The 72089-nt window shown below is 36.8% G+C and overlaps 2 protein-coding genes and 1 long non-coding RNA gene across 3 annotated transcripts; 2 read left to right on the forward strand and 1 right to left on the reverse strand.

Moving 5' to 3' along the window:
- The first annotated feature begins 32865 nt into the window (after positions 1 to 32865).
- On the forward strand, positions 32866 to 35114 carry LOC145098289 (uncharacterized). The gene is made up of 3 exons (XM_079035933.1): positions 32866 to 33014; positions 33129 to 33744; positions 35070 to 35114. Exons 1-3 carry the CDS (start codon positions 32866 to 32868, stop codon positions 35112 to 35114), a joined length of 810 nt encoding a protein of 269 aa, XP_078892059.1.
- A 3177-nt stretch (positions 35115 to 38291) lies between these two features.
- Positions 38292 to 39755, forward strand: LOC145101405 (basic peroxidase-like). The gene is made up of 4 exons (XM_079038596.1): positions 38292 to 38610; positions 38719 to 38898; positions 39015 to 39180; positions 39283 to 39755. Exons 1-4 carry the CDS (start codon positions 38386 to 38388, stop codon positions 39669 to 39671), a joined length of 960 nt encoding a protein of 319 aa, XP_078894722.1. The 5' UTR covers positions 38292 to 38385; the 3' UTR covers positions 39672 to 39755.
- Positions 39756 to 55440: 15685 nt separating this feature from the next.
- LOC145100081 (uncharacterized) lies at positions 55441 to 56500 on the reverse strand. Its single transcript, XR_013704806.1, has 3 exons — positions 56021 to 56500; positions 55790 to 55853; positions 55441 to 55712 (listed from the first exon to the last, which is right to left on the reverse strand). It is a non-coding gene; the product is annotated as an uncharacterized LOC145100081 (long non-coding RNA).
- Positions 56501 to 72089: the final 15589 nt, after the last annotated feature.

The raw sequence follows: 72089 nt of genomic DNA on the forward strand, positions 1-72089 counted from the left end.
AAGATTCCCTCCTTCATGAAAATGACTATGAGGAAATGCTTTCACTAAGAGAGATTTTAAGAAGATAGTGATTGTGAAAATTGTATTCTCGAATTTGATTATAGTTACGGTATCCCTTTCCATGATTCGAATTGTGAGATTTGGCAATTAGTCTGAATTGTTTAGACACACATATGAGCTATCTAAGGAAAAGGTGTATAAGTTTGAGATGCTTAGATAAAGGATTATCAAAGCATTAGGTATTAGAAATATGAACTTAAGAAATTCAATAGGTATTGTTTTTTGGAAGTTAAGCTGTTTTCTGAATACATGTCAAAGCTAGTGGGAGCATAAGTGTTATGCTTATACGATAATAATAATCATGATAGTGGGAGCATAAATGTTATGCTTGTATGATTATTATGGCAAGTATTTCAAGTTAGCAATATTAATTATAGAAAACAAGAGTTATACTTTGCAAAGTCGTAAGGGTTGAAAAGTTGTTTTGCTATAATTAAGGGAGAGAATATTATGCTTCATTTCAAATCTAAAGGCTTAGGTTGTGGAATGTTAACAAATTTAGTCAAGGATACATAGTGCGTTCTTATAATTTCGATTATGATTATGGCATCCCTCTTCATAATTCGAATTATAAGAACGTGACACATAAGATATTATGGCAGAAGATTGATAAAGTATCGTATCTTTATGTAAGACATTATGCATCGTGTCCCATACGCTTCGGGTATAGGATCGTTTGCAAATGCTATAATATTTGACCATTCTAAAATTTTCCAAATGTCTAGCGCATTAAGAGGGAAAAAGGACAAGAATCGGTTTTGACTAAGATAACTAAACAACTATCAAAGGACGATCCAAAGCTCGCTGAGGATTGGTTGCTTGTGAGTAGTTGGAAGTATGATATTGGATGGACCGTATCGACATTATTATGAATAGATAAAATTCTATTAAGAATGAGTTGTCATATGGAAAATATGGAAATGTTTCCATATTGGGAGCTGATTATTGAGAATCTCTATCTAGATTTGAAACTTTTATGCAGAAAGGATGTTCAAAGGAATGTACTTTGAGTGAGAGACATCATATCTATAGGATTGTTTCTGATAGAGATTGGCCAAGTCTTGATGATTTTGAGCTATGACTTTACGAAATGATCATTGCATAAAATGTTAGAATCTAGCATATTCTATAAGTGGCAAGAATTTGATATTCTTACACTTGAGATAAGGATTGGGAGTTGTGAAATGAGTATGATTGGATATCTATTCATTTGATCTGTTTCACAAAGTAAGGACCATAAGTAAACATTGTGTGCATGCTGAGAGCATGGGACAAGTGTAGTAATAATTCAAGAAAGAAGATGATTACCCGAAACAACAAATAATGAGTAATCAATATGGTGATTAAATAAAATGTTTTATTTATACCCAGAGTTTGGGGCCATACGGGATTAATATTATTCTTGTGTTTCACTTTGCATGTTTTGACTTCCAGAATAATTAATTATTTCAGAATAATCAAATTATTCGAACGGACCACAGTCGTTCATATGTTGGAAGTAGGTATGAATGAAGACTGTTGTGAATTGGTGTGTGGATTGTCTAAAGTGTATTAGACATAAGCAAATGTTTGTTGCAATGTTCATGAGTGCTTATGAATATGATTTGAGCATTGGATTAAACCCATGCTCACTTGGATCACTTCATGAATTGTATCATGAGTGATTGGTGAGACGATAACATCTTATATTCTTGAAACCGAGATGTGTGAGTTGTATCTTGCGAGTCAGTTACACATTGATAATATGTAAACGCACCAGTAACTTGGTGTTATAAAACATATTGTTATGTGGGATTTGGTAAGTGAGTGCAAGCAATCATTGAATCAAAGTTTATCCGTCTCTTTTATCCAAAGTAGGATGAAAGCGATATTTGTGGGCCCCTCGATGATTTAGTGATGGCACATAAGCACTTGGCCAAGCCGAGACTAATTTGATGTGTTCAATTGTAGTCTGTTGTCAGTTGTCATAAATCAGAAATCGGGAAACAAAACATAGACCGATAGAATGATCAAAATCCATGTCTCAAGTCTATACGATATCAAGAATGGAGGAATATATGATCCGTTATCTAAAGGACACGCTTTTGATAAGATCAGAGTTGACATCGGCTTTTGAAAGCTACGATTGCTAATCAGGATCTGAGGTTATACACAGAATAGTTATTAGACTTACCAAGTGGGAGACTGTTGGATTATTTTCTAAGTCCATAAATATTTTGGTATGTACTTGACCCGATTGTGCATGGTCCTTTTGGGTTGCCTTCACACTGGTGACTAGACAGGATGATTGTTGAGGAGAGAGGCTGGTTTATTGTTAAGAATAATAAATTAGGGTATAAATATGATATGTTAATATATTATATGAATAATATATTAATTTGGAATCATATTATTAATTAGTATTTAATCAGAAATTAATTTAGAATTAATTTTGGGATTAAAGGAACTGACTGAAAGTGCAGAGGCTACTTTGTAATTATTCAATAGTTGAGGCTTTGGGCCATTGGATCACCTTTATTAAGGCTTGAACGAAAATCCTAGAAGGATCTAGGAGTTTTCGTCCAAGGGAATAAGGAAAGGAGTCCATGGACTTGCTTAGGCCCTAAGCTAAGGGATTAGGGTTTACACCTTGAAACCCTAGTTAGCCTTAAGTATAAATAGCACCCTAAGGCACTAAGATTTCGTCCAAGCCTTGGGAAACCCTAAAAGGGACGAAATCTAGGGCAAGATACCCTTCTCCCCTCTCTCCCATATTCATCCTTTCACCTAGTGTGTTTGTGAGCCATTAGAGGTACTACACTTGTGGTACTTGCTTTCAAGAGCTAAGAAAATTCAAGGAACTAGTTGTTATTGCTATATAACAACAAAAGGTATGTATTCTATTTTTATATATGAATTTCGAAAATAATAGTAGCATGCCAGGTTTCTTTTTGTGTTCATAAAGTTGTATAACTAATAGTGAAAACATAGATCCAACTCTAGGGTTGCATGCACACATAGGATTGTTTGTATAAAACCCATCAATGGTATCAGAGCCATTGGTTTTTGTTTTCAATTAGCATTATTCTAATGTATGAACTTGACAAATTAGGGTTTATTTCTAGTAAACCCTAGGGCTTGGTAATTTTCGCAATTAGGGTTGTAAAACCCTAGTTGGCGATTTTTGATAGGGTTTTAAACCCTTTCCTTAGCCTCCAAGATTTTGAAATCTAGGGTTATCCAACCCTTGGATTTCGAAATTGCCTCCTTCCCAAGGTTAGATCCTAAATTTTAGGGATTTGGATAGTGCCATATCTTGTAATTATCCTTTAAATGTTTAAATTTGGTAATTAAAGATTTTGATTTATCCCATCCCATAATTTCGAAATCTAGGGGATTTAAGGGATTAGATTAAATTAATTGTTTAATTTAAAAGATAGCCTTACCGAAATAAAAGATAATTGTCAAATTAATTAGATAATTATTTCCTTATTGGATAAACTTGATTTATTTGAATTATTTGATTGATTATCTTGCAAGAAATTGAATTAGGTCATATTTAGATAATTACTAATTAATTGGTTAATTATTATTGTTTATAATTTGATCTAGAATGTTCTTGCTTATGTTTTGAAAAGTTTCAAAACTGGCCCTCAAGTTTTGGAATTTAAATTGTTTGATTAAAAGGTTTAATTTTGAAAAAGTCTAAATTCTAAAACCCTAATTTTGAAAAGTTCAAATTACATCCCTTATGGTTTTATTAAATTAATTAAGTGTATAATTAAAAGAGAGTTAATACATTCATAATGATATGGTTTATATTTAATTAAATTAAAAGTGTAATTTATAAAATTAAACCATCTAGTATTTTAAGAGTGTAAAATACACCCTTATACTATGTATAACATTAAAAGTCTAATATTATATATGCTAATCTTACCGTTAGTAGGCCTCATTCACAAAGCCGATCTATAAGGGCGATATAAGGTTATGACCTATAAAATTACTGTTTAATGGGTGTCCACTCTCACCCACCGCTTCCTTGATTGGTGGAGGGTCGTTAGCCGAACGGGTAGGATAGGGCAAACCCTTTCCATTAAAAGTATAATGAAGTATAAAGTAACTAAATGTTTTTACAAAATTCCCAATCTTAGTTACTTTAGGCAAAAGTGAATTGATGCAATTCCATGAAATTACACCTTGTGCCCTTGCGAAGACGTTAGTGGAGCGCGTGTGGTTAACCGGCACACTAAATGGTTCTAAGCAAAGGTAGAAAAGGGTGACTCAATGTTTCTCATAGTTCGGTGGAGCGTGTGTGGTTAACCGGCACATCGAATAGGTGACTGTAACATTGGGGGCACCATGTAAGTTTGCATGGTTATTCACACCCTGTTTTGTGATCCTTGGCATCCCAGTCACAAATCGAGGGGCATGTCGAGATTTAAACATGTCATTGAAAAGTTCAATGTGACATCCCCATTTTCACGGCCAGAAAAGACCGATTTTGTTTATGCTTTTTAAAAATCAGAGTACTTCTTTTAATAAAAATGTTGCGGGATTTGTTCCCAGAAAAACATGATCAAATACGTTATTAAAACATTTTCGAAGAAACGTATTTTATTCATTTTAAAACGTTTGGGATGTTATCGTTAATACATAAACATAAGCATAAACAGAACTTACATTTATTTACACTAGTGATCTACATCTGTTTAAATCTCTCAGTGTAATTTGACTTCATATCAACACATGTGATATAAATAAACTGAGTGGGTCAGGTTGGGAAACCTGGTGAGCACATAAGGTTTCCAACCCACAATAATATAATTATTATTTTTAAACATCAAACAATAAACCCAATTACCCATTCCCGTTATCCTCACATTACGTCCCTAAAACATCTAACACCAGGGACCTAGTCTAAGGACCATCATTGGGATGGACACTACTGCTAAGGGGATTCCTTGGCAATGAAAGTCCTAAAGGCAACCATGTGGGGGATGGAGTACACCTGGTGAGCACACAGTTCACACAGTTCGAATAAACACCTACAGGTTGCGAGCCTGCTAGTGTTTCACTGGACTGTCTAGAATAGTCCATGGTCGTCATCTATACTCCCTAGATGACTGGATCATTAATAACATCTATAACGAGGCCTATCATTATTTTATTTTGTCACACAACAACTATTACATCTACCCATGTTTTACCCAACACATTTTGTAGATATAAAATACATATACAGTTTAAATCATTGAAAACATGTATAAAATGTTCATCCAACATAGATAGCAAGTATACAGATAATATACACACACAGCACGTAATTTATATCAAATACTTCATATCTATGTGTAAGCTGAAAGTAACTATGCACTCACCTGAAAGGTGATGACTCAGCACTCGGACAGCGCTTCGATACTCTCAAAACAATTTCCTTCGATAAAACCTAGTACCAATACCACTAGGGTTTAGTCTAACGATAACCGCGACAAATTAATTAGTCTGACTATTATTATTATTATATAAGCGTTAATAACACTCAATATAACTCGTAATAATAGCCCAAATAATTATTTTAAGGACCTAATAACATTCCTATAATTATTTGAAAGCTATATTAAAAATTGCGTAAGCGTAGAACACTTACAATGAATGTTATCGAAAACCAGAACTTAATTGGAGCAGCGTTTCGAAACCGAAAGACTCCTTTTTCTCGGGACTCCGGGAGCCTCGGGGCTTCCTTAGGGTGCTAGGGGGTTTACCTAGGCTTAGGAGGGGGTTAGGGGGTAGTGAGAGAAAGTAGAGTGAGAAAGTTGGAGTGAATTTGTGAGAAAATATGGCAGCCCTCGCAGCCCTTTTATAGGCTGGTCCTCGGACGTACACTGGGCGTACAGGTCCTCGGATGTGGGGCGAACCTCGGTCGTACAACACATGTCGCGAAGGGGGTGGGTCATTGTGGACGTCTCGGAACCGTAGAGGGAAGCTGTATGCGGCGAGTACCCGACCTCGGAAGTCGGGCATAAAGCGAGGGTGGCGTGTCACTCATCCGAAGCGGGTTCATCGGACGGCTGGGAGGTAGGCCACGTCATCAATCCATGCATCAGTTTCGCAAATCTCATCCTCAACTTCTAAAAATCGTAACTTTCGCATACGAGCTCCATTTTTGACGTTCTTTATATCCACGCGAAGGTGAGAACGTACTCTACGACTTTCGTTTAGACTCTGTCGGCTAGTTTTGGCTCGATTTTAAATTTTATATTATTAACGGGCCGGGACAGGATTGGTCCGTTAAATTCTCATAACTTCTTCATCCGACGTCCGTTTTCACCCATCTTTTTCCCATTACGCTACTCTTAACGAGATATTCGATTCTCATTTAGATCGTGTTGGCTAAAAACTGCTCGATCTAACATTCGAATTTCGGGCTGTACACTGCTAATCCGAAACTTCGAAAAACCATAACTTCTTCATACGAAGTCAGATTTGGGCGTTCTTTTTATTGATGTTCTTAGTTTAACATATTTTACGACTTTCGTTTAGAGCGCTAAGGCTAAATCTTGCTCTATCGTAAATTCACTATTTACGCTTCCCGGTGCCGAGCCGGTTCCGTCGCGAAACTCCGACGGGTCATAACTTCTTCGTTATAACTCGGATTTCGGCGTTCTTTATATGTACAGAAACCTTGTGACATATACTACAACTTGGTTCAAATTATTTATTCTAAATAATCTTTTGTCGAAAAGTCGTTTTTGACCTCTATTGCTTCTAAATTGTCTAGCCCGGATTTGTGGGCGTTACATTCAATGAATCTCAAAAGATCTAGGAGTTTTCAATACATTTAAAACTTAAGTTTCCTTTTCATTTTTCATGGTGGAAATTTGTAAATCGTCATTTACCTACCTTCAAATATTCTGCAACTAGATTACGACATCCCTCTTCTAGGTTGTAGAGTATTGTGTTGGATCCTAGCCTTGATGTTTCATTTGGGTGTCACATAAAGGATTCGAATCAACTTAACTTGAATTTTCTCCCGTTTTGTAGATGTCAAAGTATGACAACTATGGTCTTCCCAAATCTCGTGGAACAAGCTTTCCACATGAAGATGATATTCCGCGATATGATTGAGGAACAAGAGATCATGCTTCAATTCCTCCACCTCCTCCAATTATTCTCCCTAACCCACAAGTTCGAAGCCTTGAAAAGTTCAAACTCACTCAAGCCCTTTTGGCAAGTAAACATGAAGATGGGAAACATGTGCGTGCACACGTCTTAAAGATGAAGTCACACATCGATAGGTTAAGGATGTTGGGTGCCGAGATTTCAGGCGAGTTGGCTGTTGATTAGGTTCTTCAGTCACTTCCTGAATCATATAGTGAGTTCGTTAGAGAGTACTATATGATGCATCACGACGTGACCCTCATTGACATAATTAAGAATTAAATCCGTTATTGCTAATAATAGAAACCTTCAAACATCAATTTTTCATACGTGCCATTGCAAGGATAAATAAATAAGATAAAATCAAAATTCATTTTATTGCGGAAAAATTTGTCCTTACAATGCAATTCAATTGAAAAACTATGTTATTACATATTTCTTAGCAATCTATTCTAACTCCAAGTAGTAGCTCAAGAATCTAATCTTCAAGCAATGCGACCGAAATCCATTTCTTCACGATTAGATTCAACTCACTTCTTCCCTTAAGATTCCTCTCTTTTCTTCGATCCTACAAAACATCAAAATGTAATCTTATCACATCATGTAATAAGAATCTAGAATAGAAACTTAAAAGAGTTAGATAATGGATTTTACCTGAAGTACAACCATATGTCTTGACTCTCCCATCTCTTAGATCTCTCAGGTAAATAGGGCAACTTCGTTTCCAATGCCCCTTCTCTTGGCAATAAAAGCAAATGGACTCTTTTAGAATGTCACAAGGATCTATCTCAGAGTTTACCTTTTCTGGATCTCCAATGTCATCATTTTCAATGTCCATTGAAGTTTGGGAGTTTGATTCACCAGAAAATTTTGCTTGACCAGCACGCCAAATCATTGCTGATTCAATGAGGGTCACGTCGTGATCCATTATATAGTACTCTCTAACGAACTCACTATATGATTCAGGAAGAGACTGACGAACCCAGTCAACAGCCAACTCCTTAGGGATGACAACACCCAACATACCCAACCTGTCAATGTGTGACTTCATCTCTAAGACGTGTGCACACACAGAGTTTCCATCTTTGTGCTTAATTGGCAATAGGGCTTGAGTGAGCTTGAACTTTTCAAGCCTTCGAACTTGTGGGTTAGGGAGAACAATTGGAGGAGGTGGAAGAAGTGAAGCATGATTTCTTGTTCCTCGATCATATCATGGAATATAATATTCGTTTGGAAAACTTGTTCCAAGGGACTTGGGAAGACCACTGTTAGATTCCGACATCTACAAAACTGGAGAAAATTCAAGTTAAGTTGATTAGAATTCTTGATGTATGTGACGTCCCCATTTTCACGGCCAGAAAAGACCGATTTTGTTTATGCTTTATAAAAATCAGAGTACTTTTAATAAAAATGTTGCGGAATTTGTTCCCAGAAAAACACGATAAATACGTTATTAAAACATTTTCGAAGAAACGTATTTTATTCATTTTAAAACATTTGGGATGTCATTGTCAATACAGAAACATAAGCATAAACGGAACTTACATTTATTTACACTTGTGATCTACATCTCTTTAATCTCTCAGTGTAATGTGACTTCATATCAACACCTGTGATATAAATAAACTGAGTGGGTCAGGTTGGGAAACCTGGTGAGTACATAGGGTTTTCAACCCACAATAATATAATTATTATGTTTAAACAATCAAGCAATTAAACCCAATTACCCATCCCCGTTATCTTCTTTACTCTTAAGGATCTACCCTAAGAATCAGCTATTTCTCGTTCATTCATTCCTAAGGATTATCCTAAGGAATCGGCACGAAGTCCATCGTTACCAAAGCTTATAGATTACAACTGGTGAACACGTAGTCCAAAACATCTGGTAAACACTTAGTTCAAAAGTAACTAGTGAACACACTTAGTTCAAAATACCTAGTGAACACACTCAGTTCAAAGATACATAGTGAACACACTCAGTTCAAAATACCTAATGAGCACCTAGTTCAAAAACACCTACAGGTTACGAGCTTACTAGCGTTCCACCGGACCGTCTAGTATTGCCCATGGTCATCATCCATACTCCACTAGATGACTGGATCACTGACAACATTGATATCTCCCATCGTGTTATCACAAAACAACTATTTCATCTACCCATTTTACCCAACACATTTTGTAGATATAAAATACATATACAGTTTAAATCATTTAAAACATGTATAAAAATCTTTAACCCAGCATAGACAGCAAGTATTCAGACAATATGCACACACAACACATAATTTATATTAAAATACTTCATATCTATGTGTAAGATGAAAGGGACTATGCACTCACCTGAGAAGGTGGTGACTCGGTACTCGGACATCGCTTCGTTTACTTTAAAATAATTTCCTTCGACGAAACCTAGTATTATTACCACTAGATTTTAGTCTAATATTTACTGTGACTAATTATTAGTCATATTATTATTATTATTATTATTATTATTATTATTATATAAGCGTTTAAAAAAATACTTTCCAACCACTATGTACAGACAGGGGCCAGACATAAAACACCGGAGGGCAGGACCATTTTGGCGTATAGCACTTCTGAAATCCAACAACCCTATGCGACCCTTTAAACCAGATTCCCCGTACCGCGAGTAGTTAAAAAGATATTATAGCGACACTTATATAAGTCATAATAATAGCTCAAATATTTATTATAAATTTATACTAACAATACTAATTTTAAATATAAACTATATTTAAAATAGGTTAAGCATAACTTACTTACAAGTGGATTTTAGCTAGGAGTCGGGCTCTACAGGGGCAGAACTTCGTTGCTGAATCTTTCTAAGAAAGATTCATGCAGCGCTTCAGCGCTCACCTTACTATACTAAAACTACAGAAAGAGAAGTCGAATCACGAGGGACCGAAATGCTCGGGGGATAAGGAGAGAAAGACTCTTGAATCAAGAGAATAGTGCAAGAAATATGAGAGCCCAAGCCTCTTATTTATAGTAATTGAATTTACAAAAACTACCCTTCATAATTACTTAATGACCTAATATTCGAATTTCGGGTTGTACACTGCTAATCCGAAACTTCGAAAAATCATAACTTCTTCATACGAAGTCAGATTTGGGCGTTCTTTTTATCGAAGTTCTTAGTTTAACATATTCTATGAATTTTGTTTAGAGTGCCAAGGCTAAATATCACTCTATCGTAAATTCACTATTTACGCCTCCCGGTATCGAGCCGGTTCTGTCCCAAAACTTCGACGGGTCATAACTTCTTCGTTATAACTCGGATTTCGGCGTTCTTTATATGTACGGAAACCTAGTGACATATACTACAACTTGGTTCAAATTATTTATAAGCTTCTGTCGAAAAGTCGTTTTCGACACTTATTGCCTCTAATTTGACTAGCCCGGATCTGCGGGCGTTACAATGTAACACCCAAATGAAACATCAAGACTAGGATCCAACACAATACTCTAGTTGCAGAATATTTGAAGGTAGGTAAATGACGATTTACCAATTTCCATCATGAAAACTAAAAGGAAGTTTAAGTTTTAAATGAATTGAAACTCCTAGATCTTTTGAGATTCATTGAACTTTTCAATGGCATGTTTAATCTCGATTGTGCCCTTCTATTTGTGACTGGGATGCCGAGGATCACAAATAAGGTGTGAATAACCATACGAATCACGTGGTGCACCCAATGCTACTATCACCTAATCAATGTGCCGGTTAGCCACACACGCTCCATTGATCTATGATAAGCATCGAGCCACCCTTCGCTACCAATGTCATCCCCAAACTAGTGTGTCGGTTAACCACACACGTTCCACTAACGTTTGACAAGGGTACGAAGTGTAATTCCATGGATTAGCATACAATTTCACATTTTTCCCAAAGTAATTATGATTAGCATACAATTTCACATTCTTGACTAATATTGATTAAACAATATGATTTCTCCTTTAATATATTATTCTTATAATATATTAATAAATCATAACTAAACCTTTCTCTCCTTAATTCATCCTCCATATTGCTATGGCGAATGCAACCCAAAAGGACCATGCTCATAATCGGGTCAAGTACATACCAAAATAGTTATGGACTTGGACACTAATCCAACAAGGTTCCGGGTGTTGTCATTTTCTTAGTTGTTAGGGTGGGTATTGGCATCTTGATTTTTTGGTTTTGGGTTGGGATTGTGAGCTGGACTGTGATTCATGGCTATACAGTTTTCAAACGAAACGTCTTCAAAGAAGCAACCAAGAAATGGAAAACTTGGTTCCGTGTCGGTATCATTCTATTGAACAATAAGAAACCTATGAACCCTAGGTATTTTCAAAATTAACTAACAAAATAGAAATTGCATACCTTTTTTTTATTGTTGTAGTAAACAATCAAACCTATCCTTCTTAAAATACTCTTGGAAGCAAGCACCACAAGTGTCATGTCTCTAATGGTTCACACCCAAACCCTAGCAACCAAGAAAACTTGAAGAGAGAGATCAAAATTTCAGCTATCATAGGTGTAGAATACATAGCTGAAATTTCTAGTTATAGGGATCCTTATATAGTGCAACTTGGAAACCCTAGATAACCCTAAAAGGAATAAAATAATATTATTTCTTTCTGATAATTATCCAGTTTCTTAATTATCATCCAAGGATAATTCTAGAAACCCTAGACCCTCTTAAAACCGTTCAAGGCTATAGGAAGGTTCTGGAATGCTTCTTGTTTAACTATCGAATAATTACACTTTAACCCTATACTTTTAATTAATCCAGTTAATCCCAAAATTAATTCCAACTTATTTCTCATTAATTCTTAATTAAATAATAATATTTCTAATTAATATATTATTCTCATAATATATTAATAAGTCATTTCTTTTAACTTCTATTTAATTTATTAATCATATAATAAATTAATAAATTGGTCTCTGTCTCTCTCTCTCCCTCTCTCTTTAAAATTTATCCTATTCAATTACTTGGTTTTATGGCAACCCAAAAGAACTGTGCTACCATCAATTCAAGTATATACCAATTATAGTAATGACCTTAGACACCTAATACCACAACTTTCCCCAAGGTTTTTCCAAATTTTCAAGGTTATTTCACTCTAATTGGGGTTCTTCTCGGTTTGAGATGGAAGGTTACCCCATTGTTCCATCTTGTTGAGAGCGGTGGCCAAGTCTCCAATTTATGCATGAATGTTGGAAAAGGTGTTCTTTGTCTCTTGTTGAAATTGGGTTTGGGTTTGAGCAAGAGAAGTAAAAAGTTCTTGAAGACTCATTTGATTGTTACCACTTGATTAGCCTTGTTTTTGAGGTTGTTCGTAATTTGGAAGGGGATGAGATGTTTGTGGAGTTGCATATTGTGGTTGGGTATGTTGTGGATGTGGAGGTTTTTTTGATGAATATTATGGATATTGAGGTGTCATCAAAGTATGTGGTGGGTTTTGCTTCGGTGGGTATGGGTTGTTTGGGTTACTCCTCCAATTTGGGTTGTATGTGTTTTGAAATCCCATGGGTCTTGGTTGACCTTGATATCCTGCCATTGCATTAACATCCTTCGGTTCACTTCCAAGTGTCGGTATCACTTGAAGTATGCACTTGGTCTTTTATGTGGATTAGTGGAGAAGAGGAATAAGGTTGAACTAGTTGTTGTTGTTTTGCTTGTTTGGCTAAAATTTTCAACCGCTTTGCTTCTTTTTGAATCTCTGGATTGTAGAGTAGTTCACTGGTTCTTGTAGAACTAGGCATAAAAAATCAAATAACAACAACCAAAATCCCCGAAAACGGTGCCAAAACTTGGTGGGATGTCAAGTCCACCAAGCAAATTACACCATTTGGTTGCAAATAAAACGTAATATAATGGTAAAAAAGGGTACCGATCCTCAGGGAAAAATGTTGTATTTAATCACCAATCCAATCAAATAGAACTAGTGTAATAAAACTAACTAACTACAATGAAACTAGGGGGGTTGTGGTTGCTTGGAAGAGAATTGAATAACTAAAAAGCTTGCAATTAAGCAAGATGTTGAGATGCTCAATTATTCGAGAGAATTGGTCAACCAAATCAATTCAACACAATGGACATTTGTGTCTTATCATTAGCATTCTATATGCAAGCTTATCATTTATCCAAAATTGGTTATAGCAATCATGAAGCATGATATGCCAAGATTCCTTAAAGGTAGTATGAAGGTTATGGAAGCCCACAACACACCTTCTTAATAAAATAGAAGGATTCGATTGAAGCAATTGAACCCATGCAATTTGATTAGCCTTAAGAATGAAGGAATCCCTAATTCCTGGAGGATATCAATGCTTACACATCCATAAATGAGTCATGATCCATAATCTAGAGATTATTTCGATTATCATAATGTCCTTGTTCTAAGCAAATTCAATGATTCAATGCCAAATCAAAGAAATAAATCAACAATTGCTCATTCAAATACCAAGCTCATGATCAAAGTATTAAAACAAGCATAAGAATTATGAATTAGAATCATAAACATAAGATTAATAAAACCACGCATGAATCCTTCCAAACCCACAATTATCAAAAGGTTTTAGCCCAAGTAAACCAAAATAAAGGAGATTAGTCACTCATGACAGCAAGATAACAATAAAAAAAGTGTTTTTGGCTTATGAAACTAACAATTATTATTATTATTATTATTATTATTATTATCATCATCATCATATCATCATCATCAGTTTTTTAAAAATCATGATTAGGTCCCAATTAATCTCCGATTAGTCCCTACGCACTACCCGACCGACTAAAATGTGTCTAACGATTAATTACTTACTAAATAATGAGTGAAACAGTAGCATACGATGCAATTTTAACACTTTGAAGAAAATATATCTCAATAACAATTATTTGAGGAATGACTATTATTGTATTAATCATATTAACCTATTTTGTTATGTAATACAGTAATAGTGCTATTTACGAACTTTGTTATGATATTTTTCATATTTAATTTTTTAAGATTCAACAAATTAGCAATTTAGGGTTTCCGATTATTCCCCCGATTAATCTCCGCGTAGTCGATTAATCTCTTCACCTTAGTCCACCGACTAACTAACGTTGAACGTTTTTTACAATCTTGATTATTATTATTATTATTATCATCATCATCATCATCGTCATCATCATTATCACTACTACTGCTTATGATTATTAATTTATTTTAATTATAAAAATAAATATTTATTTTATTATTCATACTAATAATAGTAATTGAATTAATTTCTTAGTAATACTAATAAAAATTGAATTAGTTGCTAAAAATGTGTTTTCTGATCACCGACCGAATATCGAAAAACATCAAAATAAACAAAAGGTTATTGTTTCTGATGAGTTGAAAAACTCTTTAATCGTTTAGATCTCACACAAGTTAATCAGACTAATGCAAACAGAATAACAAACAAGAGAATGAATCAATAAAGAGCTGAATGATTCAATAGATTCAAGCCTCAGCAGAGCTCGATGAAGAACTTCTACTGTAGAGGCTTTTAGGGTTACAATCGATAAAACTATAGTTGCTATGAATGATCGATTAAAACAGCTCCGTATAAAGATGCATGCAAGCATCTATAAATACTAAACCCTAATAATTAAATCACGGATGGACAAGCCCAATCCGGATACAAAATTGGACTATGGACCGAGCCCAAGACGCAACATATAATGGACCCTATAATCTCCCCCTTTGCGTCAATTGGGGCGAGACTCTACTTTGGCTTACTGGATCCTGCTGCATTAACCTTCTTTGTGGTATCGAACAGGCAAGGAATAATGGCAAGAATAGTTTGTATGAAACGAATATACTAGTGGATCATGTCATTGAAGTACTTCTTATCATCTTCAGAATTTTGCTTACACCGATTGATGATCCCCAGAACATGCTCCAAACACGAAGTGGTATAAAGATGTTTGTCATCCAAGGCGGACATACATTTTTGGCCTTCATTCCTGGTGAACATAACTGAGTTTCGCTTCGGATCGATCCTCCCCATCTGCATTTTATTCAGATCACTTGCAGAACCGAATGGGGAGATGGTGGGCTTCTTCCTGAATACATTAGCAATTTCCTGATCCATCTTAGCAACCTCCATGATATAACAAACCAACATCCTCTTGAAGTGATCTATGATCGGCCCATATTCAGCTTCATTGGTGAGGAGGATGTTATGCAGGATGATCCAATCGTGAGGATTCAGGTTAGGAAGATCAGCGAGAGTAATGGCATGTTCGGCTTTATCTGACCCCCTCAATACTTTGAATCTGACGTTCGTGAAGTTACCCTCCCGAAAGGGTTTGAGGACCCGAACGTTGATGATCTTCTGTGCACTCCACGTCTGATACTGAGGTTGAGAAAACCTCAGATAGAAATCAATAAGTTCCCTATCGACCTTCGGGTGAGGATGAGGGACTTCAGCAATGTAGGGAAATGCATGAAATATAAAAGCCTTTCGGGTCAAGGGCATGTCGAACTGAGAGTCAACAGAATTAACCCTGTCCAAAGAGATCACAGGTTCAAGCCAGAGGATGCTAGGGGACTCGATAGCTTCTTTGATAAGCTTCTCAAGAGTCCATGGAGGGAATAGGGTTTTTCGACTTTCAAGGAGATCATGAGCCTCCTTCATCCTCCTTTCATTTGCTTCGGCCTCCCTAGCGATCCGAGCACTCATGTCTGGTTCCTTTTCCCTGGCCTGTTTCTTCAAGATATCAACAATGGTTTCTTTGTCATCGTCTCCATCACTGTCATCGAGAACCTTTTTGCCTTTGTCTTGAGCACCCGAACCTGATGCATGACAGTTGTTGGTGGTTCGGTTGCTTTAGTTGGAGCTGACGAAGAAGTAGGAGGCGGTTGAGATTGATTGCTGCCCTTTGAAGCTCCTTCTCCCCCTTGTTTTGGATGGACCACTTGCTCAGGAAGCCCCTTAATTTTGCTGAGCAAGGAAAGTGCAGGAGAAAGTTTCTCAGCAAGAGTTCGCCTCACTGAGTAGTTGAGAATCGGGTCATGCGCTTCAATGATGTTTGAGAGGGCTCCGTGGACATCCGAAATACAACTCGAAATCACAGCTCGCTCGGATCGAAGATAATTAACCTCCTTCTCAGTTTGGGAAAGCTGAAGACTCTTGATTTTTAGTGCAGTTGTTTTGCGTGCAAGGGCATCCATCACCGAGTTTTCCGAGGCAAGGTCTTCTTGTAGCTTGGTCAAGCGATCCTCAACGGCTGCCTGGAAGGATTTGTTGTCAGATTCAAGGGTCTGACGAAGACTGGCAAAATGGTGCTTTTCTGTTTCAAAGGAAGTAGCCAGCTTCTCAACAACCAAATGAACCTTCGCTGCATTAGATTCAGCGGCCCTCCTGCAAAGACTCCAAAAAGGTGTTAGCACCTCGAAATAGTTTTTCGACTTTTTCAGTCGCAGCAGCACAGGCCTTTGTGGATGCATCTATAGCAACAGTAGCAGAGTTGATAGAGGCTTCGTGTGCCTTTGTGAAAGTATCAACCATCCCCTAAATGGCAGCTTCTGTGATATGGGACCGAGAGGAGGAGGAAAAAGCGACGAGATTATCAATTTTCTCAAGAAGTTCCTTGATGTTCTTTTTGGTGACAGGAGCATCATCATCATCGCTTTGAACCTGGTAGGGACTGTAGTAAACAGAATCGAAGGTCATATCTTCCCCTCCTAGAAATGTCTCGGTTTCGGCTGAGTGATTGGGAGATGAAGGCGATGGTGGAGGTTCGGTTGTGGGAGTAGGTTCGGGTGTGGAAGTATGTTCGGTTGCAGGTGTGTGTTCGGGTGATGAAGTACGAGCCCCCGTATCAGATATGTTGGTTCGAACTCCAGTGGTTGTTGTTTTTGTAGTGTTTGAGAAAATGGGAGGTGGTACAAGAATAGAAGTGGGTGGAATATGAGTGGAGGAAGTTATGGGAGGAATGGAAATAGAGATAGTGATAGGGGGAGAAGAGACAGGTTTGGTTGTAACTGGTACCTCATGTGAAGGCGAACGGGGAGGAGAGTCGCCTCGAAATGACTCCTCTGAGTCTGAACTTTCATCCTCTGATTCACTTGAGGAAGAAGCAAGAACGAGTTTTCGTTTAGGCTGGGTTTTCCTCTTCTTCGGTGGAGGTGATTGGGTTGCCTTTGTTGGTTTTCTCATTTTAGGAGAAGGGTCTTTCGCCCCTTTGACCACTTTCTTGTCTTTCCCTTTCTCTAGTTTCTTGCCCCTGGGAGCAGGTTTGTCGACATCGTTGATGGACTGAAGCATCTCTGGAGTCAGCTCTCTGGGACCCGAAGGAAGAAACTCCTTGTAGGTCTTGATGATGCGGCTCTCCCCTAATACACAAGCATACATTGACTCAGGAATTGAGCCAACAAATAGAAACTTGGAAGGATCAGTGATGATGATCTTTGTAGTGTGGAAGACGCCAATCGAGGAGAGTAGAGAAGTGGCCATTATGGGGACATGATTCTTGTCCATTGCCCATTTGGTGACGAGCGTCCAGAACCTGGCATAGGAGATTTCCGTGTGTCGAGAAGTAGAGGCGAGGCTTTGGATTAACTGCTGCCATAGAACTGATCCATAGTCGAGGTTGATCCCATTGTACAACCCATAAAGAATCGTCATGAACAAACGAATGGCCCCATAAGAACCTGCACTCCTCTCAGATAAACCTTTGAACAATATCGTGAAAAAGCCATTCCATTGAGGAGGAAGACACGACTTCTTGAACTTCGTGACAGTGGTAAGGATTTCATTGTAACCCATGTTGTAAAACATGGAGAATAATTGACCTACATAGATCGAATCAGGGTTAACCCTTGATTCATTAGGTTCAAGCCCTAGAAGCGAGAAAAATCGCTGCTTTGAGATGGAGGTTTTGGTATCAAGGATATTGAAGTAGATACGATCAACAGATTTATCGTAGTGAGCTGTGGAGAAAATTTGGGATAGACACTCCATAGGCTCAGTTTCGACCTTGGTCAGTGCGAGAACCAGTAGAGAGTATTTGAGACACTTCACTATGGGATACATGAAGGCATCATAGGAAACTGGGGTGAGATCAATGACCAAGCTTTGCTGGGGTCTGATTGGGAGAATGTTAGAGGTTTCATGAACAGAGGAGGAATCCGCCATTATTGTGTGCTTCGAAGAAGAAGACAAACAGTAGGAGAAAATATTCTTTGTTTGCTCTCAGAAATTTGGGTACAGTAAAGAGGTAAAACAACTAGGGTTTAATCCTTTATACCGTGTATAGAGGTGAGAGAAAAATTTGCCCCCAAATCCTCTTGAAACGCGAATCGGTTCCTGAGCTGATTGAAGCGTGACAGTTGGCAACCCCGATGATTACGTATGAGAGAGAAAAATGTTTCCATTTAGCACGCCTTCCCATCAAATACCTTTTTGAATTCTTGAAACCTTTAGTCTCCCGGCTGAGTCATCATCTTATCTTTAAAATGAGCTGTCGTCATTAAATAAAAACAAACATTTAGAAAAACCACAACATCCCCTTGTGAATATAGCATTAAGAACTGGAGCTGCATAAAGAAAAGTAGCTTGTAGTGAACCAAAACAGACTTTTGGAAAATCAAAAAGATTTTCGTGCATAGAGTGTCAAAGATGAGGAAATAAAGCAACATCTATGTGGGAATTTGTGATGTCAATATAGACACGAAACAGTGGATCCCGGGCACGAATCTCTTCCTTCAAAGTCAAGAGAGACTTTAAAGTGTCTGTATGGATTCCCATTGAATTACGATCGAGCACTTGTTAAGAAGTGTTGAAAGGCATCTTTTGATGAGGCTTAGAAGGGTGGTTTTCGCTTCAATTCAGAATTCCGGATCTTGACATAAGATTGAAACCGAATGAAGTACTTGTGAGACCGATGTGGTCTGTTGAACAAGTAGGTTTGGACAATATTTAGTGACTTGTTGGAAATGTTTGGTGTGAAATCTCATAAACAATTTAAAACTGGATTCTATGGGAAGAAATGTTATGGTGTGTAACAATTTCATAAGAATCACACAAAAAGAAAAATAGAGATTTCATGGTACAACCACTTGGGTGGTTTCGTTAATTCATGGGTGAAAGCTAGAGCAAATTTAATTGTTCACCGTCAATGCATAGTGGGTATTGAATTTTGGGTTTCACTTAGCACGTAGTGACACGAAGCTAAGATCATAAACACAGAGATTGTGTAACCATAAACCTCAATGGTTATTTCTGAGAGTCTCACGGGTTACATTTATGAACCGAAATATGCTGGAGAAAAGTGTTTGAGGTGTTGTAAAGAAACCAAAGTACCTCTGCTATAAAAAGAATGACCAAGCAGAAAACTCTTAACTCATATGAGAAAAGAGTAAGGTAGCTCATGATTAGAATAAATTTAGTAGCCTAATTGGGAAGACGAGGTTTGTTTATACTCAGTCAATAAGGCTTTATTCAGAATCAGTTGAGGCTTTGGACAACATGCAGCAGTATGCTTCTAGGGACACTTAGCTAGTATAAAGTGTGAGAATGATACCTGCCCCATTGATATTCCATAAACTGTTAACATAAAAAGAAGTAGAGACAAGAAGAAAGAAAATATTTTTGGAATTTTGATATTTTTGTAAAGAGAAAACCAAAACAAACCAAACAATTTTTTTTTGAACCGAACCAGAAATGGACCGAACGCTCGGTTCATTTCGGTTCCAAAAAAAAATATATCTTTGGAATTTTGAAAAACAATTGTACAAAAGTATACAACCAAAGACATCACATTTTTTTATAAGCGAAAACAAGTGCAGTGGGACCGAACCCGAAATAGACCGAGAGTTCGGTTCATTTCGATTCATTTCGGTTCCCATGTGAACCGAGCCCGAAATAGACCGAGCGTTCGGTTCATTTCGCTTCCAACTTTTAGTTTTGAGAAGGTGTTTTTGGTACTGACTCCGATTCCATCATACCTAGGCCTTGTAGGATTTTATTGAAACTTGCTTCAGGAAGGGCTTTGGTGAAGATGTCGGCCAGTTGATCAGTGGTTCGAACAAAGTGAATTTCGACGTTTCCATCTTCCACATGATCCTTAATAAAGTGATATCTTAGTGCTATATGCTTGGTCTTGGAATGTTGCACTGGGTTATGACAGATCCTAATTGCACTTTCTGAGTCGCAATATAGTGGGATCTTTTTCATATTGAGTCCATAATCCCGGAGTTGGCTTTGGATCCAAATCACTTGTGATGTGCAGGAGGCGGCTGCAATGTACTCTGCTTCGGTTGTAGATAGAGAAACACATGTTTGTTTCTTCGATTGCCAGCTAACCAACTTCCCATCTAGGAATTGGCAGCCTCCTATGGTGCTTTTTCGGTCTAGACCACATCCTCCTAAGTCTGCATCTGAGTAGGCTTGAACGAAGAAACCTGAGTTTGAGGGATACCAGAGACCGAGAGAGGTGGTTCGCTTCAAATACCGGAATATATTCTTCACTTCCAGCATGTGTGGTTCACAAGGATTTGCTTGAAACCTGGCACAATAGCATATTGAAAACATTATATCGGGCCTGCTAGTTGTGAGGTACATCAGGGAACCAATCATTTGGCGATATAGCGTTATGTCGACTGCCGGTTTTTCCAAAGATGGTGTGAGCTTGGTGTCGAACGCCATAGGGACTTTGACCTTTGAGTCTCCCATCATGCCGAATTTGGCAAGGAGAGTCTTAGTGTATGCTTCCTGGTTGATAAAGATGCCTTCGGGTCCCTGTCTAATATTTAAACCAAGGAAAAAGTTAATCGGACCCATTGAGCTCATTTCAAATTTAGTCTCCATCAACTTCCTGAATTTAGCTATTAGGCTAGGATTCGTGGAGTCGAAGATGATATCGTCGACATAGATTTGAACTATCATAAGGTGGTTACCATCCTTTTTACGAAAGAAGGTTGGGTCAACCGAACCTTGTTTGAATTTAGACATCTTTAAAAACTTAGTTAATGTTTCATACCATGCCCTAGAAGCTTGTTTCAGACCGTAAACTGCCTTATCCAAGATGTAGCAGTGATTTAGATGCTTTTCATTTACAAAACCAGGAGGTTGCTCCACGTACATGGTTTCTTCAAGTTCCCCATTCAGAAATGCACACTTCACATCCATCTGGTTGACCTCGAAATTCTTGTGTGCAGCATAGGCAAGAAATATTCGAACGGATTCCAGCCTTGCAACCGGAGCGAATGTCTCTTTATAATCGATTCCTTCTTCTTGGCAATATCCTTTCACCACTAGCCGAGCCTTATTTCGGATCACATTTCCCTCCTTGTCCATTTTGTTTCTGAACACCCATTTGAGACCAACAACCGAGGCATCTTTTGGTGTTGGAATGAGGCTCCAGACCTTATTTCTTTCGAACTCATTGAGTTTTTCTTGCATTGCCTGAACCCAATCAGAATGATCGAGAGCGATATTGATGGTCTTCGGCTCTATTTTGGAGATGAATGAATTAAACATGCAGAATTCTACTTTGGAGAATAGAGCAGTTTGCTTTGCCTTCAGTTGTGATCGAGTTAGAACGTTTTCTGATGCATCACCCACTATTTGAGATACAGGATGATCTCTGATCCATTTGGTGAGAGGAGGATAATTTGGATCATAAGATGGATCCAATTCAGCATTTACCATTTCTTCCAACTCTGATTGAATATCATCATCATAGTGCATATTGGAATTCTCCCCCTCGACAGATGATGAATCATTTGGATGTGAACCAAAAAATCTTTCTCCGACTGGGCTTTCGGGCTGATCCGTACTTTCAGTTGCTACAGGACTTTCGGGTTGTTCCGGACTTTCGGTTGCTACAGGACTTTCGGGTGCAAACAGGTTTTCGGTTCTGGATGGGCTTTCGGTTCTGATAAAGATTGGATTCTTCCCCTTTCCATGAGTATTATCGTCGATTGAAAATGATGGACCCTCCCCCTAGAAATGTGAGTCCTGTCGATCTGAAGAGAATTGATTCTCCCCCTCGACCGAAGTATTGCTCTGAGGAGGTTCGTTTCGAACTGGTTCTTCTTTTCCCATTTGTTTGGCTGCGTCTTCGATAATCTTCTTAAGGTGATCCATCTTGTTGTCTGCTTCCGTGGCCTCAGAGTGAGTAGCCTTCTCAGGTTCATCAACTAAATCCATGAACTGGTCAAAGAAATTGGCGATTGAGGCTGTGACTTGACCTGTTTGAGAGAAAATCTCTCCAATTTCTTCTTCGGTAGACTTCAACTTCTTGACGTAATTATCATCGAACGTTACATAATAGGTTTCTTCAATTCGTTTAGAATGCTTATTCAAAACCCGGTATGCCTTTGAAGTAATAGAATATCCCAAAACGATGCCTTCATCGGCTTTGACATCAAATTTTTTGCGATGTTCTTTGGAGTTGAAAATGAAGCACCTCGAACCGAACACATGAAAGAACCTGACATTTGGCTTCCTGTTGTTAATAATCTCATAGGGGGTGAGAGAGAAACGCTTGTTGAGATAAGATCTGTTTTGAGTGAAACAAGCTGCAACAATGGCGTCTGCCCAGAAATATAGAGGAAGGGAGGCAAAACTCAGCATGGTTCGGGCCGCCTCACACAGGGATCGGTTTCGCCTTTCGACAATTTTGTTCTGTTGAGGTGTATAGGGGGCTGAGAAATTGTGACTGGTGCTTTTTTCTGCTAAGAAATCTTCGAATTCTTTGTTCTTGAATTCCAGTCCATTGTCGCTTCTGATGTTTCTAACGAATTTTCTCAGTTGCACTTCGACCTGCTTGATAAAGATCTTCAGCTTGGGAGTCGCCTTAGATTTGTGCTTTAGAAAGAATACCCAAGTAAATCGTGAGAAGTCATCAACAATAACAAGGATGTACTTGTTACCTCCAATGCTCTCGATTGATGATGGACCACATAAGTCGATGTGAAGCAACTCAAGTGGTTCAACAACTTTGGTGTTTATAATTGTTGGGTGACTTTGGCGACTTTGTTTCCCCATTTCACATGCAACACATAAGTGTTCTCGATCGAACTTAAGCAGTGGAAGTCCTCGAACATGACCACCGATGACTAGCTTGCTGATGTCTTTGAAGTTGAGGTGTGAGAGCCTTCTGTGCCACAACCAACTTTCGTCTGAATGGGCTTTGGACAATAGACATATGGCTGGATTCCCTTTGATTGGGTTGAGATTCAGAGGGAACATTTCACCTTTTCGTTCTGACTTGAGAACAACTTTGTTGGATTTCTTCTCTATTATCTCTGAACCTTCGTCATCGAACGAGACTTTGAGATCTATACCTCACACCAGTTGAGACACACTGATGAGGTTATGCTGCAACCCATCTACATAAGCCACCTTCCTGATTGTAAAGTCTCCATTGGTTATCATCCCATAACCCTTTATCGTTCCATAGGAGTTGTTACCAAACTTGACGTTACCACCATTTTGAAGGGACCGAAACTCCCTTAACTCTTCCTTCTTTCCTGTCATATGACGTGAGCAACCACTGTCTATGTACCATTTTTCGTCGAACTGCTTGTCACTTATAACCTGCAAAAATTAAGCAGATTTAGGAACCCAAAGTTTCTTGGGTCCTCGTGAGCCTTTTACAGAAACAGGAATAGTAAGAGAAACATCAACAAGATAAGTTCGTTTTATTAAGGTTGTTTCATCTTTCCTCTTAATAGTAAACACTTTGATTTTATTGGAGTTAGATGTAGGTATTTTGGATTCAGGTTCGGAAGTTTGGACTTTAGCTTGCTTTCGGTCTTCATCTACTGAGGAAATCTTACTTTTTCCTTTCAAATCCTTCTTCGAGTGTGAGCTTGGTGTAGCATGAGAATTAGGCTTAGAAGGAGGATGAGAACGAGAAGAATTAGAGGAATAAAAATTAGAATGAGAATCTTTCCTGACTTGAGGTTCAAAATGACCCTTTCGGTTGTGATCATTTGAGGGACCGAACCTGGACCTTCGGTTGCTATTTGTTGATGGACCGAAACTGGCTTTTCGGTTGTTGTGGGTTGCTGGACCGAAACTGGGTCTTCTGCTGTAAAAGCTTGATGGACTGAACTCTGGTCTTTGTCTATTGTTGTTTGGTGGACCGAAACCAGGCTTTCGGTTGTTGTTACTTTCGGGACCGAACTTATCTTTCCGGTTTTGTTCTTTCTGTGGCCCGAAAGCCTTCTTCTAGTTCTTTTGATCCAATGGACCGAAGCTCCTTTTACTCTTATTTTCTTCTCCCTTTGGCTTGGAGTTTCTATCAAAGTGAGTATAGTGAGGATTTTGGGAGCGCCAGAATTGCTTTCGATCTGAGAGATTTTTCTTGTATCTCAGATTTCTCTGCTGCTTTTGATTTTTCACCTATTTCGGTTGTCTGTGAATATTTGCCTTTTGTTTCGGCTTCTGAACAACTGGTTCACTTTCCACAGAAGAGGTTTCGCTTGTTGAGGAGACGCATTCTACCGGAACCTCTTTTGTGCCACTGGAACTGGGCATGTCAAAGTTGGTAGGTTTATTGAGTGGTTCTGCCACATATCTACCTTTGACCTTCCATGATGTTCGCTCCGATAAACCAACTGTTTCATCTGCGTTATCTATCGGCGCAGACCAGAAAAACTCATCACAGCCATCTGCATTATCTTCATTCACCATTGCAGTGAGTTCGGCTGCCTGATGTTCGGTTACTCTTGTGACCTTATAAACTTGATTGGGAGTGGTTCTTACCTTTTGGTATACAACAGCCTTTTCTTTAAGGATTGGGGACTTATTTTTGGATAGACGAGCGAATTCCACAGAATTTTCAAAAATCAAGTTTTTGTGGTTTTCAGGTTCGCTCCTAATAAACTCTAAACAGTCAACCTCATCCTCTACAGAGATTTCACTCATGTCATCGTCCTCATTAAGTTCAGATGCATTTTCAACATCAATTTTATTTTCTGAACTTAATTTGGTACTCAATGAGTCAAATTTTTGTATAGTTTCGGCTCTGAGTTTCAACCTATCATTTTCATCCAAAAGATTCTTAAGCATGACCTTATGGTCTTTGGATTTTATAAACGATTCAATTTTGTCCAGGCCAAACATATAAGTGGGATTTACATCATCTGAAGATACAACACTTTCACAGTTGTATGCTTCGGCATCGATTTCATCCTCCTTTAGCTCAAGGAAGGGCAAAATTATGCGATGTATCTTCTGGCCTATTTCACAGTCTAAATGCAGTTGTGTAATGTTAGTATAAAGTCTTTTTGCAATCAAAGAAAAAACATTTCTCTGTTTTAACAACTTAAGATTGTCTCTTTGCAAATAGATATTTTCATCCCTAGATTTAACCAGCTCCAACTCCTTCTGCTCAATCCACATTCTTCGCTCCTCACTCTTGGATGATACCCTGCTTATTTGGTCAGTCAGATTAGAATTCGTGACACGTGTTTGAGTTAAACAACTATCTAGATTTGAAATTCTTGAATTCAAGTTATTTAATTCTTTTTCATATGATGTTTGTAAAATTTTAAACGAAACAAAAATGGATTGTACCTTCTTGATCAGTTCATCTAGTTCACTGATCTGCACACTGAGAGGCTTCGCTGTAAAGCACACATCCTCTCGCTCCTTAGCCACTTCGTTTCCACCATCAGTGTTGTATCCCCTCATCTGGGATACATCTGTCACCATCAAACATCTTCCACTAGCATCACCACTCTTCGCCACATAAGCCTTTCCATGAGTAGGCTTTCTCACTTCATCATCTTCTGAGTCGGTCGACCACACCTATACACCACCGAACTCATCATCATCTACCGAATCCTGCACAACAAGAGCATTCATAGAGGGATTAGTAATAGCTTTCTTCCTTTTAATCTCCTCCAGTCTTTTCAGGAGACTTGCTTCTTCATCCTTCTCCTCATCTTTCTCTGCCATTTTCTTCAACACGCAATCTTTTGCGTAGTGATTTTCCCTCCACAGTAAAAACAGCTGACACCAGAATCAGCTTCACCCTTCGCTTCTTTCTTTGGTTCTTCAACCTTCGGCTCCTCTTTCACTTTTTCAGAGTTGTAGCTTCCCTGCCAATTTCGGTTCTTGTTGGTAGGGAACTTCTTCTTGATGAACCTCCTGGGATTTGACACCATCATTGCATAATCTTCAGATGTTAGATCGTAGTCTCCCAGATTCAGATCTTCTTCTTCTTCTGCTGCACTCTTACCTTTAGACAGAAGGGCCAAAGACCCCAAGTTTGAAACCACGCTCTTCTCTTGTAGCACAATCTTTTCCTAGGATTTCAGAATCCCCACCAGTTTCACCAAAGAATATGATTTGAACTGCTCATGCGCTTTAACCGTCGACACAACCGCCCTCCATTCGGGTCTTAGGGCATTTAAGAAAGTGACCTTCTGTTTGATGAGCTTTCTTTCTATGTCATGTTTGATCATCTTACTGAGAAGATGATTGAACCGATCGAATGTTTGTGTAACAACCTCCTTTGGCTTCTGCTTGAACTCTCCAAATTCAGAGAGAAGTAGGGTCTGAATCGAGTGCTCCAGACCTTCATCTGTGGAATACAGCTCTCGCAGCCGATCCCAGATTTCCTTTGCTGTACCACAAGAACTTACTAACCGAAATGTGTCGGATTGAAGGGCGAATCGAATTAGTCTCAATGCCTTAATGTTGCATTGAAACTTCTCATTTTCGTCCTGAGCGACGTCCTTCACATCTTTTAATAGATCATTGTACTCCTTCTGAGTTTTAATGATTCTTGAAGTGCTTGAGTGAGAGAAGGGGCCAACTGTGATAGCTTCCCATATCAGATACCCGTTATCTTCCGATCCAATAACGTAATCTTCAAAATGGTGCATCCACACTTCATAGTCTTGAGTGTAGAGGATTGGGATCTTGGTTGTTGATTCGATGCTGTTAGAGATGTTGATGGGATTGGATTGAGAATCGTCCATGCTTGATCGTTTAACCTGTTATGAGATCAGACTTTGTAATACGTAATATTAGGGCAAGATGAATAATTAATGAGATACATCAATTATGGAGTGACGGCTCAATAAATATCAATGAATGCGGAATGAACCCTAATCACTTCTTTCACAGAAGAGATGTGTATGAATTACACAATCTCCTGCTCTGATACCAATTGATGAGTTGAAAAACTCTTTGATCGTTTAGATCTCACACAAGTTAATCAGAATAATGCAAACAGAATAACAAACAAGAGAATGAATCAATAAAGAGCTGAATGATTCAATAGATTCAAGCCTCAGCAGAGCACGATGAAGAACTTCTACTGTAGAGGCTTTTAGGGTTACAATCGATAAAACTATAATTGCTATGAATGATCGATTAAAATAGCTTCGTACAAAGATGCATGCAAGCATCTATAAATACTAAACCCTAATAATTAAATCACGGATGGAAGAGCCCAATCCGGATACAAAATTGGACTATGGACCGAGCCCAAGGCGCAACACATAATGGACCCACAGTTTCTTTACTTATCCGTCGGTAATCACAGACTAATTTCCAACGGAAACACTTTCGGTCGTTGTGGGTGATTGCTTCTCAAAATAACATATTAGCTTATCGACTTTGTGAAATACTAATAAGCTAAAAAAGTGTTTGGGTATTTAAAAATAGTTTTTGAAACATCTTTTTTGAGCTTTTAAAAATTTAATTTTTTCCCCGAAAAAATTAAGTGAAACATTTTTTAAAACCAACTTATTAGTTTTTCAGTTTTCTTTACCATAAAAAGTTAACCCAAATATTTTTTAAAAACTGTTTTTCAAAAAAACTCCATAAGCCAATAAACAAACTTATTAGTTTTTCAGCTTTGTTTATTATAAAAAGTTAACCCAAATATTTTTTAAAAACTGTTTTTCGAAAAAACTCCATATACCAATAAACATTTTTTCTAAAAGCACTTTTGTGATAAAAAAGCTAACCCCTTATTCATAATTTACGTAGGAGCTATAACGTTTTTATAGTAGGAGCTATCCCGTAGGAACTATAAACACACCTGTTATTCATAAGCCAATATACACATCCGTTATTCCTAATTTCTATTGGAGCTTTCCCGTTTTTATAGTAGTGTAAAAAAAAACATATATATATATATATATATATATATATATATATATATATATATATATATATATATATATATATATATATTAAATAATGAAAATAATATGAATTTTTTTTCGGATTTTTCATTTTCTTTTGCATTTTATAATTATTTATTTTTTATCTAAAAATTAAGCAGTTAAGATCGTATCTCCATATTTCATAAAATTAGTATAGTTTCAAATAAACATCTAACCCCCCCTCCCCTCTCTCTCTCTCTCTCTCTCTCTCTCTCTCTCTCTATATATATATATATATATATATATATATATATATATATATATATATATATATATATATATTAATTTCTGTTATTTTGTCATAGGTACATGATTTTCCAAAGCAATTGTATTAATAACTACCTTAACTAATCATTAACCTAATCCCAAATTTATTATCAAAGTGCTTCTATTACAGCGATATCAGATGTTATCTTCTATTCTTGAGTTTGAGTGTTGAAGACTGATCGTATGTATATAGAATTAAGAAATATTTTAAGAGTATATTGACTTTTACATCATACCTATAAATGTTCGGAAGATACGCTTCTTATGTACTGTGAGAATAAGGAGTGAAATAGCCTTACGTACAGTCGTACGTGTCTCATCCCATGCCATCTTTTTAATTTACGGAGTCGTTCGTTTTCGGACATTTTTTTGTCCACGAATCATACATACTTATAAAGCTAGCATTTTTTCTTGAATCTCATGTATTTGAAACCCCTTTTTTTAACTTTCTCAAACCACATTCATTTGAAACCCCCTTTTTTTAACTAATGCAACTCAAAAATTTTCTTAATTGTGATTTAACACTCAAAAGTTTTATAACTTATATTATGTTTAATTAGCATTTAGTGAAAAATTTACTATAAAAATGTCAATCTTTTGTGTCTTTTGTGTTATATAAAATCTTACATGTAAGAAAGATTTCAAGATATTGTGATTCAAAAGTTTTCTCATAGTTGAAGCATTCACGATCCAAATATGATGATTTGAAGAAATGGGTTATGTCGCATCGATGGTAATTGTAATATGATTTTTTCTTTCAACCAAAACAAATGAAGCTTTTCTATTCTTTCTTTATATTCAGTTTCTCGTTTAATCTTTATATGTGATTTGTGTGTATTACTCAATCTTGAATGTGACTCTCCAAACATCAATGTTTTGCTTGGAATATCTTTCTGCTTCTTCTTTTTCAAGAAAAATATTTTGATTGCAAGTTAGTGAAGAATTGTCATCAAGTTTCTATGGTTGAATGGTGTTAAATGAAGAAAGAAGATTCATAAAATGGATATAAGTTTTTTTTGTTTGAGCAAAGTTGACGAATGTTAGTTTTTTCTTTTGATTTAAATGTATGTTTATGTAACATCTTTATTTATATATTCAACCACCCAATGCTCTTATTTATTTGATTGTAGTTTTTCTATTTTGATTATGTTTGTTTTCTATTATTTTTTTGTTGGGTTATCCTACACAACATATTTAAAAGACAATATTTAAAAGATAACATAATTTTGAACATTTGATATGTAATTATGATAGACATATCATGATATGTTCTTCATATGAAAGTAATTTATTCATTTTACTACTACAAGAATTACATATGACATTTACATATATATATATATATATATATATATATATATATATATATATATATATATATATATATATATATATTTAACATGTATATGCACCTATGTATGTTATAAATCTATAATTAAATATCTTTATGTTTAATAATTGAAGGGATTAAAATGATGCATAAAAACCAATTATTTAGAAGAATATAATAATAATAATAATAATAATAATAAATATACATTTCCAAGTACCACATTCATTTGAAACTCACACTACAACTCAAGAGTTTTCTAATTTATATATATTCATTAGTTACAACTGAAGAGTTTTTAAATTATGATTATTGATTAGTAATCATTAATAACTTTTTTATTTTCCTTTCTTTTATAAAGTTGTAAAGTTTTACTCATTAAAAACATTAATGTATTTGAAGAGATTTTTTATTTAAATATGAAGAGTTAATATAAATGTTATAATAGATGTTTTAGTGTTTTTATGTTATTAAAAGTTATAGTGTTTATTTTTCATATTTTTTATTATTCGTTGTATATATCTTTTTTAATATAAATGTTATAATATATGTTTTTCTATTTTTATGTTACTAAAAGTTGCAGTTCTTATTTTTGTTCATTCGTTTTGTTACCCGTTATATTATCATTTATTTAATATATAATTTACATAATTTTAAACGGTTTATAAAATTATCAAGTAATTGTATATATCACAATGACTTAAAAATTAAACTATAATATTAATAAAACTAATATGTTAACTATATGTTTACTTTAGTACTAACATTTTGTTTCAAAGTAGAAATATTAAATAATAATTTGGTAAAAGTTATTATTTAAACTATATAATTCTATTCCCGCACAACGCGCGAGGATTTGCCTAATTATAATCTATTTTTAAGCTAACACTTAATTCCATGTATATCACTTGAACCTTGTTCTTTATATGATGATGGTTGTATCTGATATTTCGAAAGATAAAAGGAAAACATTAATTACTTGTCATCTCAATAATTCCACTGCACATGTACTTGACTCTACAATTATATAAATTAATATGGTTGGAAATCGCGATTAGATTGTATTTAATGTTTTGAATTTTAAGCAAAACTGTTAATGGGCCATGAAGTGGGCGCAAAGAATAGTAAATGGTTTCAAGAGCACACCTACCGCGTTCGTTTATGGCAGCCATCTTCCACATGCATATACAGCGTACGATTTGATTAATACAACACATGATTCAAGTACAAGTGTTGGATTATTTGCAAGAAATCTGTAATCAATACTAAATTAAACCAATATTTAAAGGGACCAAAAATGAGTGTTTTTTAACCCATATTTGAAGGGACAAAAATGGTTTGCAAGAAACGTGTAACCCATATTTGGATTCCAAAGTTAAATGATTGTTGTTGATTTTAAGTTTAAAAGTTTTGGTTTTAAGTTGTTTCCCACAAAGATAACTAATGAAGTTCACTACTACTATTGAAAACGAAACTAAAAGTTTTTGGCTGTAAAATGTTCTCACGTAGATCAATAAATTGCTGTGATGGTTCTTCATTAGTTTATTGAGGCTGTTCTCCATTTTCATTGGTGTTGCGATAATTTGTTGTTCAAGATATGAAACAAGGTAACTTTTCTAAGGCCGAAGGGTATTAGAGGCTTTTTTAAGTGTAAAGGGTGATGTGTGGCGGGGGTGTTTACCTGTGAACACCGTCCCCTAGTCCGTAATCGTTGTGTGAATTGAGGCCAATTATGCGTTCTTACAACCAATGACATTCATTTGTGGCAAATGGTTAATTTTTGACCCGTTAGACATTAAAAAAATTAACTTTTTAACCTTATTAAACCATATAAATACCAAATATTTTTACACAATTTCACACCACAAAACCATTCACATATCTTTCTATGCTTTCATTTTTGCTCACAAGTTTGGAGCAAAATCAAAATATCTCAACCACTCCAAATGATCAATATCAAGGTTACATTCAAATGTTAACATCTCCAATCCAAAAACAACCTCTATCGACCTCAACGAAGGTTTCGACGACACCGCAGGGGAGGGTCCACCGGAAGTCCAACTTCGTTGACCACCGGGAAGGGAAAAGGAAAAAAAAAACGTCGTCTTCAAGCGGAAAAATGAGTAATGAAGACGTATTTGCGGAAAAAATTAACAAAACTGTAAGTTCTTTGCAAAAAAAATGACTCAACGGAGAAATCTTGTCACCGAAAACTAGCACTTATCGATCTTCAAATTTTAAATACAACACTGCAACCGAATATCAATCCTGAAAATTTAACCGCGTTTATGAAAATCCAAAAACAAGTTTGTGACAAGTATGAAAATTAGGTTTTGAACGTTTTAATTATTATGTTTAATTTTCTATGGTTTTTAAGTCATTTTTATGTTTAAATTTCTATGATTTTATGTTTTTTTTAGTAATTTAGGTTTGAAGTTATATGTTTTTGAGTTTTTTTTTTAGTAATTTCGGTATGGGACATAACGATCGAGCAATGACGAGGCTGATGTGGAAGTCCGAAACGCGGTCATAACGGGGGGAACACACCCCCCAACTCATTGCAGCTCGTCGCGGAGGATTTCGTGACCGTTATCACCGGGTGAAACGAGAAAAATTGGACCGTTGGCGTATTAAACCATTGACTTAATTAAAAAAAATTAAAATTATTTATTCTTTTCTTATATAAATACCTATTATCTAAACATTTTTTTTACACATACCTTCTCTTTTTCTCTCTATATAACCTCAATTATCTTAAAAAAATTATGGATCCTTTCAACTCGTCCGATGATTTCGATGACAATATATTCTTCAGGATGATGTATCATTATTACACTAACGACCTGCTACAGCCAGACCTAGCCCTGCTGCTAACGAGACGTGTGATGTTAAACAAAAATCGCGAGGAAGGACACGAGCATCTATATCGCGATTACTTTGCGGATAATTATGTATACGGGGCGAAGGACTTCAAAAGAAAATTTCGTTTGAGTAGGGATGTGTTCTTACAAATCGCCAACGCATTGGAAAGCCGGTATCGCTTCTTTACTATACTATTATACAAAATAAATAAAAATGTACTACATGTTTCTTTTTAAATTTACAACATATGCAATATATTTTTAAACTGTAGTTAATTTATGTTTAGGTATGAATTTTTTCAATTGAGATATGATGCTAGAGGTAGACGAGGGTTTACAACGTTGCAGGAATGTGCTGCGGCCATTCGTTTGATGGCTATGAGGGAGTCACCTGACACCATGGACGACTATATGAGAATGTCCGAAAGAACCGCAAGGGAGAGTTTGTATACATTGCCAAGGGGTGTTGTTGAAACATTTGGAGACGTGTATTTGCAGAAACCTTTGTTGCATAATTTGCAAGAATTGTATGCGACGCATGAAGAACGCTATGGGTTTTCCGGAATGATCGGAAGCATTGATTACACACACTGGAAATGGAAAAATTGTCCGGTAGCAAGGAAAGGGAAATACACAAGTGGTCATTATGGATCACCTTTGTTGGTTTTAGAGGTTGTTGCTTCTCAAGATTTATGGATTTGGCATGTATTTTTTGGGGTTGCGGGTTCCAACAATGACGTCAACGTTCTTGATCAGTCACCAATATTCGATGATCTTTTGAATGGAAAGGCCTCGGATGCTCCTTTCAGGGTGAATGGAAACGAATACAAATATGGGTATTACCTTACAGATGGAATATATCCTCAGTATTCCACATTCGTGAAGTGTAGTACCTGGTTCCTGGTATGTATTTTATTTAAGTATTTTGCATTTTTGGCCTGGGACTCGGCGAGTTGAAGGCCCAACTCGTCGAGTAGAAGCGGATTTGATACGAGATTTAAATGACGGACTTGTCGAGTCGGCTTCCAAACTCGACGAGTAGACTCTGACTGGACAAAACCCTAATCTAAGGGTTTACACCCTATTTAAACATCTCATCCAGCCACCCTTCGTCCCTATTGCTTCCAGAACCCCCCCCCCCCCCCCCCCCCCCATAGCAAACATTAGCGGTGTGTGAGAAGATCTAAAGACATTTATGGTGAATTTTGGTGATTTTGATCACAAGAAAGAAGGAAGGGCCTAGAAGGATCAAGAGAAGACCAAGGGAGTTCAAGTTTGTGCATCATTTGCAGTCCCCAGAAAGTATAAAGTCGACACCTTGCTTGTTCATTTGCTAGATCCCCTTTTTGAAGAGATTTAGGTCTTTTATAAGCCATTCTTGGTAACCGACCATGATTGCAAGCATGGTCGGGGGTTGAGGCTTCGGATCTAGGTCCATGAAGGAGTTACAAGGTAGAAAAGGGCTGCTTTTGCACCCATGGGAGCCCCCATGCAACTTAAGAATCTCTTTTAGAGCCTTTTAGGCTCAAAGTCCCATGCATGCACGTAATGTTCATAACTTTACGTGCTAGATCGAGTTTAGGGACCTAGATCTATCATTTGGACAAGAGTTGTACACCAGAAATCGAAGGAATAGACTTGGACAATATCGACTCGGTGAGTCGTTCTTGGGACTCGACGAGTCCGAGGTTAGACTCCCCTTTCTGTTATGGTTCAAAGAGACCTAGTTGATTGTCAGAAGGGTTTTAGAGGGTCCAGGGGAGTGACCCAAACGTATTGGGAAAAGCCATAGTCCTGGAGTTCATAGGACTCGACGAGTGTATGAGCCGACTCGGCGATTCCAAGGCAATCTCCCAACATTTGAAGATGAACTCGACGAGTTTTTCTTACAACTCAGCGAGTCTAGGACATGACTGGTTCATAGGATGAGGATAAACTCGACGAGTTGTTCATACAACTCGGCGAGTCGGATGAAGGTTCATTCGATGCTCGTATAGAAGGAGAACTCGTCGAGTCATTTCTGAACTCGACGAGTAGAGGCGTGGATAAGGACAGTTAGCGGGGTAGGGACTCGACGAGTTGGCGGCCCAACTTGGCGAGTCAGGTCAACTGGAAGTTGACTTTGGCTTTGGCTTTGACTTTGACTTGGACTTGGTTAGGTGTAAAATGGTCATTTTACCCTAAGAATAGATATCAGACTCTGACTAAGTGTTTTGTGGGGATTATAGCCGGAGGATTTCTGGAGCAGCAATAGACAGAGATTTCTCGCGTAGATTATCAGCAGCTACTTGTTCAACATGAGTTACCTTCCAGTAGTGGTGGGTCTACGGTTACAATGTCGGCCCACCAGTAGGAGTTGTATGTTAGATGATTGTCTTTGTGATAGCATCTAGGTTTGCTACTACCTGATATGTTATATGCTAACATGATATATTATATGTGATAGCAGTAGAGTTCGGTTGTTAGGACCGAAGGGTAGGTCAGGCACCCCATATATGTCTGACAGTATGTGATGATATGTTTATATGCTGGCATGATATGTGATAGTGGTAGTAGGAGGGGAATAGTCCCCAAGTTCGGTTGTTAGGACCGAAGGGTAGTTCGAACACCCCAGATATGTCTGATAGTATGTTTATGTTATGATATATGTGATAGTAGCTGTAGTAGGGGTGGAATAGTCCCCAAGGGTCGGTTCTTAGGACCGACAGGTAGGTCAGCACCCCAGAATGGCTTGACACGGGTAGGTCAACACCCCATAATGGCTTGACACAGGTAGGTTGGCACCCTAGAATGGCCGTACCGGGTAGGTTGGGCACCCCAAAATTGTTCGACAGTATGTATGCTATATGATTGTATGGTATGTGGTACGATGAAGGAACTCACTAAGCTTCGTGCTTACAGTTTATATTTTTGGTTTCAGGTACCTGTTTAGCGAAGGGGAAGGACTGGCGCGGTAGCAGTAAATCATACACACACGTATTATTTTTCCGCACTTGAGATATTCTGGGATTGTACTCTCACATGTTACTATTTTATGATTTGGGTTTTCAAATATGATATATTTTTACATAGTTTTCTTATGAATGTTTTTATAATCAATTAATTAAAATGAAAATTTTGGACTCGAAATTTGGGACGTTACATGAAGGCATTCCACCACCTGGTTGAAGAATGAGACAATTTTTTTTAAAAGAAGACAAGAAGGAGCATGTAAGGATGTGGAACGTGCTTTTGGAGTGCTAAAGGCGAAGTGGCAAGGCCGACTCTATGTTTTGCTTTTTTAAGCAAGGGCTTAGGGCCCCCAATTCTAAGGGGCCTCATATTCTCCAAAGTCCAAAAGTTTAGTCCATTAAAAAATCTAATCCGTTAACCATAAAATAAATGAAGCGGAAGAATAAATTAATGATCGCTGCATTCATGAAACCAAAATGACATTGCATTCTGCTACCGATTTTGATTTTTGCGACATATTCATCTTCCGAGTATAGCAAAGGCCAAAGGGCCCCAAATTTTTGGGGCGCTTTGAGCCCCCAAAATGGTTGAGCCGCCGATGCGAAGTGGCATATAGTCGAACATGCAGCACGACCATTAAATTTAGAAACTCTACGATATATCATGTATGCATGTATCATAATGCATAAAATGGTAGTAGAAGATAAATGGCGAAATATTGCATACTATATCCTAATGGAGCCCAGACACGTTTAGTTTCAACCAGGAACAACAGAGTATTTGCATCGCGTTGTTGACATTTAGGACGTAAATAAACACAGACAATTTCGAGAAGACTTGGCGGATTATATCTTCTATGGTAACAATAACGACAACGAATAGCATTGTAATTTTTTTTTTTTTTTTGAATTTGGACGTTATTTATTTATTTATTTTTGAATTTGCATGTTATGTGTAATTTAATTTCTATGTTAATTTTAATCTTTAAAAATTATTGTATGTTATTTATAATTTTTAAACATTATGTTTTATTTATTATGTTATATTTTAAAAATATTTGTCTAAATTAAAAAAAAAAAAAAAGAAATTCGAAAAAAATAAAAAATAAATTAGAAAATGGAAAAAAAAATTGGTGTTATAACAAGATACAACATGGTGACCATTTCCCCACTTAATGTTATAACACCATTGATGATGTGGCATGTGATATGCCAACAAAATGGTGTTATATCTAATTGACACGCCTAATAATCTTAAAAGAACATGTCAACTTTTTTCAAAGGGCGCTGATATTTCCACCGCTTGTTTTCATCCATCCACAGACTTTATTAATAATTGACAATTATACCCTTTACTTAATTGTATAGTGTATTTTAATTTAATTATTCCTAGGCTTTTTAGGGTTGTTTCAGTTTCCAAACGAAGACGCAACCCACAACACGTTCATGAGGCTCAAATCTTCCTCATTTCGCTGCAATCTAATGAATTCACCTGGAATGTAGTGACCAGCAGCTATGCTTCACATTTTCCTTCCGAAACTATGTTGGTTCCACCGGTGATCAATCGGTTCAATATTTCCGGCAAACACTAGCAGAACCGGCAGCAACGAACCAGTTCGTAGATCCCCCTTTTTCTCTGATTTGGATTTTCCGACGGTTTTTCCCTTTTCGCCGATTTCTCAGATCCATTACCATTACGCTGGTTTACAAGTAACCTGAATGTGCGTGACATTTCCGGGTTGGACCAGAAGTTGTCTGTGAAGTAGTTTGTTAAGTTTGTAGGACTTTATTTCGGAGCCCCGATGATGCAATTGTTTAGCAGATTGATGTTCAGTAGTTTAAAATGGCGTCTGTGTCAAGGTAGATAACACGCCTAACACACTCGATTCAAGTATATCACCCAAATAATTTAGAGCGTAGTTCAACGGGTTCTCGAGGGCCACACAAAATCTTCACGAAAAATGTTTCTAGTCAGTCGTGTTAAGACTAAATCTCTCCGGTCAATGCATTCTGGTCCTTCAGACACACATAGGGCCGAAGATGGTTGAAGATTGCAACATCAAATTAAGGAGGAAAGTGGAAGAACGAGGTTTGTGAGGAAGAAGAAGCGTCGGGTTTAAAAATAATTAAATTTCTAAATATAGTTTATATTTAATAAAGGGTATAATTGTCAAATAACTATCAAGTTACGTGGATGAATAAAAAAAATATGTGGAAGAATCACCTCCCTTTTTTAAAAACACCGAAACTCCCAAAAATGGTTACATAATGCAATTAATGCATGATTTGATTGCATTTGTCACGAGCAAATACTTTTCTTCTTCTATCACGCTTCGAGAGGGACTTTCAAAATAATGCAATCGAGCTTTCTAATGGATTAAATAGCTCAAGGCCAGGCCTCGTCATGATATGACTCATTCAATAGTGGATTAATGTATTTGGATAATTATATCCTACTTGCATGTCCCTTCTTTTGCAGTATATATATGTATCGATCGGTGATTGTTCTTTGTCAAATATTTTAGGCTACACAGTCATAAAAAAGAAGAGACTAATTAAAGCATTTTTCTCTTCTTTCTTTTAAGAAAAAAAAATGGAGTATGATAAGTCTATTGTAACTATCTTGATTCCCATACTCAGTTTACTTGTCTCATTGAATTACATACCATGCAAAGCTCAGCTTTCTTCCACCTTTTACGATGACACATGCCCTAATGCACTCAGCACTATTAGAACTTCTATTGGTGCTGCGGTGACAAGTGACCGTCGCATGGCAGCCTCTCTCATTCGCCTTCACTTTCACGATTGTTTCGTTCAGGTTCATTTTGTTTCTTAATTAAATCTCTCTCACACACATGCACTTCTTCCATATATGCATATATGCATGGTGCTTCTATTTATACATCAGATCATGTAAGTTTTGCAGGGTTGTGATGCATCAATATTACTAGAAGTTGCCCCAAGTGAAAAGGATGCATTTAGGAACGGAGGTGTGAGGGGCTATGAAGTTATAGATGATGCAAAAGCTGCTGTCGAGAGCGTATGTCCTGGCATTGTTTCTTGTGCAGATGTACTTGCTGTCGCTGCTCGTGATGCTTCTGTAGAGGTAATATATGGCAAAAGCTTTTATATGATGTACATAAATAAAGATTCATAGAATCTGCAATTTCGACTGGTAATTAAATTAATTAGTTTTTTTTTATGTCTGAAATTAATACGTAGGTGGGTGGTCCTTCATGGTCAGTAAGGCTTGGAAGAAGAGATTCTCTAACAACAAACCCAGATGAAGCTAACAATATTCTTCCATTAGGTAGTATGGGTTTAGATGTACTCATTCCAATCTTTGCTCAAAAGTCACTCAGCGTAAGAGACATGGTTGCTCTTTCAGGTAATGATCACTTACATCTATATATTTTAATTAAATATATCTTCCTGACAGATGAAATGAAAACATGTTTGTTACATAATACTTATACTTGTTGTCATGCAGGGGCTCATACAATAGGGCAAGCAAGATGCGTTACGTTTAGGGCGAGGATATACGCCAACGACTCAAACATAGATCCTGAATTTGCTAGTAACCTTAGGACCAACTGTCCGCAGACTGGAGGCGACGGGAACTTGGAGCGACTTGATTTGGTGACACCAAATACATTTGACGTCAACTACTTCAGGAATCTTTTGGAAAGAAGGGGTCTTCTAACATCAGACCAGGCACTGTTTAATGGAGATTCAACTGATAGCATCGTACAAGAGTACGTCGACAACCCTGCTTTATTTGAATCTGATTTTGCTGCTGCGATGGTTAGGATGGGAGACCTTGATCCCCTTACCGGTGCTAATGGGGAGATAAGGACTCTTTGCACTGCTCTCAATTAAGAAAGAAGAATAGTGATGTACGTAATGATCAATGTATAATAATATTTCAAACCTAATAAAACTATCCACTACGTACTATAAGAATTTTCTTCATTTGATTTATTCTTAGAGTAAATTATGCAAATGATCCTCGTGGTTCGGTAATGTGCGCTTAGTCCCTATTTTTTTTCTTAACTCGGACGGTCTTTAGCATGTAATTTTTCTTTGCGCGTTTAGTCCCTGTTTTAGATTGTATTACCCTTTTTATTTTTTTTTAATTTGTTAATTATTTATTTATTAAAAATGAATGGGTCCCACCCCTTACCTTCACCCTTCCCATGTCTCTTACACCTCATTCCCGAGTTCAACTTACCGAGAGAAAGGAAAGTAAATGGATGGAAATGAGAAGAAAATAAAAGAAATTAATGTTTCTAAATTTTATTAAAGGGGGGAAGTGGAGGGAAATGAGAGGATCATTTTCCCTCCTAACTTTCCTTCCGATTTAGGAGGATTTGGAAAGAAAGAACAAAATGATTCATTTTCCTTCCACTTCTCTCAAACTCGTGAACACAAAAGAAAATTTTGTTTTCCTTTCCTTCTCTTCTTTTCTCTCATGACTTTCTTTTCTATTCTCTTCTTTTCTTTTGTTAAACTTGGGAACAAGACGTTAATCATTATCATCGACCAATTCATCTGCTACCACCACTACAAATTTCCTTCTTCCCTCCTCCCCTCCTTTACCTGTCGGAAAGCTCCCAACCACCTCCTTTCTCTCACCAGAAAGCCTAATAGTCTCTCCTTCATCAACACCACTACTTTCTTCACCCTCGATCGAGAAGAAGGGGTGATATATACTGGACACTGTAGATATCCGCCTTGGTAGACTGTTGCTTAGGGATCTAAACTGCTGCTCAATCCCTACATCGGAGGCTGTGTTAGCGACCAAAATTGTTGCTTGGACCATCGTCAGCCTCTGGACAGTGTTGCTGGTGTTAGGGTTCCACCATCGAAAAATCGACGAGTGCAAAATCGACGACACCAACATTCGCTGCTCCAACCACCAACGCCCACCGCCCATGCAAGTTCTTCTCGTTGAATCTAATTTCTTTCGTCAAACATTCAATTTGTAGGTTCGAATTTTGTAGAGTTTGGTTGAAATCCTTTCGGTTTTTGCAAGTTCCGATGACTGTTCAACTAATATGCAATCATCTCAGTGGCAATTCAGAGTTGAATTGATAAACCCTAATGTCAACCTTCATACCGCCTCTACTCCGCGTAGATGCATTTGATTTTAGTAGGTTTGTTTTAGGTTTCATTTTAGTTTTAATTTGATTTGATCTTAACGACGAACCTAGGGAACTGGAATTGTAGGTTCAATTTTGAATTTTGGGTTTAAGTCGTTTGGTTCGATTTTGGTTTAGGATTTAAATATCAGGTTTAATTTTGGTTTTTGATTTGATTAGCAGATTGGATTTTAGTTATAGGTTTAGTTTGTCCGGAGAACTGGAATTATGTTCTGAGATTGTCACCAAAGGTGGTGCCAGAACTAGAAGAGGATTTAGGGTGGAATGGGTCCTTTTTCCAATAATATATTAATAGTTTATTTTATTTTATAATAATTAAAATAATAAAAAAAGAAAATAAACATATATCACTATGGGGAATAATCTTTTTAGGTCCGGCAAGGACCAATCACCCAATAAAAAATATTTTAGGGATCGTCCGAGTTAAAAAATGAATTAATGACCAAACACGCAGATTACCTAAACCATTGGGACTATTTGCATCATATACTCTTATATATATATATATATATATATATATATATATATATATATATATATATATATATATATATATATATATATATATAGAAAGAGAGAGAGAAAATGAAGTTCAACAACGAACTCCCTTTTAGGGAGTGAACCAACGAACTATGCATATATCAGATGCATAAGTTTATTTTTTTTATATTTTTATTATTATTTTTTTCAAAAAACAGACATTTTTGAATAGCCTAAAAAATTATGAACACCACCGTGCTCATGCTTCACCGCCTTAGAGACCATAAATCAAGTCTCTAAATCATATGTACTGGGGGTGCTTGATCCCCTTGTGTTGTGTGTTTATTGGAATGAAATTTTTACTTTGATTTTAGTTAAACTGTTCTCAATTTAGTTTTCTACACGGCTTCCCTAATTTGTTCATTCTCTTTAGTTTTGTTTGATTCCTGAATTCGAAACATTGATGGGTCTAATTAGGGTATGAAATAGAGATAAATTTCCTTCCAATCGATTGTTTGAAGGTTTCTCTTCAATCGATGGAAACCAGGTCGTATGCCACATACCTTCTCGCCATCATGTTAACCATTGCCACCTCTCACATCCATGTCTCCAGTTCAGATGGTAAATTACGTATCTCTCTCTACTTTCTCACTTTCATGCCAGTTTCAGTTGCTTGGTTTTAAATGTACTTTATTGTATATCGAAATGGGTTTGAATTAGTAGGATTATTATTATGAAATTTTGAAGAAACTGAAAATGCATACCACCTGTTTGATAAAATGTGTATTTAAAATCTAGGAAATTTTTTGGTCGGATATAAAACAAGCTTTACATAATAATCGGACCATCAAGAATTGCTTATTATTTTGGAAATGTGATAGGATTGATTTGTTTAATGCTTTGTTAAGCTTAATAAGATGTTAGTTGCTTTTCTTTATATAAGGTCCTGTTAGCGAAACCTAGAAACAGGTTCCTTACTTTTTGAACAACAATATTTTACACAAAATCGACAAGGGGAAAGTCCTTATGACATACATGTTTGTTTGATATGTTGTTTGTTTTTTATTGAATAGGGTTCTAATTCAACAAGGGGAAAATCCTTATGCGTTGAGTTGAAGTGCAGAGCTTTCAGCTTACTGAGCTAGTGTTACCATCGCGTTGGATCTGTATCTTCTTAAAAACAACTACTAAACAAAGGGACTAGCACCTATTGTGGAGTTTGGAGAAGGGTATGAAAGTTTCTTCTGTGGTTTTACTTTTACAATGCAATTTCTTGTTACATGTTCTTCAAAGTATGGAGTTCTTGTCATAACTTATATTTTAATTAGCATTATTATATGCAAGTTGTACAATTTGGATTTGTGCTAAATGTTATTGTTATGTATTGGAAGGTTTTCTAAGAAGTTATGGGTTTGTAACATCTATTCACAACTTGCAATTACACTCATCATTGAAGGAGATTATCATGGTTCTTTATCTGCACTAGAGCAAGGTTATGTTTGTGCAACTGAGATGTTTTATCCTGAGTTGTTGGTTTGTATGAGCTAATGAATATTTTATTTCAGCTGGTGACTATGAATTCTCAACATTTAGCGATAGGTTTGTGTCTCTTTTGTAATTTGACATTCCATTGTTGTTCTACAATATATATGATTTTAGTTGCAATTGTCATGACGTATATGACATATGTTGATATATATATATATATATATATATATATATATATATATATATATATATACACTTATTCATATGCATATGCATATACATAAGCATACTAATACGTATTTAATTGTCTTATGTATATATCTATTCTTATGCATATGCATATGTATATACATAAGCAAAATCATATGTATCTAATTGTCATATGCATATATTTATTCTTATGTGTGTGTGTATATATATATATATATATATATATATATATATATATATATATATATTATTCGTATATAGATGTATATGCTTACTCTTATACATACATATAGAAACATAAAAAAATATTTTTTTTAAAATATGCATATACACAAAAAACAAATATGAATATGCATAAAAAATACATTTTTCTTTTGAAAAATCCTTTTTTTAGTTATTAATTTCGAAATGTAAGAAATATCTTTGCTGATTTAAATAAATAAATAAATAAAATTATTTTTTTTCAATTTTTTTGTAATCCTCTTAGATATATGTATTAACATGCATATATAAAATTTGGTAACTAAATTCATTGTAGAATCCAATTCAATGTGGATGTTGATTCATATACCATTGATGTAATATATGAGGAAAAGATGATTGTTAGATACAAATTTATTTTGACTTGATTTCTTGTGATCGGAAGTGTCGTAAATGTGATTGGAAGTTGCTATTGAATCTGTTTCAATTTTTTTAGCATGGATATGTACTCTAACAATTACCACCTCTTGTCAAACATGAAGCTCAAAAAGCAGTTCCTTCACTTTCATTCGATGAATTGAAAGAAAAAGCTGAGAATTTTGGATCTAAGGCATTGATTGGTGAAGGTTCATATAGAAGGGTTTATTTTACAAACTTAAATAATGGAAAAAGCGTTGCTATGAAAAAACTTGATGGTTTCTCCAGAGGCTGAATCAAATTCAGAGTTTTTGACTCAGGTAAAGTCAATTTATCTGCTTAGAATATCATTTTCTATTTTCATTTGATACTATGACAACTTTGTACATTAAAAAATCTACCTAATCATCGTTAGATGAATGTATATTGCTATTTCTTGCATTCCTCTTTATGAATAATGCTTTTCTTTCGATTCAAGGTTTCAGTGGTTTTAAACACTCAAGCATGACAACTTTGTTGAGTTGTGTTTTTACTATGTTGAGTGAAATACTGATGTCTTGGCTTATGGATTTACGACCATGTGATATTCATATGACATATGCATATGAATATAATTATAGATGTATTAAAAATGTTTTTTTTAATGTGCATATGCATATGCACAAGTTTTTTTAAAATATGCATATACACACAACATCTATCTTAATAAATAAAAATCTTTTTGAGACATGTTATTTTTTTTAAAACTTTTGTCACATATCATTATGTATGATTTTTGAATTATTTAAATTCCATATGTCATTATAATTCAAAAATCTCACATAATGACATGTGACAAAAGTTTTTAATAAATAACATGTGTCAAAAGTAAAAAAATAACACATGTTAAAAAGATTTTTGAATTATTTAAATTCCATGTGTCATTATGTACCAAAGGGCTTCTAGCCTAGCAGTATCATGTGTTTCCCTCCATCCTAGTAGTCAAAGGTTAAAGTCTCACTGTGGACATATATGAAATAATTTATGATCAGTTTAGTATAAATTTGTATTTGTCGTTCCAAAAAAAATATGTCATTATGTGGTATTTTATTGTTTTTATTAATAAAAATTTAATCGAATCCACTAATTAATACCTCTATTATGTATGTAAAGTGTTCATTGTAATAAATGTATAAATCAATATTATAATTATTGTAACATTTATTATTTAACATAAATATATTTTTATTTAAATTCCACATCTCATTAGGTGGTATTTTCCTTTTTTTATTAATATAAAATTAATTAATTTCACCAATTAATACATTTATTATATATGTAAAGTACTCATTGTAGTAAATGTGTAAATCAACACTATAATTACTGAAATGATTATTATTTAATGTAAATATATTTTTCTCTATAAAATAAATATAATAATAAATAGACTGTTTTTTCTAACACTAAAAACATTTATTATAATTTTTTGTTACATGAATAAAAATAATGAAATGTTGTAAAAAATATTTTTAAATTCAGAATAACTAGGGAAGAACCCGCTTTGTGGGGTTGGACGAGCCAAAAAACATTGAAAGATCACGAAGATTACAAATTACCCTCTCAGCAACGGATGCATTATGACATAAGGAGTTAAGAAAGAATAGCAATGATTGTTATTCACCCAAATAATAAACAAAATTTATGATAAACAATATCTTATGTAAAAACAAAACATTTTTTTTGGATTAAGTTGAAAAATAAAACCCATATATAGAAAATTTATCATGCCACAACCCATAAAATTATCAACCCGTTTCTTTATGGTATTTTAATCCCACCTCCATCTGCAAAAAGGAAAATGGTGATAATTAATTATATGAATTATATAAAAAAGGTGCCAACTATAAATTAATAGAAATCAGTAGTGAGAGTATCCCTTTCATCCAAGAGGAATCTGATTAATTTAATCAGAAGTTATTTATTTTTCTATTTTGTTTGTTGACTTTTCCCTTGTAAAAGTCTTAATTATGTATATGTCTTAACTTTGATGTCTAATATGACTGCCTTTATTGATGAATTGAGCAAAACTATAAGAAACATTACAAAAGATGTAATGTAACGACCGAAAAATACAACCAATTTTAACTTTTTCAAAAACATCTTGATTCCATTAAATCTTTACAAAAAGGTTTTCGATACAAAACATTTAACGTGTTCCCAGAATCACAATACTACGAAATCATGAGGAGCGGTACGATCACGCCTTCGTCTTGCCACAGTCTCCTGAAGAACCTGAAAAAAACATGAAACCACAACTGTAAGCCCGAAAGCTTAGTGAGATATCCCCAAAATACCAACCACAAATACCATACACGCATAACATGCCATAGCATATCCGATCACAGACCAACCATGCACTTCGGGTTTACTGTGTGACTAGTCCGCCGCACCGGCCTACAGTCCACCTGGTCCACTCTCTGAGTCTATCCACATACATCGAGTCTACAGTGTGATTGGTCCGCCCGGTCCCGGGCCTTCAATCCACCTGGTCCACTCTCTAAGTCTACAGTATGACTGGTCCGCCCGCACCGGGCCTTCAGTCTATCTGGTCCACTCTCCGAGCCTTCGGCACGTCTGGTCCGCCCTTTCGGGCCTACAGCCTATCCGGACCGCTCGCTGGGCCTTCGGGACAACCGGTCCGCCCTGGGTATCTTGGCCTACCGCACACAGCAGGACCCGCCTCAACCCAACTCCAGTCCAAACAACCATGTGCACATATACATACAATCATATAGCAATTCACAGTCAACAAGCAGATCAAACAGATCACATAGCATATCATCATCCTATCTAGGATATCGACATAACAGGTCACTAGCATAGCATCACCCTATCTCTCAGGATACCGATCTCAATCAGGTCTCTAGCATATACCATCCTAACTCACAGGATGCAAACATATCAAAGCAGAAACATAATAACAACTACACAGATCTCAATCCGTTAAGGGTCGGCCTTGGTGCCTTAGACCCTGTTGATATAGTGAGGATAACTCACCTCGAAACTGCCGACTGAACTGATAACCCGAACTGCTCTGATCATTGATATGATCTCTACCACTGGACAACCGCCAATGCGCTGAACTCAAAACAACAATCAACAATTACCAAAATGCCCCTGGAAACCACTGGTCAACCCTTGGTCAAAGACAAGGTCAAAGTCAACCCCTGACTGACCCTACTCGCCGAGTCAACCCTATGACTCGCCGAGTTCCCATAATCAGAACTTCACTCAATCCGCGACCTAACTCGCCGAGTCACCCCGAGACTCGTCGAGTTCAACAACTCTGAGTCCACTCGCACACAACTCACCGAGTCATCCCTTGACTCACCGATTCTCGACTCGACCAGAACATATTGGGATTCTTCGACAAGACTCGCCGAGCCCAAGAACAGACTCGCCGAGTCTAAGGCTGTCTTTAACCTACTCGCCGAGTTGTTCATACAACTCGCTGAGTTCCAGGCAATCTTCATCCTACTCGCCGAGTTGTTCATACAACTCGCCGAGTTCCAGGCCATCTTCAAGCAACTCGTCGAGTACACTCGCCGAGTACCACCGGTCTGAATCCATACAGAAGCACTCCAGGCCATGCAATTGCTCCAAAACATAGATCTAGCCTCCTACAACTCATCCATCACGTAAAGTGGCAAACTTTACGTGAATCCAAAGAGATCTATGCATTTTGCACATTAGGGCTAAGGTTTGGGACAAGATAGCTTCATCCAACACTCAACACAGGGACTTTCATGCATTCTAACTCTTCTCCATCCCAGATCTGAGGTAGCAACCTCAGATCTAGCCTCTAAACTCCAATACATCCAAAGGATAAGATCTCAATACCCCCAAAATGAAGAATCTAGACAATAGCAGTTCAAACAATGGAAAGATACCTCAAAAGGAAGCTCCAGGAGAAGATTATCCCGAATCCTTGCAAAGCCCTTTGATCCAAGCCTCTTCTTCTTTGGAATCTCTTCAATAACCACCTCTTCAAGCTCCAAATTGCTCAACAATGGTGCTTTTCCACGATTCTAGGGTTTCTGGAACTTAAGGGGGAACAAAGAGGCTGGGAGGAAAACATAATGATCTTTATATAGGGCTCAACCCCGAGAATTAGGGTTTTCTCCACTCAGCGCCTACTCGCCGAGTCCATCTCACTGACTCGCCGAGTCGGCTACTTAACACGCGACCCAGTCGCGACTCTACTCGCCGAGTCCACCCATGGACTCGCCGAGTCACTCTTTCCCAATTACTCTTTTAGCCCTTCAACTCTACTCTTAATATTTCGGGATGTTACAATTCTCCCCCACTTAAATTAGGCTTCGTCCTCGAAGCCTACAGCACTTCAATCCCAAAGATACTCCCACAACGTGCCACCTGGCCTTAACCTGGCCAAGTCCCTCAAGGCATACCCATCAAAACTCAAACACACTTTCTTTTTCCTTACGGTGTCCTGACCACCGTCTCGAGCCGGGCACCGGCTGTACCCTCTGATAATCACACTCAATAACCGCAAATTACCCATGACGCATCACTGCCCCAAATCTCAACATTCACTCGACCCATAAGGGCTTAGAAAGCCAGGAACCATCGGATCCCCGGTCCGAATCCCACTCTATCCATTCCGTGACGATGGAAAGACCCATTCTAAATCTCAGAGCAACTCCCACGAGTTCTCCTCTTGCAATCACATACACATGCTGAAATAGCTCTAGCACCCTCAGGTTGAGAAAACCTGTTACACTGATGATATCCTCCAACATCCCCCAGGATGAACCACTGACACATATCCAATACCCTGATCAGAATCACATTGAGAGCCCAAGACTCTCTCCCTGCATCCCTTCCGAGTCTCTTAGCTCTACATCTGCGGAATTCCTTCCGCGACCTCAGCAGACATCCCAAACCGGATGTGCTTCAATCCCACTGCCGCAACACGCTGCTCAATAACCATACTCGGATTACTCTATCATAACTCTGCTCTGCTGCTTTCACTTCCGTGAACTTGCACTCCCTCTCGGAGTTACACACCCTCTCACTTCCTTTTCCAAGGAATCCACTTGGCCATATAGCCACTTCAACAAGTGCCACGGTGCTCACCCAACGCTACCCCACCTCTTGCGTATCCGCTATCCATCCAACACACATACTCTGACTCTCATCGCAGGGACTCTCAAGCCCATGCACTATCTCCACTAGTCATGATCACTACCCGGGGCCAGACCTCCTAATGCAATCACACCACAGCATACACAACCCAAAACCTCACACCGATCCAACAATACCTGCAGAGTCTTCAGCATGACTGGACCGCCTCACCAGGCCTTCAGCCCATCTGGACCACTCTCTCAGAACCTTCAGCCAATCTGGACCGCTCTCAGTGCCTTCAGTTTGGCTGGACCGTTCTCCGAGCCTTCAGCCTGACTGGTACGCCTACCGGCCTTCAGTCTATCCGGACCGCTCAACTAGCGTTCAACATTCCGGGCTATCCCTCCCGGAGATCCCCCCATGCATACCGTTCTAGCCCTCTAGGGGTTCCGAACTCTCACTCCATCAAACATACTCGATCTCAGCCTGCTCCCAGGCCCTCCACAATCAAATGCCCTAGGTCTGTATCCCGCCCCGCATGCCCGACACTTATCCCTATCAGCCTATCCTATGGACTGACAGAACACCTGCTGAATCCCAACAGCTAAGCACTCTCGAATACACTTCGATCTCCCGGAGAATTCTCCAATTCTCCCCCACTTGGGCACTAACTATCAACCACCGGTCGCCATCACCGACCTCCCAGAACAACTCTTCCACAAAGAAAACACTTACACGCGGACTGCTTCCCACAAGCATAAACAACCTCAACGAGATCTCACATCAACACCGATCATCATGCTCAAAAGAACTCAATCTGCATCAACCACTCCTCAGAACGCGAATGCTACCCGGCCTGAAACCCAATGCTGGGTTTCCACTAATAACCCTTATGAATGATAACCAAAGGAATTCCCAAAACAATGACCCATAACCAAAACCACAACCCGCAAAATGACGAATACCACAACGAAACCCAAACAAAATACTAGCTCATAACAATACACCACAATAATCACAAGATAACAAGACATCAAGAAAGAAACATACCCGCAGCTGCATCCGGCACTGCCCTGACCTCCTTTGCTACAATCTGAAAAGCACGACCCTGAGCCCTTGGGGGCTCTGCTCCACCCTGACCTCCACCTGTGATCCTCAAAGTGGCCAGTGTTGGAGCCTGCACCGGTCCTGCAACAAGCTGTGGACAGTTGACCCTCAAATGCCCCACCTGATGACACTGATAGCAAATCCTCAAATCTCGAACTGGCGCTGCCTGCCGACAATCCCTCGCATAGTGCCCCTCCTTTCCGCACTTGCGGCATGCACCATCGGACCTACAAACTCCGGTGTGACCCCTCCCACACTTCCCACAAGTGTGGCTGCTCAGATCCCCCGCTCTAACATCAACGGTCTTGGACCATTTCGGCGTCGGCTGCGACTGCACCGGAGCCTGCCTCAGCTCACGCAACTGCAACTCTATCTCCAACTCACGCCGCCTAGCGGCTTCCTGCAACTCCAACAGTGTCCCGCACCTCTGCGCAGACACAAACTGCCTGATGTCCCTCTTGAGCATGCTCAGATATCGAGACATCTGAGCCTGCTCCGAAGCGAACTTTGGGCAAAACATTGCCCTCTCAGTGAACATCCTGGTGATCTCTGTCACCGACTCCGAATTCTGCTTCAGCTCAAGGAACTCCTGAGCCAATCTCTCCCTCTCAACCTGCGGAACATAACGAGTGACGAACATCTCTCGGAATTGATCCCATGATACCGCAGCCCTCTGCGCATCTGAATATGACCTCGTGGTCAATCTCCACCAATCCTTCGCCCCGAGCCTCAACAGATTCAAGGCACACCTCACCCTCTGATTAGCAGGGCATGAACACGTGAAGAAACTGTTGGATAAGGTGTCTAAGTCCATAACTTATTTGGTATATACTTGACCCGACCCGGCATGGTCCATTTGGGTTGCATCTCACCCGAACTATTATGGATAATTTTATGAGAGTTATACACATATGTTTATTAATATATTATAAGTTATAATATATTAATATGAAGTCATGTTATTTAATTAGTCTTAGTCTTAAATTAATTATGAATTAATTTAGAGATTAAAAGGAAGACTAATTAGATTGTGGGCTATTGGTATTATATAATGTGGGCTAACACTCATTTGTTAATGGGCTAGGCTTATATGGAAGTCCATGGATGATCCATGGAGCTTTTAACCCATGGGTCCTTGGAAAGGAAAGGTCATGGGTTATTAGGGTTTCACCCTAACCATGCACACTATATAAGCATGCTTATGGAGCATGAAATGGCGGCTAAGAGTAACTAGTGACACTAGTGTGTGTGCTTTGTGTGTGGCCGAAAGTTACAAGTGTGTGTACACTCTCTCAAAGTTTTCCAAGAGTTTGTGGTGATTTGTGATTCCATTTGAGGCATTCACACTATTGGTGCTTGGCCCTCAAACTCCTTAGGAATTGAACTCATCATCAAAAGGTATGTAATCTCATCTAATTCTTTTATGCTTAAAAGTACTCTATGCCATGTTAGATAGGTTATGAACCTTGGAAAAATTATTATTTTGCATGTATTTAGACAAACATAGATCCAAGGTTTATTAGGGTTGCATGCACACTTAGGAAGTGTTAGATTGCTCAAACCCCAACAGAAACACCCCTCCACGTCTGATAACCACCTCATAGCAACAATCGGGTCTTGAACTCCATCGAATGCGGGAGGCTTCGTATTAGCGAAGTCCCGATACTGAAAACCCCGACTAGCTCCTCCCCCTGTCGCTGCTACAGCCGTTGTAGCCGCCACGGCAGCCGTCTCAGTGAGAGCTGCATAGATCTCATCAAAATACTCAACCATGGCGGTCTTAATCGACCCAAATAGCTCTGGCAACTCAGCCCGGAACAACTCAGCAATCTCATCACGCAGGATCTCACGAATCCTAGCATCCAACTCGCTCGTGCTCATCTGATCGATAACCTCGGGCGGCACCGATTCGCCCGGAACTCTCTCTCTAGATCCCGATCCCGATCCGGATCCACTCTCATCATGCCTCGGAATCTCCATACTGAAAAACATCACACAAAATCTCAGACTCTTCCCACAACCTGGGATCCAACTCTCTCAACCCAACCCTAGAGATCATGGTTTCCCTGATACGCGTATGGGTCTTGTGCTTTCAGTAGTACGGGCCCATACTACCTTCCACACCTACCCATATTTGTATGAAGTACTACCACAATGCCCTAGAGAAACATGCATAGCAACGCTCAACCCTCACCACTAGAGGAACACTAAAAACATCCCATAAGAAACCCTAGGCTACAAGCATCACAAATCAGGCAACATATCATGAAATCCTGAAGATCCCTAGCCTATCACTAGCATGTTGTTCTATCAAAGCTCAAAAACACATAACATGCATGGTATTTTGGGATTACTTACTGGCTCCGGCTGATCGTACCTCCGCGTCCTCCCTTACTCATTTTGAAAACCATTTTAAATACTCTTTTGAAAACTCTCCTCGATTTGAGACTGGAGTCACACGAATGTTTCTCCAATTCACTCAAACCAAGGCTCTGATACCAACTTGTAACGACCGAAAAATACAACCAATTTTAACTTTTTCAAAAACATCTTGATTCCATTAAATCTTTACAAAAAGGTTTTCGATACAAAACATTTAACGTGTTCCCAGAATCACAATACTACGAAATCATGAGGAGCGGTACGATCACGCCTTCGCCTTGCCACAGTCTCCTAAAGAACCTGAAAAAAACATGAAACCACAACTGTAAGCCCGAAAGCTTAGTGAGATATCCCCAAAATACCAACCACAAATACCATACACGCATAACATGTCATAACATATCCGATCACAGACCAACCATGCACTTCGGGTCTACTGTGTGACTGGTCCGCCGCACCGGCCTACAGTCCACCTGGTCCACCCTCTGAGTCTATCCACATACATCGAGTCTACAGTGTGATTGGTCCGCCCGGTCCCGGGCCTTCAATCCACCTGGTCCACTCTCTGAGTCTACAGTATGACTGGTCCGCCCGCACCGGGCCTTCAGTCTATCTGGTCCACTCTCCGAGCCTTCGGCACGTCTGGTCCGCCCTTTCGGGCCTACAGCCTATCCGGACCGCTCGCTGGGCCTTCGGGACAACCGGTCCGCCCTGGGTATCTTGGCCTACCGCACACAGCAGGACCCGCCTCAACCCAACTCCAGTCCAAACAACCATGTGCACATATACATACAATCATATAGCAATTCACAGTCAACAAGCAGATCAAACAGATCACATAGCATATCATCATCCTATCTAGGATATCGACATAACAGGTCACTAGCATAGCATCACCCTATCTCTCAGGATACCGATCTCAATCAGGTCTCTAGCATATACCATCCTAACTCACAGGATGCAAACATATCAAAGCAGAAACATAATAACAACTACCCGGATCTCAATCCGTTAAGGGCCGGCCTTGGTGCCTTAGACCCTGTTGATATAGTGAGGATAACTCACCTCGAAACTGCCGACTGAACTGATAACCCGAACTGCTCCGATCATTGATACGATCTCTACCACTAGACAACCGCCAATGCGCTGAACTCAAAACAACAATCAACAATTACCAAAATGCCCCTGAAAACCACTGGTCAACCCTTGGTCAAAGACAAGGTCAAAGTCAACCCCTGACTGACCCTACTCGCCGAGTCAACCCTATGACTCGCCGAGTTCCCATAATCATAACTTCACTCAATCCGCGACCTAACTCGTCGAGTTCAACAACTCTGAGTCCACTCGCACACAACTCACCGAGTCATCCCTTGACTCGCCGATTCTCGACTCGACCAGAACATATTGGGATTCTTCGACAAGACTCGCCGAGCCCAAGAACAGACTTGCCGAGTCTAAGGCTGTCTTCAACCTACTTGCCGAGTTGTTCATACAACTCGCCGAGTTCCAGGCAATCTTCATCCTACTCGCCGAGTTGTTCATACAACTCGCCGAGTTCCAGGCCATCTTCAAGCAACTCGTCGAGTACACTCGCCGAGTACCACCGGTCTGAATCCATACAGAAGCACTCCAGGCCATGCAATTGCTCCAAAACATAGATCTAGCCTCCTACAACTCATCCATCACGTAAAGTGGCAAACTTTACGTGAATCCAAAGAGATCTATGCATTTTGCACATTAGGGCTAAGGTTTGGGACAAGATAGCTTCATCCAACACTCAACACAGGGACTTTCATGCATTCTAACTCTTCTCCATCCCAGATCTGAGGTAGCAACCTTAGATCTAGCCTCTAAACTCCAATACATCCAAAGGATAAGATCTCAATACCCCCAAAGTGAAGAATCTAGACAATAACAGTTCAAACAATGGAAAGATACCTCAAAAGGAAGCTCCAGGAGAAGATTATCCTGAATCCTTGCAAAGCCCTCTGATCCAAGCCTCTTCTTCTTTGGAATCTCTTCAATAACCACCTCTTCAAGCTCCGAATTGCTCAACAATGGTGCTTCTCCACGATTCTAGGGTTTCTGGAACTTAAGGGGGGAACAAAGAGGCTGGGAGGAAAACATAATGATCTTTATATATGGCTCAACCCCGAGAATTAGGGTTTTCTCCACTCAGCGCCTACTTGCCGAGTCCATCTCACTGACTCGCCGAGTCGGCTACTTAACACGCGACCCAGTCGCGACTCTACTCGCCGAGTCGCTCTTTCCCAATTACTCTTTTAGCCCTTCAACTCTACTCTTGATATTTCGGGATGTTACATGTAAAAATTAGGTAGAGTTTATTTTATAGAAATTTTGGCTTCATTGTTGACAGCAACCAATCTTTTTCAAGGAATAGATGCTTTTTTGTCCATATTGTTGTCTGATGAACAGACTGTTAAACTCTTGAATGAAAAATAAATTATTGATTTAGGGTTAAATGCTACAATGAGAAAGACTGCAACTTTTTGAAACTTCTAAACTAACCTCAGCTTTTGAAATATATAATCAAGGTCCAATTTCATGGATTTTGAAACTTCTAAACTAACCTCAGCTTTTGAAATATATAATCAAGGTCCAATTTCATGGATTTCAAGAGACGTGAATACATGACTATTTTGTGAACTACCAACCAAAAATTAAGAAAGCAAGAACAAATTAACTAAGATTATTGAGGCAAACATATTCTACTATTCAATTGTTTGATAACTAAGTCAAAGTATGTCATAAGCTTATAACCGCCAATTAACAACTTGAGAATTATTTCAGGTCGAAAGGAAAGTCTGACTTTACATTCAAGATAAGCAAATCAAAGTCTCAAAAAAAAAAAATGAACTGCCCACCATAATTTACAACAATTTCCATCACTTCCACTCTGAAAACAACATACTTATATTAGATGCTTTTAAAAAAGTTTTAAATCACACATCTAGAGCACGTGTTTAAATAGTAGAAACATATTAGCTTTTGTTGGGCATTTCCACAAACACTTCATGTGCACTTTCCTGCAGCGTATAACAGACCTTATAGACCAATTATTTAAAGTTAAATATTTGGATACCCTTTATAACAGTTGTTACAAAAAAAATATCATTGACGGTATATGTCAATTATAGTGCAACATGTACAAAGAATTTGAAAAGCAAAACAAAAACAAAACAGGAAGCTGGTGCCTTTATGTCATCTATTGTCTCTGGAAAACAAATAGATACAAAGCAGAGGGAAGGCTTCAATCGTGAACTTTAATCCATCACACACCCCACCGATTTCAGAAACACAAAAATTTCAGGTATTTTGATATCATGACCTACAAAGAAAAAGGAAACAATGAAATCCAAGATTCCATAATTTTCAGAGAAAAATGAAAGAGGATAAACAAATCACCTTAAATTAGGCTTCGTTGAGAAGTTCAACATCACCATCCATTCATCTTTAGGAAAACAAAAACCTGAGAATTGAAATAGATAAACACAAACATGACAATGGAAGGTAATAGAAGCAAAAAAACAGATAAACGCGACAATAACCACAGACGCAGACCTGAACATTGGAGCTGAAACATGGAAAATCAAAATAAACGATAAAAAAGATAAAAAAATATATATATATATTTACCTAGTAAAATTCTTGATTGAGATAGTAACCTTTGACTTCAACCGGTGGAGTAAGTGAAGATACCGGTTTTAGAGAGGAGTCGACGATGCAGGCGGTACCACCCAACAATTCTGATCACAAGCGGTGGGAATTGAAGGAGAGGGTAGCGATCATTTTAGATGTTCAATGTATAGATGATGGCGGTGGGTCCTCTTCTCCACCTTTGTAAGCAGGCGTCGGTGTGAGGTGATCGTCTGCCTCGTCTCCGCTATCAATTACCTCTGATAAAGGGGAAATTAGGGCTCATGAATTAGGACGATGGAGGCGGTGGCGACGGTGGCGTCCTCTTCTCCACCTTTGTAAGCAGGCATCGGGGTGGGGCGATCGTGGGGTACGAAAGAGAGTCGATTTGGGCGATCGGTGGTGGAAGGCGAGCAGCAGATGAGGCAGTGGAGAAATTAGAAGAAAGTAGAGACATTTACGTGTTGGGAGTAAAGTAACCAAAGTGACGGTGGTAAAGGAGAAAGACTCGTGTAAATGATGAACAGTATCTTGAGTCTACACACAACACGTGTACAGGAATAGATAAAAGCAATAGGTAATTCTTGGAGAAAAGGAATAAAAAAAAAAGTGGAAGTGGTCCAATAGAAACCAAGACTTTTAAATTAGTAAATTAGTATGTATATATAATAATTTTAAGACAAAAATGCAAAAATGGTTCCTGTGGTTTGTTATTTTTTGTGGATATGGTCCAAACCTTTTAAAAATTGGATTTCTGGTCCTTATTGAAAGGTTTGTTTGTGGAACAAGTCTCTGGGGTTAACAGCCGTTTGTTTGTGGCTGTTAAACCCCTCACGTGCATTGCACACGAGGGCATAAATGTCATTTTACTTGAGGGACCATTTTTACAATTCCTGAAATAAACCCGCTTGTTAATGTCTTAGCGCCATATTACACACAAAATCACAAAATATTTAGTTATCTCTTCCACTTCCATCTTCTTCGTCATTTGTTTTTAACGCAAAAACCCTAATCAAGATTTGGTCCAAGGTGTTTACTTGTTTTTGCTTTTCAACTGTAAATGGTGTTCGTAATGTGGGCGATTAGGCCAAAAGGCGAGACGTATGACATCACAAATGAATATGGTTAGTTTCACTTATCCTCTGTTTACGAAATTTTGTTAGGTTTCTTGATGATCTGAAGAACAGAGCCAAAAATACAAACATCTGATAATTTCTTACTTAATGTTTTTTGTATCTTGTAGAGCGTGTACCAACAATGTTCAGCATAAAGCTACACCATGGTGGAAATTTTACGAAGCTTCCAAACACGAAATATGTTAAAGGTGAAGTGCGATATATTGATTTAGTAGACATTGATGAGTTCTCAGTTCATGAACTAGACGCAATGATGCTAGAGCTAGGTTACTCTGTACCCCCAGTAATATATTACCATTTTAGGATTCCTCATGAAGACTTGGATTTTGGCCTCAGAGCTTTAGGGAATGATGATGATGTCTTGAATTTGGCTCAGTATATTAGAGATAACAAGGTCATTGAAGTGTATACAGAACATGGACAAACTAATTTGCTGACCTATTTTATGTCTCCAAAAGGAAAGCAAAAAGTTATTATTAAGGAGGTCTGTGATGGTGATCTTCCAAAAGAAGCAAATGTACCTCAAGTACCAGCAAAGGATAAAACCCCAATGATAGATGAAGCTAATGATCAAACACAGTTGGCAGGGTATATGTCCTTGATACTCTTTGACAAAGTCCCTACAAAAGTTTCACCACAGTATAGAAGAAATGGAAGGGTGAACTCAATAGTTGGTCAAAGTTCTTGTGCCAAAAATCTTTGTTTAGTTGAATTGGATGATGTAGTAAAAGATCAAGGTGGTGATCATGCTAAATTGGATGATGTTGTACAAGATCAAGGTGGTGAGAATCCTAAATTAGATGATGTGGTACAAGATCAAGCTGGTGAGCATGCTAACATGGATGATGTGCTTCAAGATCAAGAGGTTGAGCATGCTAACATGGATGATGTGGTACAAGATCAAGGTGGTGACCATGATAACTTTGATTATGATGACTTTCATTATGAGAACTTTTCTCATGATCACTTTGATCCTTTTGATGGAGAACATTATCAACCACCAGAAGATGAGAATGTTGAAGACCATCAGTCTGAACATGAAAAGTCTGCTGACAGTGATGATCTTGGGCAACAATCAGAAGAACAATATGATGAACTTGTTGATGATGAAAACAATGTATCAGAAGTGGAGGTGGATATGACTGACTTTAACCTCAATCTTGATAAGGATTATGGTTGTGTTCAAATGGATGGGTTTCATAACGAGGTTGGGACAAATGATGAACATGAGGACATAGAATTCATTGACAATGATAGATGGGATTCTTTAGATGAAGGGTCAGAAGATGAAAGGAAAAGAAGATGTGTTCTTAAAAATCTGGCTAAGGAGAAAAGATGCAGTCTTGGCAATGTCCATAAGGCCAATTTTTATGTTGGGCAAAAGTTTAAATCAAAGAAAGAATTGAAAGAAAAAATTGACATGCACGCACTAGAAACTAGGAGGAATTTATATTATAAAAAGAATGACAAGCTTAGACTTCGGGCATTGTGTAGAGGTGTAGTCCCTGTCATCAATGCAAGTGGGGTGGTGGGCCTTAATACCAAAAATAAAAGCAAGGGCAAAAAGGTAAATTCAGAAAAAGTAAACTGTAGTTGGTTCCTTCATGCTTCTAGGTCAAACACAAAATCTCCCTGGTTTGTAAGGACATTAAATGACAACCATACTTGCCTTCAAAGTAGGAAGATTAGAGCTTGCACTGCTACTTTTCTATCCAAGCAAATCATGGACCAAATCGACACGAATCCAGGGATTCCTCTTCGAGCATTGCAGGAACAACTTCAAAAGGACTTCGAGGTTGGTGTTTCTATTGACAAAGTATTCAGGGCCAAGGCTATTGCAACTAAGATCGTGGAGGGTGACTATACGAAACAATATGAGATCTTGAGGGACTATGTCCTTGAATTGCAAGCAACCAATGTTGACACAACTGTCAAGATTGATGTTTACAGTGAACAAAACCCATCAAACCCAATGAGGAGGTTTAAAAGAATCTACATTTGCTTAGGTCCCCTGAAAAAAGGTTTTAAGGCTGGCCTCAGGGATCTTTTGGGTTTCGATGGTGCGCATATGAAAGGACCATTTCCTGGGCAGGTTCTAACAGCAGTTGGGTTGGACTCTAACAATGGTATTTACCCCCTTGCTTATGTCATTGTTGAGATAGAGAACAAAAGTAGTTGGGTATGGTTCTTGCGGTGTTTAGGATAAGACTTGGATCTTGGTTCAATCTCTAACTTTACTTTTATCACATATCGACAAAAGGTATATCTTTCTAACTTGTATTATTAATTACTTATTATTATAAAAACTAAATACTTAATTATTGTTATTGTTCTAGGGTTTAATACCAGCAATAGCCCAACTATTCCCATGTGCTGAGCACAGGTATTGTCTCAGGCACATACATCAGAACATGAGAGTGAAATGGAAATTGAAAGAGTACAAGGATCATTTATGGAGATGTGCAACTGCAACCACTGTACCTGAATTTGAACATTGCATGAAAGAATTTAGCAACTATGACAAGGAGGCATGTGAATGGCTTAGAAAGATTCCTCCAAAACACTAGGCAAGAAGCCATTTTACAGTACATAAATTACTATATGTTAAATGTGTACTTGTACTTAAAACAATATGTTAATTTTTTTAACAGGCAGAGCAATATCTAATATACTGTTAAACAACCTTTGTGAGGTATTTAACAGCAAGATAATAGAGGGAAGAGATAAGCCTATCATAGGTTGTTTGGAGTATATTAGACAATACCTGATGAAGAGAATCTGTAATGTTATGAAGGTGATGGACAAGGCAAAAGGGCCTTTAACACCCACTGCAACAACCATATTGGATGTAAACAAGTCTCATGCATCACATTACATTGCTAGGTGGAATGGGGGTGAGAAATACCAAGTCACTGGGGCATGGCAAGACCGACATGTTGTAGATGTTAGGAACAACACATGTACTTGCAGAAAGTGGGAGCTAATAGGCATCCCATGTAAACATGCCATTGCAACCCTTTATGAAATGACCAAGAACTCAGAGGATGTTGGTGACATTTACAGGTGGGTCAATAAGGTATACTGGTTGGATACATGGAAGAATGCATATTCCTATAAGGTAGAGCCCATAAAAGGAAGAATAATGTGGCCTAAAAGTTTGTGTCCCACCACACTTATCCCTCCAATACATCATAAGCAACCAGGTAGGCCTACAAAGAAGAGGAAGAAAAGTGAGGATGAAAAATTGAGTCAGAGTCAAAGAGGGAGTCAAAGTCAGACTGGTACTCATGGTGTAAGTCAGGAAGAAGGCTGTAAAGTGGGTCCTGATGGATTTCAAAAATTAACAAGGAAATATGTCAGTGTAACATGTGCAAAATGCAAAAACAAAGGTCACAACTCAAGGACATGCAAAGGTCAAGGAGGTGGAAGTTAGGTGGAAGTTGGAGATCAAGGTTGTGTTTGTTTTGGCAGATGTTATTTGCTACTTTTGGAAGTGTTTTGATGTTAAACAACTTATGACTTATGGTTATTTTGGTTTTCATTAGTATGATAAGTATTAGAACATATATATATGGTTGCATATTTTGGGATAATGTAATTGCACTATATGCTTGTAGTCTATTATGTAATTGCAGCCTTGGTTATTATGGTTTTTGGTTATTGTTGTTTATTATAACCATTACAGTCAATTATTCACATTAACCTTTCTTTCACCTTACAAAAACTACAAAGAACCTTACAAACAACATAAGCAATTCCATAAAATTCATATTTATATCAGGAAGTCATTTACTACATAAACAACTTACTTTGACCTTACAAACAACTACAAAGAACCTAGGTCAAAGTACCAAAAACCATTAATCCACCAAAAAACCACACTTTTATCGATCTTCAACAAATAAAAACCCACCCCATTGACCTATTACCTAAACCTAAACAGACCTTATGAACAAAATCACAAAAACACCCAACTAGCCAGCAACATGATCTTTAGAGCTGTGCACCAAGCTTGCATTCGGTTAATATTTCTCAATAGTCCAGGAATAATGACTTTAGACCTTTCACACATGGGGGGATCAACCCATCCGATGAAGCGACAAGCAGAATCCTTCAAAAAGGGGAAAATAACAAATGTTATTTGTTTACAAATCAAAATGGGTGCAAACGAATTTCTTTACCTTTTGAGGGCAAGCATAGAAACGTCTGCCTGGGTTCTTCGGTGTCCATGAGCATTTAACAACAACAAACTTACCACAAAAACAGAGAACCATCGTGTGATTAACTGACACCCCGACTGTTAACAAAGAGAGATGAGAGAAGGAAGAGAGAAGGAAGAACAACTTGAAAGTTGCAGAACAACGTTTGGGGAATAACTTGAACGTTGGGGAAGAACGTTGGGGAAGTCTTTATATATTATTTCAGGAATTGTAAAAATGGTCCCTCAAGTAAAATGACATTTATGCCCTCGTGTGCAATGCACGTGAGGGGTTTAACAGCCACAAACAAACGACTGTTAACCCCAGGGACTTGTTCCACAAACAAACCTTTCAATAAGGACCAGAAATCCAATTTTTAAAAGGTTTGGACCATATCCACAAAAAATAACAAACCACAGGGACCATTTTTGCATTTTTGTCTAATTTTAATGGTTGGTTTTAAGATTTTAAATTTTCTACAGCTAATCCCCCTTTAATCTTGTTAGAATTTAAGATGATATAGGAATCAGTAAAAATTTATCACTTTCCATTGTTATGTAGTACATGAGTCTATCTATAATATCTATTTTTAAAATATGTCATAGTTTTTTTTATTTATATAGATTAAATTATTTACAAATTTATTATATCGTTTGTATTTATGTAAAAATATTTACTATAAAAGATATTTAATGTTTGCATATTGATATTAAACTTTTGTTTTTAATAAACCAGTGCAATACATGAGTCTCACATCTAATACTATAAAATAGAGAGTACAATTTAAGAAATACGCTGATGTGGCGAAGGGGCAAGTTAGAGAATGCTAAATGGGTTATTAAACCATTTCATCATATTACAATTTTCCATTTTTCCCATTTACCTTTATGTTTAATCCACCCATAAATCATAGTAATCCCCGATCCACTATTGTGGAAGGTTTTGGAGGAGTATTGTTAAAAATATTCCCTATCATCCAAATACACCGCAACACGCCATAAACAATGTTTAATAGAATTTTCTTTTTCTTAGTGCAGTTTCTCCCCTGAGCCACAAACCTGATTATATCCTCCACTTTGGAAAATAATTGGGTACCAATGTCACACGCCCACACCAATCAAATATCCACGTGAATGGATATCGAGCAAATGAACATTCAACTAATAGTAAAATAGAATGAAACGTTACGGCGAAATAAAAAAAATCATGGTAACATTCCTCATTAAATGTAATTCTCTCCTATAGTAATTTTCATTACATGCTGTAGCAGTTTTTTTTTTCATGATTCATTAGTCCATCAATGAAATGATATATATTATAGTTGAAAATTACTTTAAATATTCCATTAATATATGATAATTGAAAATTACTTTAAATATTAATATAATCTTCAATGATATTAATCTTGTTAAATATTTTAAAACTTTAATTCTTTTTATTTTTGAAAAATAAATAAATTAAGTATTCTTATAATAATATTGAAAATTTAGTGGTATCTATTTCTTCACATTTTGTGAATCTTTTAGACAACAGATAACTATTTTTTTTTAACTATTTACAACCCATCACTACAAAAAATGTCAAATCACTGACGAAAACGAGATGATCACTAAAAATAGAAATAATCGTCAATAAGTGATTTAGTGACCAAATTTTACGTCACTAGGTCTGTCACTAAACTGATTAGTGACTAAAATATATAAGCGGTCACTAATTAGTGACTAAATATCTTCGTCACAAAATCCGTGAAGATCTCTTCCGTCACTAAATGTGTCACTGTTAGGTGTGTTAAACTCAACAAATAATAGGAGTACAATAGACTCAAAATACATTGTTTTAATGCACTAAATAGTAGTACAAGACAAACAGGATCAAACCACAGAGACACGAGATAAAATCTATACCTTTTTGCGCAAGGTACTTTGGTAAAAGAAGTTTTTTTTTTTTTTTTTTTTTTTTTTTTTTTTTTTTTTTTTTTGTAAAAGTTAAATAATGAAAATTAACATCTACTTCGAAAACATGTAGAAAAGAAAATAGATTTGTAAACAGTTCTCAATGTTGACATTTAACATGATTACGACTTGATATAATTTATGATTGTTATTCTATGTTGGTACTGAAAGAAATTAACACACTCTAATACCTCTCAATTGCCAAATTATCTAACCAAAACACGTTATTTGACTAGACCTAGCTTTACTAATTCAACCTAAACATGCTCTTAGAATGTATTGAAAATCTGCATTAACTTTTATACAAGCTTCCCAACAATGTTCATTTCTTCTCATACGCTCGGAAGTGTGAAAACATGTGATATATGTTCTATAATAAGAAAACTTATTGTTTGCTACCAATTTTTAACTTAACTAGACAAATGCCCGCACATTGCGCATAAACATCTATATAGCTGAAATCTATACAAATATATGTTTTTTTTTAAAAAAAATTGATATAATAATTCATATACTAAGTTGATATAATATACTGAATGATCTCTACCCACGGGTTACGCATAAATAAAATTAAATATAATATATGGTTTAATGTTATTTATAATTGTTGTTATTGTTAATTAATTTTTTAAAATTTATTTGCTCGCCGTTTTAATTTCTATCATTGAAATTTTTTAAAACATGAAACAATTTTTTTATTTTTTTTATTTTAAAGGTAACAATATAATCATTTATATGGAGTTATTTTTAACTATTGTTATTGTAAGTTATTTTAAGCTACTTATTTGAAAACTTTTAACGATTATAAAAATATCTTTAAGAAATATTTTAGTTAAATTGATATTACAATTTAGTTTTTTGCATTTAGCACTATAATTTATCACTTTTAACTATTCACAAAATATTATTTGCGTTTTTTAAATGGAACTGAAATTTATATTAAAGTTGACCCTGTAATGTTATATTTAAATTAACAATTTAAGTATTTTATCCAAATTGTTCAAAAGTTGTAGCTCTAAACTGATAATGGTTTACATACAACAACATATTAAATCTAATAAATTAAGTATAATATATTAAAATTTAAAGACATAACTTTATAAGTAGAAGTAAAAATATTATTTTAATATTGAAATTTAGTTTATTTATGAATACATTTTAGCTTTGATACTTATTTAGCCTTATTAACCAACTTATAATCATTATTATAAAGACACTAGAATTTATCACGTTTAACTATTTACAAAATATTCTTTGGGTTGTTTAAGTTGAACTAAAACTTATATTTAAATTGATCATGTAAGGTTATATTTAAATTAATAATTTAAGTATTTTATACAAATTGTTCAAAAGTTATAGCTTTAAAATGATAATGGGTTTGGGCCCAATTAGGAAGTTGGGTCGTATTGGGTTTTTGATGCTTTTGGTTTGGGCCTCAGATTTTAGGCCAAGTGAGGAAATGGTAAAATGGACTTTTACCCTGAGTGTTAGATAATTAGACTTGGATTCTAACTTTGTCTTATGGACAAATTATTAATTTGGTATTATTGATGATGTTAGCGTGGGGATTTTCTTGATTGACAGTCCGAGCTTTTATCTAAGATATTCAGCAGCTTGAGGTGAGTTTCCCCGCTGTGTTTATCAGGTCGAAGGAACCAATGTCGGCCCACGGCCTGATATGTTTAGAATGCTAGATATTTGCGTAACTCTTGCATATGTTTATATGATTATCGGGTGGGGCTCGATGTCGAGCGGGTCCCGATGACCATTCTATATGTTATTTATCTTTGTGATTATTGCATGTGTTATGTGTTTATCTGTTTTTATGGTTATATGTATATCGGGCGGGGCCCGATGACTGACATATCAGTTTACTGGGCGGGGCCCGATGACTGGCGGGGTCCATTATATGTTTAATATGTATGGTATGTGGTATTTTTAGGAACTCACTAAGCTTTGTGTTTACGATTTATTGTTTATGATTTTGGGATTGTACTTTAATAACTGTTTCTGCATTAATACACTTTTGAATGATTGGTGATACTAAATGGTGTTTTATGGTTGAATTTAAAATGAAATTTTACCTTGAAATTTTGTGACATTACATAAATATTTCATATCTATATGTAAGATGAAAGTAACTATGCAATCACTTGTTAAAGTGATGACTCAAAATTCAAACAACGTTTCGCTTCTAGCAACTGTCTATTCCTTTGATGTAACCTAATATCATTATCGCTAAGTCTTACTCTAATATTTATTGTGACTAATTATTAGTCGAGATTGATCATTAATTGAAAGTCTACTGATCTATACTTGATAAGGGACAACAAAGTAAGATCATATCAGAGGTAGGGTCTGTTTGGTATACAGAGTATACTGTTTGGAAATCCCACTTTAAACACCTAACTAGATCTTAGCCTTGTCATCATCCCTATAATAAAATCAATTAGTATAACGAATTGGAATCACTGATAAATCTTGTTCATAGGTTCATAATAACGATAATGAACTTAAACATAAGTTACACTTAAAGCGTAATAGGTGTAGCTCAACTTACAAGGTTTCTAGCAAAAACTTAGAACTCTGTGGTCAAAACTTTGTCGCTGAATCTTTCTTCTAAAATGATTCTTGTAGCGCTTTAGCGCACACCTTACTATAGTAAAACTAAATAAAGAGAAGTCAAATCAAGAGAGACCGAAATGCTCGAAGATAAGAAGAGAAAGTCTCTTGAATCAAGAGAATGGTGCAAGAAAATATGAGAGCCTGGAGCCTCATATATATAGTAATTGAATTTACAAAAACCATGATTTATAGTTACTTAAATGACCTTATAATTATTTAAACGACGAACGCCCCTTTATAATACTATATTAAATAGATTTAACGATATATGTACTAAACTAATGTTGAAAGTATTCAAATTAGTCTTATAACAACCGTATCGTGGATACCTTTCTAATGATACATACATACATACATACATATATATATATATATATATATATATATATATATATATATATATATATATATTATAACTTCCTCTAATGAAGTCAGATTTAGACGTTCTTTATATGTATGCTTTCGGTTTGACGAAAACTATGGATTTCATTTAGATCAGTAAGGCTAAAAATAATTTATCAAAAACTAACTTTTTACGCTACGCAGAGTCGTGCCAGTTTAGTCATTAAACTTCAACGGATCATAACTTTTTCGTTATAAATCGGATTTCAGCGTTCCTTTTATCTCCGGAATCCTTATTTAGACTATTTTTCCTAATTAATCTGCTATCAAAAAGTCATTTTTAACGCTTATTCTCTATAAATTGTCTAGCCCGAATCTGCAGGTGTTACAAAATTCTACCCATAACAATGCCTGCAAGAAAACCATATAGAATCTTCCTAAGGACTGAACACCCAACTGATATGTGTCCGTTAGTACAAGAGGAAATTGATGTAGTAAAAGCTACTGGAGGGTATCAGCAACAAATAAATTTTAATCAGCCTCCAAATTATTATCAGAACAATAATTTTCAGCAAAGACAACAATTTCAACTTCCGCCTGGATTTCTGCAGCATAATTTTCAGAATTAGCATCCTTGTTTTCAGAATTCACACCAACAGAATTTTCCGTAGCAACATAATTCTCAACAACAATCTAGCAACTCCAGCATAGCCTTGTAAGATATAGTAAATAGTTTGGCTACCAGTACTCACACATTCTAGAACGAAACTAGAGCAAACATTAAAAATCTTGAACAACAAATGTCTCAGCTTGCCACTTCTATGAGTCGACTGGAGTCTCAAGGGAAACTTCCTGCTTCGACAGAAAAAAATCTGAAGCATAATGTGAGCATAATATTCTTGAGAAGTGGGAAAATTTAAGAAGACCCAAGTAAACTGGATGAAGAAAAAGACAATCTCATGATTGAGAAAGAAACGGAAGAGATCGTAGGTGAAAAAGAATCTGAAGAAGCTGAAAAAGATGTAGAGAAAGAAACTCCAAGACATTCAAAGTCGATTCTAAAGGAGTATAAGCTAGTGCCACCATTCCCATCTAGAGTGAAGAGGACATGGAGATTATGGCCACCTTCCGAAAGGTGGATGTAATATTTCATTTTACAAGCTCGCAAAAATATTTCTTCAATTTTACAAAAAGGTTTGCCCCCAAATGCAAGGATTCTTGAATTTTCTCGATTCCTTGTAAATTGGGAAACCTAAATATTTCAAAAGTCATGTTTGATTAAGGTGCTTCAGTTAATGTCATCTTATTTTGTTTATAAAATTAAATTTGGGAACTTTAAATAAGATTGGGACTATCATTCTGTTGGCTGATCAATCGACTGTATACCCAAAATGTGTATTGGAGGATGTTCTTGTCCAAGTGAATGAGCTCATTTTTCTTGCTGATTTTTACATTCTAGACATGGGCAATGTGGACGTATCTGATAAAACTCAATCATTCTAGGAAGCCCGTTTATGAAAACTGTTAAAACGAAAAATGATGTTTTTAATGTTACACTTTCTATGGAGTTTGATAGGGGGTGAATTTTAAAATAAATGATGTTGATATTTCAGCTGATAATCTTTCTTTTAATTTTTTTGGATACCTGTAGCCCTCTAACTGAGGATTTTTGTGAGTTTTATAATCATTTTATGCAAGAAGGATTTTTAGACAAAAATTTTAATTATAGAGCATCAAAAAATAAGATGAAAAAAGGTAAGTTTTGGGAGGAAGAGAAGATGATTTCTTTGAGGGGTTCGCGGAAAAGAAAAAGATTTAAAAAGGCAAAAGCAGATCTTTCCGATAAAAATATGAAAATTTTATGTTCTATTGTGAAAGCACCATATCCCAAAATTCTACCACATATTAAGGGATATGGAATTAAAGAGAAAGAAAATGTGCTGAAGAGGAGCCCCATTTATACCAATTAACAATTTGGTTCGGCAAAGTTGATCCAATGACTTTAAAAAGGGTAGCTTTCCGAGAGGCAACTCACATAGTTTTTTACTTTCCATTTCAATAAATTCGGTCGCAGCTCCAAGTAAGATTGGGGAAATCAAAGGATCTTCGACATTGCTGAAATTCAGATTTTTTTGCTGAAAGCTTCGTCAAATAATCAAATTTTTTGCTGAAAGCTTTGTCAAATAATAAGAATTTTTATCGAAAGCTTTGTCAAATAATCAAAATTTTCCATAATTTATCAGGTACATGTTTTCCAATATGCAAACTTTTTATATGTTTTAATAAGTTGTCAATTCCTCTCTGAGCATCGAGGACAATGTTTAATTTTAAGTTTGAGGATGGGTTTAGTAAAATTTTTGCATTTCTTGTTGAAAATCTTAAAATTTTTCCATCTTTCAGTATTTTTTTCGTTTTTCAGTTAATTTCTCTGCATATTAGTTATTTTCTGAATTGCATAAAAAAATCAAAAAAGTCCAAAAGATATTTTATGCTTTTTGCATTTTATAAAACAAATCCCAAAAAGATTTTATTTTACTTTCAGTTTTATTTTCTGCAAAAAAAAAAAGATTTTGAATTTTTTTTTACATAATATGATGAAATTCTTTACATTCGATAACTCTGTGAAGATGGAAGATGAAATTCCGAAAATGACAAGTTGTATAGTAGTAAGTGTAATAATAATTTCCATAACTGGGGGATTGCAAGACACTGTACGTTGCTAGGCCAATTGTAAAAATAAAATAAATAGTATATTGAAACACTTCGTAAGAAAAAATAAACACTACTACAAAAAGGGACATAGGACTCACTATATAGGACCCGGTTTTTGAAAAAAATGGGTTCTATTATGCAAAAACCGGGTTTTATAAAGGGAAGTTGATGGGTTTTAGTCCTAAGAACATCCTATGTGCTCATACAAACCCTAATGGTTGGATCTAGGTTTCTCTATTGTACATGCAAGTTGTCCAAGACTATAAACCCTAATTCTAGCATTCAAGTAATCATATTAACATGAGAATAGGTTTAAGATGTTACCTTGATTGTTATGTAGCAATAACAATCTCAAATCTCCTTGTATTGACTTTAGGAAGCTTAGAGTCACAATTGTCACTCCTCTAATGGTTCACAAACACCATAAGCAAGAGGATGAAGAGGAGAGAGGATGGAGGCTGCCAAAAAACGTGTGAAACCCTAGAAGGTTGCTTAGCCACGTTTTTGGTCATAAGGGATCTCTTTATATAGGAGGCAATTAGGGTTATCTAACAAGGAAACCCTAATTTGGATGCTTAAGCCCTAAGCAACCCATGGAGCCCTTTCCTTAAGGCCTTGGACGATTTCATATGGGCTTCCCCCATAGAATTCATCCACCTTATAATAAAAGGCAATCCATGGCCCAAATTGCAATTATCTTATAATTACAATTCCAGTCCCTTAAGTTTAATTAATCTCTTTTAGTCACAAAACTAATTACCAATTAATTATTGACTAACATTAATTAAACAATATGATTTCTCCCATAATATATTAATAAATCATATTTAATCCTTTCTCTCCATAATTCATCCTATCAAGTTGCTTTAGTGAAGGCAACCCAAAAGTACCATGCACCATCGGGTCAAGTACATACCAAAATAGTTATGGACTTAGACACTAATCCAACAGTCTCCCACTTGGATAAGTCTAATAACTATTCTGCGTATGACTTCAAATCCTGATCTGCAATTGTAGCTTTCCAAAGCCGCTGTCAACTCTGATCCTATCAGATACGCGTGTCCTTAGATAAGGTATCATATATTCCTCCATTCTAGATATCATATGAGATATGATTTCAAATCATTCTCTTTGTACTATTTCTCGAATTCCGATTTATGACGACTGACTAATTGAACAAATCAAATTAGCCCTAGCCCGACCGAGCATTTACGTTTGTCATCACTAAATCATCGAGGGGCCCAAAGATATCGCTTTTATCCTACTTTGGATAAAAGGAACGGATAAACTTTGATACAATGCTTGCTTGCACTCACTCACCGAATCACACACAACAATATGTTTTATGACACCAAGTTACTAGTGCGTTTACATATTATCAATGTGCAACCGATTTGCAAGATACAACTCACACATCTCGGTTTCAAGAATATAAGATGTTATCTTCTCACCAATCACTCGTGATACAATTCATGGAGTGATCCAAGTGAGCGTGGGTTTAATCCAATGCTCAAATCATATTCATAAGCACTCATGAACGTTGCAGCAAACATTTGCTTATGTCTAATTCTCTTTAGACAATCCACACACCAATTCACGACAGTCTTCATTCATATCTACTTCCAACATATGAACGACTGTGGCCCGTTCGAATAATTCGATTATTCTTAATAAATTCAATTATTCTGGAAGTCAAAACATGAAAATGTGAAACACAAGAATAATACTAATCCCATATGGCCTCAAACCTTTGAGTATAAATAAAACTCCTTTTATTTATCACCATATTGATTACTCATTATTTGTCGTTTCGGGTAATCAACTTCTTACTTGAATTATTACACTTGTCCCATGCTCTTAGCATGCACACAATGTTTACCTATGGTTCTTACCTTGTGAAATAGACCAAATTGAGCACATTTCCAATCATTCTCATTTCACAACTCCAAATCCTTTTTCATAAGTGAAAGAATATCAAATCCTTGCTACTTATAGAATATGCTAGATTCTAACATTCTATGCAACGATCCTTTCGTAATGTCACTGCACCAAAGTCACAAAGACTATTCTCAATGATATTACAAAGTCCTCTATCGGAGATTGTTACAAGACAATTCCATAGACGTGATGTCTCTCACTCAAAGTACATTCTTTGAACATCCTTTTGCATAAAAGTTTCTAATCTAGTCATAGATTTTTAATATTCAATTCCCCATATGGACATGTTTCCATATTTTCCATATGACAACTCATTCTTAATAGAATCTTATCTATTTGTAATGATGTCGATATGGTCCATCCAATATGGAAACATTTCCACATTTTCCATATGACAACTCATTCTTAATAGAATCTTTTCTATTCATAATAATGTTCATATGGTCCATTCACTACCATACTTCCAACTACTCACAAGCAACCAATCCTCGTCGAACTTTGGATTGTCCTTTGATAGTTGTTTAATTATTTTAGTCAAAACCGATTCTTGTCCTTTTTCCCTCTAAATGCGCTAGACATTTGGAAAATTTTAGGGTCAAACATTAAAGCATTTGCAATCGATCCTATACCCGAAGCGTATGGGACACGACACATAATGTTTTATTTGCTATGTTCTCAAAATTCGAATTGTGAAGAGGAATGCCGTAATCATAATCCAAATTTTAAGAACACACTATGTACTTTTGACTAAATTTATTAACATTTCTCAACCTAATCCTTTAGATTTGAAATGAAGCATAATATTCTCTCCCTTAATTATAGCAAAACAACTTTACAACCCTTACGACTTTGCAAGGTATAACTCTTGTTTTCTATAATTAATATTGCCAACTTGCAATACATGCCTTAATAATCATACAATCATAACATTTATGCTCCCACTATCATGATGATTATTATAAAACATAACACTTATGCTCCCACTAGCTTTGACATGTATTCAGAAACAGCTTAACTTTCAGAAAAAAAACAATGCTTATTGAATTTCTTAAGTTCATGTTTCTAATACTTAGTGCTTTGATAATATTTTATCAAGGCTTCTTGAACTTATACACCTTTGCCTTAGATAGTTCATATGTTTGTGTAAACAATTGCCAAACCTCAC

The sequence above is a fragment of the Lactuca serriola genome, chromosome 4 (genome assembly GCF_051521515.1).
Source record: "Lactuca serriola cultivar US96UC23 chromosome 4, Lser_US96UC23_V15, whole genome shotgun sequence".
In the NCBI taxonomy this organism is placed as follows: Eukaryota; Viridiplantae; Streptophyta; class Magnoliopsida; order Asterales; family Asteraceae; genus Lactuca; species Lactuca serriola.

Bases quoted from the DNA above. Each gene is read 5' to 3' on its own strand.
- LOC145098289 (XM_079035933.1), top strand. From the start codon at position 32,866: ATGTTAAACAAAAATCGCGAGGAAGGACACGAGCATCTATATCGCGAT. The intron at 33,015-33,128 runs GTATCGCTTCTT...ATTTATGTTTAG, and splicing joins GCCAACGCATTGGAAAGCCG to GTATGAATTTTTTCAATTGA. The intron at 33,745-35,069 runs GTATGTATTTTA...TGGGGATTATAG, and splicing joins AGTGTAGTACCTGGTTCCTG to CCGGAGGATTTCTGGAGCAG.
- LOC145101405 (XM_079038596.1), top strand. From the start codon at position 38,386: ATGGAGTATGATAAGTCTATTGTAACTATCTTGATTCCCATACTCAGT. The intron at 38,611-38,718 runs GTTCATTTTGTT...TAAGTTTTGCAG, and splicing joins TTCACGATTGTTTCGTTCAG to GGTTGTGATGCATCAATATT. The intron at 38,899-39,014 runs GTAATATATGGC...ATTAATACGTAG, and splicing joins CTCGTGATGCTTCTGTAGAG to GTGGGTGGTCCTTCATGGTC.